Source organism: Pseudophryne corroboree, chromosome 6 (assembly GCF_028390025.1).
Source record: "Pseudophryne corroboree isolate aPseCor3 chromosome 6, aPseCor3.hap2, whole genome shotgun sequence".
Taxonomy (NCBI): domain Eukaryota; kingdom Metazoa; phylum Chordata; class Amphibia; order Anura; family Myobatrachidae; genus Pseudophryne; species Pseudophryne corroboree.
The window spans coordinates 538713684-538785772 of record NC_086449.1 but is presented as its reverse complement, the minus strand read 5'-3'; positions in this window follow the sequence as shown (position 1 = coordinate 538785772).

Here is a 72089-nt window from a genome sequence, read left to right as displayed (position 1 = left end):
TCCTGAACCTGCCCCGCCATCATCTGAAGCAAGAGGTGGTAACGAGGTGGAATTCAACCCTCTATATCACAGGTTCTCAAACTCGGTCCTCAGGACCCCACACGGTGCATGTTTTGCAGGTCACCTCACAGAATCACAAGTGAAATAATTAGCTCCACCTGCGGACCTTTTAAAATGTGTCAGTGAGTAATTAATACACCTGTGCACCTGCTGGGTTACCTGCAAAACATGCACTGTGTGGGGTCCTGAGGACCGAGTTTGAGAACCCCTGCTCTATATGCTTCAGAGGATGGAGGAGCAGCAAAAGGCCATTCAAGCCTATACATCTGCCTACAATATAGGCAAAGGAGGGGGAATGCACCTGACTCAAGCGCAGTGGAGAATGATTTCAAAGTTGTGCAAGGTTCTCCAACCCTTTGAACTTGCCACACGTGAAGTCAGTTCAGACACTGCCAGCCTGAGTCAGGTCATTCCCCTCATCAGGCTATTGCAGAAGCAGCTGGAGAGATTGAAGGAAGAGCTAAAACGGAGCGATTCTGCTGGGCATGTGGGACTTGTGGATGGAGCCCTTAATTCGCTTAACCAGGATTCACAGGTGGTCAATCTGTTGAAATCAGAGCACTACATTTTGGCCACCGTGCTCGATCCTAGGTTTAAAGCCTACGTTGTATCTCTCTTTCCGGCACATGTTCAAAGACCTGCTGGTGAGACACTTGTCAAGTCAAGCGGAATGTGACCCGTCAACAGCTCCTCCTTCACATTCTCCCGCAACTGGAGCTGCGAGGAAAAGGCTAAGAATTCCGAGCCCACCCGCTGGCGGTAATGCAGGGCAGTCTGGAGTGAGTGCTGACATCTGGTCTGGACTGAAGGACCTGCCAACGATTACTGACATGTCGTCTACTGTCACTGCATATGATTCTGTCACTATTGAAAGAATGGTGGAGGATTATATGAGTGACCGCATCCAAGTAGGCACGTCAGACAGTCCGTACGTATACTGGCAGGAAAAAGAGGCAATTTGGAGGCCCTTGCACAAACTTGCTTTATTTTACCTAAGTTGCCCCCCCTCCAGTGTGTACTCCGAAAGAGTGTTTAGTGCAGCCGGTCACCTTGTCAGCAATTGGCGTACGAGGTTACCTCCAGAAAATGTGGAGAAGATGATGTTCATCAAAATGAATTACGTATAATCAATTCCTCCGTGGAGACATTCACCAGCAATTGCCCCCAGAAAGTACACAGGGACCTGAGACGGTGGATTCCAGTTGGGATGAATTAATAATACTCTGTGAGGAGGGGGATGTACACAGTGAAAGGGGTGATGAATCGGACGATGATGATGAGGTGGACATCTTGCCTTTGTAGAGCCAGTTTGTGCAAGGAGAGATTTATTGCTTCTTTTTTGGTGGGGACCCAAACCAACCAGTCATTTCAGCCACAGTCATGTGGCAGACCCTGTGGCTGAAATGATGGGTTTGTTAAAGTGTGCATGTCCTGTTTATACAACATATGGGTGGGTGGGAGGGCCCAAGGACAATTCCATCTTGCACCTCTTTTTTATTTTATTTATCTCTGCATCATGTGCTGTTTGGGGCTAATTTTTTTAAGTGCCATCCTGTCTGACACTGCAGTGCCACTCCTAGATGGGCCAGGTGTTTGTGCCGCCCACTTGGGTCGCTTAGCTTAGTCATCTAGCGACCTCTTTGCAAATTTTAGGACTAAAAATAATATTGTGAGGTGTGAGGTGTTCAGAATAGACTGGGAATGAGTGTAAATTATGGTTATTGAGGTTAATAATACTATGGGATCAAAATGACCCCCAAATTCTATGATTTATGCTGTTTTTGAGGTTTTTTTGAAAAAACAAAACACCCAAATCCAAAACACACCCGAATCTGACAAAAAATTTTCAGGGAGGTTTTGCCAAAATGCGTCCGAATCCAAAACACGGCCGCGGAACCGAATCCAAAACCAAAACACAAAACCCGAAAAAAATTCCGGTGCACATCTCTAGAAGCAACTAAACTAAAGTATACTAGGGTTTTTATACCTGATGCAAACCCCCAAGCCAGAACAAATGTCATAACATTTTTAAAAGAAGTCCACAATACTACTTGCTTACTCAAGACAATAATTTAATAGTCTTTGCTCTTTGATGACACATATAAGCCCCAGTTAAGTCTATACAATACCAGAAGTCATGTGGTTAGTTGTAACTATACTTTAATCAATTTTCCTTCTTACTATATGCTCATTTACAATTTCTTCCCTATATATATATACTGGATGTTGAATAGATGAGCATATGCATTGTAGACAATAAATACAATTCTTTATCCTACTATAAAATAAAACATGCAGCGAAATAACTATAGCAAAATGCAGACTGATCAATTTGCCCAATTCCCAATCATGTATTTTAAACTTCATACTGTATATTGACTTTATTTAAACTATTTGACCTACCTACTGTATGCTGTAATACAGGTAAAGGAATCAGTCGTCTCCATATTTAGTAACTGTCCACAAGGTTGTATTTACCCAGGGGCACCAGTCAAGGAGGCAGAATCAAAGTGGGCGTACTGTACCTGGTGAGTCACTGTTACTGCCAGTGCCAGTGTCTGGTGGCACCACACGGCATTAGTGATCACACTCCAAATTAACTACAGCACCCAGCAAAGCTCCCAGGAGCAAGGGCTGCTGGGAGCTGTATTTTATTTTGAGTCTGATCACTAGCCTGGACAGTGCCACCAGACACCGGCACCAGCAGTAACAGTGACTCACAGGTGTAATACTGCCACTACTATTTCTACTTCTATAAGTACTGTTCTGATACTACTATATTTCTAAATAAAGGAGCGCTCTGGGATACTTATATATATATATTGTAAACTTGATATCCAAGGTGAAAAAATACCTAAATTGCCTCAAAGTGTAGTCCTGATTAAGATCCGCACTGACATACTGTTATGTTTAGACATGTGGAAGCTATATATGTACAGTCTATCAGTAGCCCAATATCTCTGCTCATAGGCAAAAAATGTAGGCATGGTCTTCATGTATAATAAGTCACTTTCCCCATAGATATAACTCTTACATAGCATCCACATGTCTATATATACATAACAGAATGTCAGTGTGGACCTTTATCAGGACAACACTTTTAGGCAAGTTAGATATTTTTTCACCTTGGACATCAGTTTTACAATATACTGTGTACAAGTATCCTAGAGCGCTCCATTATTTAGAGATACAGGCACTGCTGATGTCTCCATAATGTGTAAAGGGCACTACTGCTGTGGGCATAATATGTAAGGGGCAGTACTGCTGTATAGGCATAATGTGAAAGGGCCAGTACTGCTGTGTAGGTATAATGTGTAATGGACACTATTACTGTGGCATAATGTGTGAGGGGCATTAATACTATGTGGGCATGATGTATAAGGACACTACTACTGATTGTGCATATTGTGTAAAGGGCACTACTACTGCAGACATAATGTGTAAAGTGCCCTACTATGTGGCATAATGTATATAAGGGGTACTACTGTGTAGCATAACAGTAATAAGGGGCTCTAGTGTGCAGCATAACTTGTGTTAAGGGTACTGCTGTATGGTGTAACATGAATAAGAGACAATACTGTGTGGGGTAACGTGAACTAGAGATAATACTGTGTGGTGTAGTGTGAATACAGGGACTACTGTGTGGTGTAATGTGAATAAGGGACACTACTATGCTGTGTCTGTGAATAAGGGACACTGCTATGCTGTGTCTGTGAATAAGAGATATTACCATGCGGTGTAATGTGATTAAGAGACACTACTATGCGGTGTAATGTGAATAAGGGACACTACTATGTGGTGTAATGTGAGTAAGGGACACTAATATGTGGTGTACTCTGTATAAGGGACACCTCTATGCTGTGTAATGTGGATAGTTGAAACTACCATGCTATGTAATTTTTATAACCAGTTATTTATATAGCACACACATATTCAGCTGTGCTTTACAGAAAATATTTGGCCAATCTCATCAGTCCCTGCCCCAGTGGAGCTTATCTATATTCTCTGCTATATGTACACGCACACACATTCATACAAAGGGTTAATTCTGCTGGGAGCCAATTTACCTACCAGTATATTTTTTGCATTTTGGGAGGAAACTGGAGAACCTGGAGGAAACCCATGCAAGCATGGGGAGAATATAAAAATTCCACACAGGGTAATGGTGGGAATCGAATCCATGATCTTAGTGCTGTGAGGCAGTAATGCTAAGTATTACACCATCCGTGTTGTGTATAGGGGACACTACTGTGCATGTAATGTGAATAACTGACACTACTGAGCAGTGTAATGTACAGATGGAGCCGCGCTCTTCTGATGCTGCTCCATCGCATACTGTAGCAGCGTTCCTAGCATGACTAGGCGATCCGTCTGCCTAGTTACTTGGAGCGCACAGAGACACTCCCATTCAAGTGAATGGGGGGCGTGTGCATCCACCCCGGACGTGGCGATAGGCGCGCCTGCCCAGCACAGATGGAGCCACGATTAGCATGGCTCCATCTCTAAGTAAGGGACACTACTGTGTGGTATCATTTGAATTAGTGGTACTATTAATTGACCACACCTCTTCCCCACAAGACGACCCCTAGACACACTCCTGACCAGGGCTTAAAGTGGTCCTAGAGAGCTGGGGGGACTCATCTCCCCCACGGCCCCTCCTGCTTAGCGCGCGCCGAAGGCACGTGCACCGAAAAAGGGGTGTGGCCTTACAAGGGAGGGGCGTAGCCACACAAAAGTACCTCCAATTCAAAATAATGCCTCACAGTAGTACAATCTTATTCACATTGCCCGCCCCACATACTAGTGCCCTTTACACACACAATGTCCACAATAGCAGAGCCACTTACACACACAATGCCCAAAGCAGTGCCCCCCCTCCTAATTTTAAATTCGATTCACAATATTACCATATATGTTGAACAACCTTTGCTCATCTCTTATGTCTTCTATGTGTCCCTTCTGCTTCCTTGTTTCCTTTGTCTGTCGCTCTCCTCATATGTCCATATCTTCATCCTAGGTATCCATTACTCCCTATATGCTTTCCTTTGTGTCTGATCATCTGAATCTTTCTCTCCCCTTTCTCTACACCTCTCACTCCCTGTGCCTCACTCCCCCATCTCACCCCCTGCACCTCTCACTCCCTCTCCATCTCACCCTCTGTTCCTCTCACTCCCTCCCCATCTCACCCCCTGCACCTCTCACTCCCCATCTCACCCCATGCACCTCTCACTCACTCCCCAATCTCACCCCCTGCACCCCTTACTCACACCCCATCTCACCCCCTGCTTCTTACACCCCATCCCCATCTCATCCCCTGCTCCTCCCACTCCATCTCACCCCCTGTTCTTTTACAGCCCCCCTCCCCTCATCTCACCCTCTGCTCCTCCCACTCCATCTCACCCCTTACTTCTTTTACAACCCTCCTCCCCCATCTCACCCCTTGCGTTGGGTCACGGCTGCAGCATAGTAAAGCTGGCAGCGGGCGCCAGACTGGACTCACGGACTGACTGCTATTTAAAAGAAGGGGCCACCCAGCCGCACTTTGAAACTGGCGCCGTATGCGCACAAATCACGGTTCACGAGCCGCCAACCAATGAGAAGCTGCCACTTGACAGCTTCTCATTTGCTGGTGGTCCGCGAGTCACATTTTGAAATAGCCTCCCCTTCTTTTTGTTGGCAATGCAGCCGGTCCACGAGCCAGGATTGGTTGTCGGCCGCTGCCAACTTTAGATGGCTGCTGGGACCTGATGCTTAGTGAGCCTGTAATTAGAGGTGACAGAACGCAGTTCTGCCCCGTTCCGGCCCACTTTAACCACTGCTTCTGAGTTTCCATAATATACAGGATCAGTCTCAAATTTTAAGGTTTTGTTCTTAGACATATTTGTTCCCAGAAATAGTCCTGGTTTAAGAATTTACCAAGTAAGTAGGAGAATTTTTCAGTGTACTGAATGCTATATTCAATATTTTATTTTATCTTATGCTTAGGCTCTAAAAGTGGATGTTTATTGCAAAAAAGTATTTATAGTCAAAAATGACCTAGGTCAGTAGAAATGCCATGGTTGGGATTGCAGAATATGAATGCATGCCTAGACAGTATATTGGTTCATACATCAGTGTGGTTAAAAAAAATGTTAAGAAAAGTCACAGTAACCAATCCTCTCTTCCACATTTTAAGCAGGTATTTTTTTATTTATTTTTTTGTTAAGAAGAAAACAGTGCAGTACAACAGCTTTCAAGCTGGCTGTTATCACATCTGATTACCCATATCAATGGACTTTGTTTCACTTTTCCACCAACACATTTTTATGCTTTGCTTTACATGTGTTACTAAGAAACATTGCTTGTTTCCCTTCTTTGAGTTCATACTAAACACACAAATAAAAAAACAATTGTACAGTAGGTCAAAGAGCGGACAAAGCCTTGTACTTCCATGCAGTAGAGTTTCTAAGCCACTTAACAGTTGATGTTCTCCTTTCGGGATCATGCTTAAACACACCCACTCAAAACAATACTAAAAGTGCACACACACTGTGCGATATTTTAGCCAATTTCGCTTATTTTCCCCATTCTGAGGGATATTGACTAAAATATTGCAAAGTGTGTATGCCGCAAATAATGGCCAATGCGCGTTCCCCCTCTGTCGGCCGTGCATATTAGTCAATTTTGGCTCTGTCACCAAAAACTGCATGTACCAGCTGGCTGCAGCATGACGTCACTGAGCAATATCATTTGTGGTATCGCTCAGTGTGTACGCACAATGTCAGTTGGCCCGGGAGGGAAGGAAACACACTATGCGTTATCGCTCATGGCGCGTATCGCACAGTGTGTACCCACCTTTATGCTCATAATGTAAAAAAAAAGTAGGGATCATATTTACTTAGCATCAAAGCTTGCAAGCCACCAATTATCTGCTGTTTGGGCCTCAAAACGTTAAATGGTTATAATATTAATTGTAAAACATGTCTGGATTTTCATTTAATTTTGATGCCATTTTAAACATTTGCCAACTTGCCAAAGCTACCGCTTAGCATTTTTAACCCCAGCAGCCAGAGGCACTTTAAGAGAGAAGGGGGCCTGTGTGAAGGCTCCGATTGGGCCCCCTCCTCTTCGGCAGCGCAGTAGACTCTGACATTGTGCCAGAGCCTACTGCGCATGTGCAGGTCTCCGGAAACATGGCGCATGTGCCGGTCCATGGGGCAGCTCTATTGTGCATGAGCAAGTCACCAGAAAATAGCCAAAGCGATCATTTTCCAAGTGATTTTTGCCGCCATGCAGCTAGCGCCAGGCTGATGTAGAGGTGAGTATAAGAAAATGGGTGCAGGGTGAGCGGTGTGTGATCCCACCCGGACCCAGGGGCCCATGTGCACCCATTATAGATACACCAGTGCCAGGAGCCAAATAATAGGTCAATGAGGTCACAACTTTATTTATATATTACATGGTTACATGGTGGCGAAAAAAGCATGATCAATTACCTGCTTAATCTAAAACAACAACTAATCAAACCATTGGGGTGGGTACACCTCTGGCATATTCCTGCAGTTATGCCTTGTCTGCAATGAAAAGTGTTAGCAACAGCAAGCAATGAACATATAAAATATGAAAGTGGTGAGTGGGTGGGAATTCTTGTAGCTAATACATTATTCCTCCAACTATATAACCCCAATTACCCTGACAACCTGCCTCCATCCCACTGGTCCCTGTAGTTGAAGGCTCTGACCAGTTTACCCACCCTAACCCTGACATGTTTAGGCATACTACAGTATTACAAAGACTGCCATTGAAGCACCATCAGGCTTATGTACACCCCAATTTATCCTTATGTGCATATTTATAATTCACAGTATCCTTTTAAAGGCTTAGACAATGTAAAAATAAATGTGACACAAAATAAATGATTGTACGTTTGTGTCTGTACAGGTCCATTTGCGTTCCATGTTTTTTGCCTATATATCAGTTAATACTGAATTAGGGATTTGTAATGCCAAATTACTACTTTAATTATTATTTATTTTAGTTAATTTTTAATATAATCAGTTTGTTTAGAAGTAGTGTTGCTTAACAATCAGAAGCGTCACCTGGTGTGGTGACACCCGTGGCGCACTCTTAATCTACGGGCTCACCGGGTTAACGCTCGTGGCAAAAGGGGGCGTGGTTGTAGTGTGCTTATGGGGAAAGGGGTGTGCCTATATAGAGGGGGAGTGGCCTCACAGGGATCCCAAATCATCACTCCGGGATGTGCCCAGTATTTCTGAAGATGCCGGGCTGTACTGGGCTGCCCCCAGATGTTGTCGGCTCATCTTCTATGACAGGAGACAGGAGCTGTAGGAGACTTTCGCACTGTAGCACCTGGCTCCTGTCATTGCTGAGCAGACATTTTGGTGTCACACTGGGATATGGGCCGCACCCTCCGCACCTGCCTTGTGACGCCATTGTTAACAATTATATATTTGATGGTACATATTTTTAAATGGTTTATTCATGATTTAAAATGCAAATGAAAATAACATAAACATCCAGATGAGAATGAGGAAACATAAATAGAATCAGATATACATCTGGAGCAGGGGCGCCTGAATGGTTTGAGGTTGGGGCGCCGAAAAAATTACATATTTCCCCAAAATATGAGAGTGGCACATGCGCTGGGGAGGGAAAGTGCTTACCCCTGGAATCCCATGGTGACTTCTCCTTGACGAAGTGTGCTATACCCATTATCTCCTGTCTTGCCGGCTCTTCACAGATGCATTACTGGGAGAAGGCATGGCCATGCTGAGCGTGCTGGGATATCTCCGCCTCCTCCCAGTAATGCATCTGTAAAGAGCCGGCTAAACAGGAGATCAAGGATATAGCATGCTGCGGCAGCTCAGAGCACAATTTTTACAGGAGAAGTCCCCATGGGATTCCGGGGGTAAGCACTTCCCCTCCCTAGCGCCTGTGCCACTATCATTTCCTGGGGGGACATGCTGCCTCCTCCCCCCCCCCCATTTCAACGCCACTGATCTGGAGTATATATTAGCAGTAGTGCTGAAAAACAGTATCGATAACAATAATAGGCATTGATCATATGCAGTATAGTAATACATTACAAATAACTGGTCAGAAATAGCTACTGTAAAACTAAGTAGGGGAAAAGAAAGGAAGAAAAAAAATGCAGGAGGGTGGAGGATCCTATTGGTATAACGCTCTAAGAAGGATGGGACATTACATGGGCTAATCATATATAGTCTATCTGCTGCAATAATGATAAACATAGTAGGAGGGGCAGATTTGTAAAAGGAAAATATAATAAACCACATTCTTGTGAAGTATAATGTAACATGTACAATGCATAATTCAAGTGCACTAGGATAGAGTCTGGTACCTGATCCCTAGAGAAGGAGGAGGGCCCACAGCCATTGGGGCCAACCTGGGGTTTCCCCTATTCCCCGGTGGGCCAGTCCGACCCTGTATGGTACTATTATAGATTTAAGAGAGTGCACATAGGCACACAAAGGCGGTCAGAACAGAAGGACTGAAATTCCACAAGGTGAGTGGAAGCTACTGTATGTGATGGATTTTGGAAATAGTCCCAAATCTGTAAGAAACTAAAGGACGTATTATGTGGTAATCTTTTCCATACTCCCCAAGTACCAATTTCTGTCAAATAACTAAGCAATGATGGCTCTTTTTAATGCTTTGATATCATATTATATTCAATTACCTCATACTGATTGTATTCCTTTACAGAATAGTATGTGATACAACAACAGCCAGGAGTGTGTTACCTGGCCATGTCGAATCACATACTGGCGTTGGTCAGCTGTGTTCCCCCTCTGTATGGAGGAAATCCATTCTGCACAAGTGCAGAACGGCCTTCCTTCTGCTGCAGTTGCCCCCTGGGCATGACGAGGCGGTCTCTGCCTGCTGTCATCACTTCTGATATCGTGCTCCAGATTGCCTTGTAAACAACATTCTGGGGTGCATGAGCCAGAACTAAACATGTGAGGAGGCTCCCAGCAGAACTGTGCTGATCTCTGCATGATCAGTCCCCCCTGTGACCTTCGCTCTGCTGCGTTCTGCAAAGAGGTGAGGGGGAGGGATAATGGGGTAATGGGAGGGGGAGGGCATCTTTTGGCACTCGTGTGTGGGGGTGGAGGGTGCAAGACTCATCACATTTTTTTTGGATGGGGATATATATATATATATATATAGCAATCCAATTGAAAACGGCACTCAGAGACAGGAAAACCATAGAAAACAGTTTAATTCATCCCATTAACGTTTCGGGGCAGCAAGCCCCGTCCTCAGAATGGACAGAAATGAAATACAAGAACACTTACCACAATAAATAGAGACCCCCACCGACGGCGTTTCCTCCCATCGCCTGCTCCCTCGCGTTCCGGTCCCACTGCTCCGTCCGCGACGTCATTTCCGCATCCTGCCGCTGATGGTTGCTAAGGGAACGCTTTGGTATGCGTTCCACCATCAGCCAATCGCTGGATCCACCTCAATAAGGAAATAGGAGGCTCGAACAGGGGAGATTCTGCATAGGGAGAGGGGAGGGTCGGAAGCACCGTGACATACAAAGATAAACCATAACGTCCCCATACCTAATATATAGGAACAAAATACATAAAAAAGCAAGACAAAGTTAAAAAATGTGCTGAGATTGGAGAAACATACATGTATCGGACATCTGTGGCAAACACCATACTGTTGGCCCTAAACCATACATCACAGGATATCAGGATCTACGTGTTTTCACAACGCATTAAACCAGCATAAATAAATATATATAAATAGATCCTGATATCCTGTGATGTATGGTTTAGGGCCAACAGTATGGTGTTTGCCACAGATGTCCGATACATGTATGTTTCTCCAATCTCAGCACATTTTTTAACTTTGTCTTGCTTTTTTATGTATTTTGTTCCTATATATTAGGTATGGGGACGTTATGGTTTATCTTTGTATGTCACGGTGCTTCCGACCCTCCCCTCTCCCTATGCAGAATCTCCCCTGTTCGAGCCTCCTATTTCCTTATTGAGGTGGATCCAGCGATTGGCTGATGGTGGAACGCATACCAAAGCGTTCCCTTAGCAACCATCAGCGGCAGGATGCGGAAATGACGTCGCGGACGGAGCAGTGGGACCGGAACGCGAGGGAGCAGGCGATGGGAGGAAACGCCGTCGGTGGGGGTCTCTATTTATTGTGGTAAGTGTTCTTGTATTTCATTTCTGTCCATTCTGAGGACGGGGCTTGCTGCCCCGAAACGTTAATGGGATGAATTAAACTGTTTTCTATGGTTTTCCTGTCTCTGAGTGCCGTTTTCAATTGGATTGCTATTTCTTTGCTCTAACTGGCACCAGAGCAAGCTGATGTGATTTGAGTGCCGGCACATACTGGAAGTTTATATATATATATATATATATATATATATGAGAACAAGCAGTATGAGCGCAAATACCAAGGTAAAAGTTTTTTTAAAAAGTCCCGTGGAACTACAAGTCCAAGGCTGGACAAGAAACAATGTTCCTCAAAATCACTGACAGCCAATATTATTTGGTAGAAGAAACTTGTCAATGCGCACTTCTGGGACTTCCAGCTGTCGCTTCCCCAATGTTACCCGATCCCGAACGGGTGGTAGTCCTGCCAAGAAATTGAAGAAGCAGGGAGCGCCAATAGTGCATTAAAAGAGTAAAGCAATTTTATTTAAAAATCCAAATCGGTGACAAGTGTGAACTCGTACCATAAAAGGCGGTCAAACCACCGCTCGTATAACCAGCATAAGATTTACCCCACTGTGCAAACCAGCATTCTCAGTTCAAAATCCAAACGTCAGACCACGCCCATACGCGTTTCGTCATTCGTTGTTGCATTTTTTGTTATGCTGAAATTCATTTGAATGTAATTTGCATGAGCCAATTAGAACACTGATGTGTGTATTTAAACAACGCCTTTATGACTTCAGACCAAGCCCACTGACGAAGTCGAATGACGAAACGCGTATGGGCGTGGTCTGACGTTTGGATTTTGAACTGAGAATGCTGGTTTGCACAGTGGGGTAAATCTTATGCTGGTTATACGAGCGGTGGTTTGACCGCCTTTTATGGTACGAGTACACACTTGTCACCGATTTGGATTTTTAAATAAAATTGCTTTACTCTTTTAATGCACTATTGGCGCTCCCTGCTTCTTCAATTTCTTGGCATATATATATATATATATATATACATACATATATACTGTGTATATATGGGGAAGGGGGTGTCACTAAATAGTGGGGGGTGACTGACATTGTGGGTGAGGGTGGGGGCTGTGCCCCAGTGAACTATTACCAATAGGAGTGATAAAGGTGGGGATTATTTTGCCACTCGACGAGCTGTTTCTACTTGGGTATGGAAGTATTTTACAATGGAGACCTATGGACACGGTGGTGGGGTGCAAAACACCTCCTAAGTATGTATTTTAATAAAATATTTAAATATATTTAAAAACATTTTTTTTTTAAACCTTATTAATTAAAAAAAAAGACAATTTCTAAATGGTTATTGGGAAACAAATTGTCAGTTAAGTGGTTAAGCACTGGATATTTAAACAGGTATCTTTCATCTGTAAATTCATAACTAACATAGATGCTGTACAAGATGATTGAGTCAATCAATTTGTTATTTTATATGGCTAATCTAATCCGCATGCCTGGTAGTAAATTAAATGTCAGTTATCAGTTTTAGAAAATTAATTTAGAACAATTGTTGTATAATGGCATGCATCATAGTGATGCCGGAACATATCTGGCTAATTTTTGTTTAAAATGTGTAAAGTTTAATTGTTTATTTTTTTGACTTAGGCTAAGTTTGTAGATAAAGATGGAAGTGTCTGTTTCAAATCACTCAAACATCATTTATAATTTTGAAATAGCAAGTGTATTTATAAAAGTATAAAGAAGCTAAATGAAAACTGGTGCAAGAGAGTTGTGATCACATTTTGCAAACATAAACACATAAATCCTCTTCACCAACCAAAGACATTATCATACCTCCCAACATATTAAATTGGTGGAGTGGGACTCCAGCGCGTATGGCTGTAAAGGGGGAGTGGTCTATTTGAAATAGGCATGGCCTCATGGCAGTGCCGCTATTGCGAACCACGCCCCAGTTTTCCGTTGCTGAGGGGACATGCCAAGCGCTCTGCGAGCTGCTGGCATACCCCCAGTCCCTCTGTCTCCAGTGAAAAGATGCTGTGTGCATGCCCAATTCAGCCAATGTCTTTTAGCCAATGTCTTACTCAGAGGTGCACACAGGTCATGAGTGGCTGTGATTACTCACAGATTCTTAAGTATGAAAACATGCAAATGCCAGTTTAAGCATTCCTCTTGTGTATTTCGGTGCGAAGAACTCGACAAGACCAGAAATGCTCACTTTAGTTATTATTATTTATTTATTACCAGTTATTATATAGCACACACATATTCTGCAGTGCTTTACAGAGAATATTTGTCCATTCACATCAGTCCCTGTCCCAGTGGAGATTACAATCTATATTCCCTACCATATGACACCAGTGCTTAAAGTGGTCATTGAGAGGTGGTGGAACTCCCCCCACTCCCTCTGGCACCCATGCAATAAAAGTATTGGGCGCAAGGGGTTGTAGTCGCAAAATGAAAGGGGTGTGGTCACACAATAGTAATAATGCCCACAGTAGTAGCACCCCTAATACACATAATGCCCACAGTAGTAGCACCCCGTAATACACAATGACCACAGTAGTAGTGCTCCTTATGCAATGTCCACTGTACTGGTAGTGCCCCTTATATAGAGCCCATAGTAGTGGTTCCCCTTATGCAATGCCCCCAGTAGTAGTGCCCCTTATGTCCCCAAGAGTGATGCCCCTTATGAAGTGCCCCATTTACAATGCCCTCATTAGTAGTGCCCCCATTAGTAATGCCCTTAATTGTAATACCCCTATGTAGTATTGCCCCCAGTAATAATGTTGCCTGTAGTAATGCCCCCATTCATTTAGTACCCTGTAGTTTAGCCCCTGCAGTTATGCACCCAGTAGTTTAGCCCCCCAGTAGTAATGGCCGCAGTAGTTTAGCCCCATGTAGTTTTGCCCCCAGTGGTAATGCCCCCTGTAGTTTAGCCCCTGCAGTTATGCCCCCAGTAGTTTAGCCCGCCAGTAGTAATGCCACCAGTAGTTTAGCCGCATATAGTTTGCCCCAATTAGGAATGCCCCCAGTAGTTTAGCCCCTGTAGTTATGCCCCCTGTAGTTTACCCCCTAGTAGTTTTGCCCCCCTGTAGTTATGCCCCCAGTAGTAATGTGCCCCTGTAGTTATGCCCCCAGTAGTTTGCCCCCTTGTAGCTTGCCCCCAGTAGTTAGCCCCCTGTAGCTTGCCCCAAGTAGTAATGCCTCCAGTAGTAATGTCCCCTTGTAGTTTAGCCCCGCTGTAATAATGCCCCTGTAGTTTGCCCCAGTAGTAATGCCCCTGTAGTTATGCCCTCCGTAGTAATGCGCCCCTGTAGTTATGCCTCCAGTAGTAATACACCCCTGTAGTTTGCCCCCAGTAGCTTGCCCCCAGTAGTTAGCCCCATGTAGCTTGCCCCCAGTAGTTAACCCCATGTAGCTTGCCCCAAGTAGTAATGCCCCAGTAGAAATGTCCTCTGTTGTTTGCCCCTTGTAGTTTAGCCCCACTGTAGCAATGCCCCTTGTAGTTTAGCCCCCCTGTAGTTTAGCCTCCCTGTAGTTTAGCCCCCAAATAGTAATGCCTCCAGTAGTTTGCCCCCTTGTAGTTTAGCCCCCAAATAGTAATGCCCCCAGTAGCAATGCGCCCCTGTAGTTTGCCCCCAGTAGTTTACCCCTTGTAGCTTGCCCCCTGTAGCTTGCCCCCAGTAGACGTGCCTTAAAAAAAACAAAAAACACCATACTTACCAAGCCCCGCTCCCGCGTCCGACCGCTGTGATCTCCTGGCTCCCGGCTCCCTGCACTATGAGAGAGACGTCATGACGTCTCTCTCATAGCGCACACTAGAGCCGGGAGCCAGAAGCAGGAGCTCAGTAGTGAGCTCCTGCCACCAGGCTTCCACTGTGTGGGGAGAGCTGGGCGCAGCTCCCTGCTGCGCCAGCACACATCGGGAGAGGTGAGCTGGAGGTGGCGGAACTGTGTTCCGTCTCCAAGTGGAACTGACAGAACGCAGTTCCGCCCCGTTCCAGCTCACTTTAACCCCTGATGCACACACATTCATACTAGGGTTAATTTGTTGGGAGCTAATTTACCTACCAGTATATTTTTTGATTGTTGGAAGAAATGGAGTGCCCGAAGGAAACCCACGAGGAGAATATACAAATTCCACACAGTTAGGGCCATGGTGGGAACCGAACTCATAACCTCAGTGCTGTAAGGCAGCAATGTTAATCATTACACTGTTCATATTTTTTTTAACTGAACATTATTCAAGTGCGCTGCTGGATCTGATTTCTCCATTGATGTATCATCAGTCACAACATCGAATCCTCAAGCCACCCCTGCCTTGAACACACCTATGACACTCCCATAACATGCCCATAGCACACCATGGAGCTGTATGTATCATGATATTATTGGCATGCACATTGGGTGCAGAGTTTGTACCCAGGCACCTCATAAGCCTGGCTATGGGTGTCCAATCAAGCATCCATTTCCATCATTTATTATCTTTTACTTATATGGCACTGCAAAGTCTCTATATTGCCACACAAGGAAAATGACAATAACATATGTACACAATGAGTATGTTCAGACAGTACAAAACAAACAAACAAACAATGAAATAGTAAGACACTAAGGGTGTGATTTATTAACACTAGTTATGGGAGGTTTCCTGACAGCAGTCATTTTTGGATGATACCACAAAAAAGTATCCTTGGAACGTAAGAATGGGGAATATCTCCAATATCTGCAGCTATCCCTCCATTCATATATGCAGAAGAATCCCCTATAGTTTTCTATGGGGGTTGCTAAAAATAAACATACCAAGCTCCAGTAAGCAGTAGATCTGCTATGCAGAGGAGTAGATGTGTGGTTATAGAAGTAGCAGCGCCCTAACTAGATGTGTGCCAGTGGTGCCTGGCACATAGTGCAGATGCACCAGGACCACCGCCAACACCTGCCTGGCTGCTCCGCCGCAGCACTGTGGGGTCCATGTCTGCCCAGCCACCTGCCTGCCATCACCGCTCAGCTGCTGTGCATTGCCTGGCTACCTCTTCTCACATAGGTAGCCGGGCAGCGCGGCAGCTCCCCCTCCTTGCCTCTGCGCTCCCCCTCCGCTACCCCCCATGTTCTGGGAGAGATGACGTCTCTCCCAGTCTTTAAATATGGTATGGGAGCGCTAGTGTGGGATGTATGGATGTCATTGCATATAATAATAAAAATAAAAATAAATAAATAAAATAAAAAGCAGTTAGTGAATAATGTTTAAGCTCTTTTCAGAGTGATTAGTTTTGTGGGTCCGGTATTGCCGGTGTTGAGGTTCACGGGTGTTTCTCAGTTTCCTGTGCTGTGCGGGCGGGAGGTGGCATCCCTGTCTACCTTTTCCTATCCTACCTTCCTGGTTACTCGTTTCAGTGATCTTCCTCTCTGCCCGGCATCCCTCGTGTGGCTGGAAGTGCTCGTCCTGTGACTTCCGATGTGACGTAAGGCTGGTCCGAGCATCACAAAACAAGCACTTACGGCCACACGAGGGACGCCGGCCGGAGAGGAACATCACTGAAACGAGTGACCAGCGCCGCAGGGAAGGAAGGTAGGATAGGGAAAGGTAGACAGTGACGCCACCTCCCGCCCGCACAGAACAGAAAAATCAGAAACAACTGCGAACCTCAACACTTGTCAAGTACAAAACCATCGCCGCTGTGTGATGCTTTTGTACTTGTGTGTGGAGGGGTAGGGCCTGACATGCAGGGCGGACTAGCCCCGTGCTGGGTCCCCCCCCCTCCCCCCCGCATGTCAGAGTAAATGATTGTAGATGTGCTAAATTTAGCACATCTATAAATCACTCTGAATTACCCCCCGTGTAAAAAGGGGACTCTGCCTGCCTAATGTGTAAAAAGGGGACTCTGCCTACCTGGGGGTCTATTCAATTTGTGACGGTATTTCTGACAGTCGGAAATAATAGCACTTTCTGACAGGTATAGGTCGAATTTGCATTCAACCTATTCAATGCAAGTGCCATTTTTCCGGCTGTCTGAAAAACCGCCACTTGTCGAAAACCATGTGGATCAGCGAGTTACTCGCCGATCCACGTGTTTCTGTCGGAAGTACGGCTGCTTCCAATAGTTTAAGGGTAATGCAGATTTGACTTATTAAGAAGTCGAATCTGCATTGTTGGAATGCTGGCTGCTTGCTGGCTGCCGCCTCGTCAAAGGTAAGTATATCACATTTCTCTCTCTCTCTCTTGGACTCTGCCTGCCAATGTATAAAAGGTGGACTCTACTGCCATAATCTGTAAAAGGGGGACTCTGCCTGACTAATGTGTAAAAAGGGGGACTCTGCTGCCGTAATGTATAAAAAAGGGGATTCTGCCTGCTGTAATGTGAAAATTGGGGACTCTGCCTGCTGTAATGTGTAAAAAGGGGGACTATGCCTGCCTAATGTTTAAAAAGGGGGACTCTGCTGCCATAATGTTTAAAAATGGAACTTTTCGGCTGTGTAAAAAGGTGGACTCTTCTGCCATAATGTGTAAAAATTGGGACTGTAACTGCTATAATGTGTAAAAGGGGGACTCTATCTGGTGTAATGTATAAAAGTGAGCTCTACCTGCCATAATGTGTAAAAGAGACTCTAACTGCCATACTGTGTAAAAGGGGACTGTACCTGCCACAATGTGTAAAAGGGGACTCTACATCCAGTAATGTATAAAAGGGAGCTCTGCCTGCTGTAATGTGTAAAAGGGGACTCTACCTGCTGTTCTGATCTGTAAGTATGTCAAATTCAACCAACGGGTTGTTCCGAGAACTGTTTGTATGACCCTTGAGAATGATGTGAAACCCCAGGGAAGTCTAGGTCAACCCATCCCATGTGCTGGAGTAACATGGACAGCATGGTCTAGACAGGAAGGCTCCTTTAGGCAGATGGAAGTAAAGTTTATTCTCAGTCAGTCCTGGGACAAGAATGTATGGTGGCTGAAGTTAAGCCTGCTTCAATCTTGGCAGCTAAGAAACCTAATGCTAGGTTGAGAGGATGATGGGTGCAATTGTGTCGCTATCCAAGTACTATACTCAGTAATGATGGCACAGTATCTGACTCTCATTCCAGTTCTCAGAGAGGCAGAATTAGAGTAATTGATGTGGCTGACAGGTTAGAGTCGGTTAACAACCGAGTGATATCGCCATGCATATGGACTGTGAAGAAGGCCTGGAGTCCCCTAAAAGCAGTCCCTGGACAAGCCTAAATGAATCTTGTGCCCCTTGCATAATTGGTTGATCAGGGGAAACCAAATCATGGAGGTCCAAACTGGGTAAACAAAGATGAGGTGAGAACGCTGCAAGTCTGACCTTGTGATGGACTTTCAACAGTATGACTGAGGTGGGAAAGGCATACGGAAGGTACGTCCACGAGAAAGGAGATGGCATCCATGCAGCTGACTACCTGCACCAAAACTCTGGAGATGAAAATTGGAACTTGAGCTTTGGAAGGCCAAAAGTTCTCACAATGTTCTGGAAAACCCCTGATCTGAGGCTCACTCTGTCTAGAATGAGGTGTATTCAGGATAAGGAGTCTGCCAGCTCATTTAACTCTCTGGACAGCCCAATTACTAATCTCTGTCACTTCTTGACAGAGAAAGAGAGATCTGGTGTCTCCCATTCTGTTTAGATAAGAAACAGCTGTTCTGTTGTCTAGACAAGTCTGTGTGGTAGCTCCACATTCCTCTGATTGCTCTGTCTTGTGCGAAGGCTCCTCAACATACGAGGTAAGCATCTGAGGAGACTATAATGTTTGGTGGAGGGTCTAGGAGAGGTCTGGGATGAGGCAAAGGAGGAATTTTGTAGGTCTCTATCTAGTTGCGAACAGGAGAGATGTGCCAGATTTATTCAGATCAAGAAAGACCCTTTCTGAGGAAGGTCCACAGAAGTAACTGAAAATGCCTGCATAAAAGAGGAATCTGAAGAAACCCCGGACCCAGGGCTCTTATTTTCCCAATGAGCTAGGCCAAGGCTCTCCCTGAGAGCTGCCTGCAGAGAAAATGAGCAGCAAATGTCTGTACCTCTGTCCATTTTTCTGGTGGGACTGCTGTCAAGAATTAAACAGAGTCTATATAGAACCCAAGAAAGATTATTGCCTGACATGGTACTAGAACAGATTTGGGGTAGTTTATGGAGAAATCTAGATTTGAGAAGGAGGAGTATAATAAGATCCAGTTGCACGAGTAAAGTATCTAATTTTGGGGAACTTCTAGGAGATCATCCAGATAGATAAGGCAATAGGTCCCCTTCTGAAGAAGGTGGGTCATGAACACTTTCATTAGACATGTAAATGTATATGGGGCATTGGAGAGTCCAAAGACCATAACTGTCCATTGGTAAAGATTGGCTCTTCAGAAGAATCTCAGAAACCTTCTGAGATTATCATGTACTGAATGAAAGGCCTCTTTGAGGTCAGTCTTGATGCAGAAATCATTCTAGGAGAGGAGGAAAGGGACCCCCAATAGACTTTCCATTCTGAATGATCGCCTTTTTATGAATATATTTAGGACTTTGATGTTTTATAATGGGTCTCTAGGAGCAATCTTGCTTTTGCACTGAGAAGAGATGACTGGTCCAACCTTTTTGGGTTTGTCTTATTATTATATCCTGCCCTGGGATAGTGCTAGGGACAATACATCATCCAGTTCAGGACTGCAGTTTTTTTTAGCAGGGAAACCTTTGCTGTGAAAAATGGATAAGTAGTGGGGATAATCCCTTTTCTATAATCTTTAAAATCCACCTGTCTGTGGTAATCTACCTCCAGACTGATATTGCTTGAGAGAGGCCAAGGTGGGAAGTTACTTGGATATGACTTACTGTCATTTCTGTCTGTGTTGGAGGGGTTCCTGATGAAGGACACTCCGCCTCTTGTGGTCTGTGTCCTGTAGAAGCCTCTTCTTGAGCCTCTGGTGGCGCGTGTGTGGTCTTGGGTTAAACCACTGGCTGTCAAGGCTCGACTCTCTTGGGAATAGGGCTTTCTCAAGGATTGGGACCACTAAGATCTGGAAAGGATTTCCTGGCATTGTACCGGATCCTAACCTTATTGATGAACTCTGGACCAAACAGGTCTGTATCTATCAGGTTAAAATGACAGGCCTAGGAGCTAGGTTAGTTAAACCTGCTCCTGCAAGTCAGTGGATTCTATGGGTGTTTGATATGAAATCAAAGGTTTTGCCTATCATTAAAGTGGCTCTGCTTATGGCCTTAAGGAGAGAGTTCTTATAGGCCACTAAGAAGTCTAAGGAACCGCTAAACTCTCCTTCTTTTTCGGCTTTACAAAGGACAAATATGAGGGGTCCCACCGCATCAGAAATCTTAAGCTGTATTTTTCTGAGAAGCTTATCTATAGTATCACTCTGTGTCCTATCCCCGACAAGTGAATTTAGTGTCGAATTACGTTGAACCATTTCATCCTGTTTTATGAGAGCAGTTCTAAATGCTAATTGGGCATACTGGTAAACTTCTTAGTGTTCATCTAGTGCTACTCTGGCCATCTGCTGGTCACTATATTCGCCTCTCTTAGAGAATGCAGATGTCCTATTGACTTCCTCAGATTCCCAATCGACAAAGGGAATGTCAGATTTGTTGTACTTGTGAGAGTGAGGTACAGAACGCTGTATGCTGGACCCCTTGTGGGAATGGGTCAGCGAGTGCTGATGGTCAGAGGCAGAATATTTGTGCCGGCTGTGGGCAGTAGATGGTGGTTTGATACGCACCATGGAGGTATTCCAGCTATGGGCAATACCAGGAAATTAGATGTTTTAGTTGTTTTTACCTATGCTGGCATGTCTATGAGAAACATTATCCAAATGTTTATTATTGGATGTAATTTTCCTCACCTTATTGTGAGGAAATGCAGGAGAGAGTAACAGGCAACAGGGACACTCCTTAAATCTCAGAACTGTCCTGCTCGCTTCAGAACTGACAGTAACAAAACTTTTTTTTCTTTTAAATATAATTTCCTCTGAGGAGTAATATTCAATATTTTTTTTAGACTGTTTGGATATGTTGCTGAGGGATGGGGTAAAATAGAGATAGACACAGACTCCTCCATCCCTGCAGCGTGCAAGTGACCACAGGCATGCACATGACCTGCATGCACGCATACCGCCGCACACACCAAACCAGCTACCTAGAGTTGTGGGAATGGTAAGTGAAAGTACATTTCACTTTACCTTTCCTGTGTCTTCCGGAGGCTTGACCACCTAAACCACCAGCTGTCGCTAGATGGCAAGCCTCGTGAAGAACAAAGAAGTAGATATAGATATGCTGTGTATAGGAGTAGATGTGTAATGTAAAGGAGAAGACATGCTGTGTAATGGTAATGGAGTAGATGTACTGTGTATAGGAGTAGATATGCTATATAAAGGAGAAGACATGCTGTGTAAAGTAGTAGATGTGCGGTGATGTGCTGTCGCTAGGTGGCAAGCCTTCTGAAGAACAAAGAAGTAGCTATAGATATGCTGTGTATAGGAGTAGATGTGCAATGTAAAGGAGAAGACATGCTGTGTAAAGGAGAAGACGTACTGTGTAATGGTAATGGAGTAGATGTACTGTGTATAGGAGTAGATGTGCTATGTAAAGAAGACGTGCTGTGTAAAAGAGTAGCTGTGCTTTGTAAATGTTTAAATGTGTTGTGTATAGGAGTAGATGTGCTGTGTAAAGGAGTAGATGTGCTGTGTATAGGAGTAGATGTGCTGTGTAAAGGAGTAGATGTGCTGTGTATAGGAGTAGATGTGCTGTGTAAAGGAGTAGATTTGCTGTGTAAAGGAGTAGCTATGCTGTGTAAATGTTTAAATGTGCTGTGTATAGGAGTAAATGTGCTGTGTATAGGAGTAGATGCACTGTGTATAGGAGTAGATGTGCTATGTAAAGGAGAAGACGTGCTGTGTATAGGAGTAGCTGTGCTGTGTAAATGTTTAAATGTGCTATGTATAGGAGTAGATGTGCTGTGTAAAGGAGTAGATGTGCTGTGTAAAGGAGTAGATGTGCTGTGTATAGAAGTAGCTATGCTGTGTAAAGGTGTATATGTGTTGTGTATAGGAGAATGGGCTGTATATAAGAGAAGATGTGCTGTGTATAGGAGGAGATGTACTGTGTATAGGTGTAGAAGTGCTGTGTAAAGGAGTAGATGTGCTATGTATAGGAGTAGCTATGCTGCGTAAAGGTGTAAATGTGTTGTGTATAGGAGTAGATGTGTTGTGTATAAGAGAAGATGTGCTGTGTATAGAAGGAGATGTGCTGTGTATAGCAGTAGGTGAGCTGTGTAAAGGAGATGTGCTGTGTATAGCAGTAGATGTGCTGTATATAGAAGTAGCTATGCTCTATAAAGGTGTAAATGTGATGTGTAAAGGAGTAGATGTGCTGTGTATAAGAGGAGATGTGCTGTGTATAGGAGGAGATGTGCTGTGTATAGGAATAGGTACACTGTATAAAGGTGTAGATGTGCTGTGTATAGGAGTAGCTATGCTCTCTAAAGGTGTAGATGTGCTGTGTATAGGAGTAGCTATGCTGTTATAGGAGTAGATGTGCTGTGTATAGGAGTAGCTATGCTATGTAAAGGTGTAGATGTGCTGTGTACTGGAGTAGCTATGCTGTAATAGGAGTAGATGTGCTGTGTATAGGAATAGGTGCGCTGCGTAAAGGAGTAGATGTGCTGTGTATAGGAGTAGCTATGCTGTTATAGGAGGAGATGTGCTGTGTATAGGAATAGGTGCGCTGTGTAAAGGAGTAGATGTGCTGTGTATAGGAGTAACTATGCTATGTAATGGTGTAGATGTGCTGTGTATAGGAGTAGCTATGCTGTTATAGGAGTAGATGTGCTGTGTATAGGAATAGGTGCGCTGTGTAAAGGAGTAGATGTGCTGTGTATAGGAGTAACTATGCTATGTAAAGGTGTAGATGTGCTGTGTATAGGAGTAGCTATGCTGTTATAGGAGTAGATGTGCTGTGTATAGGAATAGGTGCGCTGTGTAAAGGTGTAGATGTGCTGTGTATAGGAGTAGCTATGCTATGTAAAGGTGTAGATGTGCTGTGTATAGGAGTAGCTATGCTGTTATAGGAGTAGATGTGCTGTGTATAGGAATAGGTGCGCTGTGTATAGGAGTAGATGTGCAGTGTATAGGAGTAGCTATGCTGTTATAGGAGTAGATGTGCTGTGTATAGGAGTAGCTATGCTATGTAAAGGTGTAGATGTGCTGTGTACTGGAGTAGCTATGCTGTTATAGGAAAAGATGTGTTGTGTACAGGAATAGGTGCGCTGCGTAAAGGAGTAGATGTGCTGTGTATAGGAGTAGCTATGCTATTATAGGAGGAGATGTGCTGTGTATAGGAATAGGTGCGCTGTGTAAAGGAGTAGATGTGCTGTGTATAGGAGTAACTATGCTGTTATAGGAGTAGATGTGCTGTGTATAGGAGTAACTATGCTATGTAAAGGTGTAGATGTGCTGTGTATAGGAGTAACTATGCTATGTAAAGGTGTAGATGTGCTGTGTATAGGAGTAGCTATGCTGTTATAGGAGTAGATGTGCTGTGTTAAGGAAGTAAGGTGTTTGTGACTGTAGTTTAAAACGTTTAGTTGAGAAAAGATTCCTTGTTGCTGCGATATGTGGTAATAACATTTTTTTATATTAAAGGGGCAGGCTGCACTTTATAATAAATATTTCTTAAAAGTAGGGGTGGGCAAAATGCAGCCTGTGAGCCATCCTGCCTGTCTGCTACCTCCCACCACTGGCCCAATCAGCCTCCTGTTATTCCGCTACAGTTTCCCTGAGCTGCGGCCGTCTCTGAGAACGGCCCGGTGCAGCTGCATGATCCCGGTTACACACTCGCCAGTTCTGTGGTGCACTGCAGCTGGACTGTTTCCCAGCTCCCCCGGTCAGCAGTGGAAAATTTCCTATTAGGCACATGAGGCACGCGCCTAGGGGCGGCACTTGTTTGGGGGCGGCACTTGGATGCTTGTGTTGGCACCGTCAACCCAAAAAGTTTCCAGTAACTCCAAATTATTTCCACTGCACTGTACCATGTGCCACCTTGATTGGAGTGTAAATGGGTAGGACATGCACATACTTCTCCTGTAAGCTGCCCTACTTAGTAAATATGTACACATACAGCAAATAAAAAATAAATAAATGTCATAGTGGCTTTTTTATTATTCTTTTAAATTGGTTATAATCAAATGAGAGCTTACAACCAATCAATGAAAATAATAAAATTGGGCAGAAGGGGGGTGTGAAGATTAGAGATGAGCGCCTGAAATTTTTCGGGTTTTGTGTTTTGGTTTTGGGTTCGGTTCCGCGGCCGTGTTTTGGGTTCGAACGCGTTTTGGCAAAACCTCACCGAATTATTTTTGTCGGATTCGGGTGTGTTTTGGATTCGGGTGTTTTTTTCCAAAAACACTAAAAAACAGCTTAAATCATAGAATTTGGGGGTCATTTTGATCCCAAAGTATTATTAACCTCAAAAACCATAATTTACACTCATTTTCAGTCTATTCTGAATACCTCACACCTCACAATATTATTTTTAGTCCTAAAATTTGCACCGAGGTCGCTGTGTGAGTAAGATAAGCGACCCTAGTGGCCGACACAAACACCGGGCCCATCTAGGAGTGGCACTGCAGTGTCACGCAGGATGTCCCTTCCAAAAAACCCTCCCCAAACAGCACATGACGCAAAGAAAAAAAGAGGCGCAATGAGGTAGCTGTGTGAGTAAGATTAGCGACCCTAGTGGCCGACACAAACACCGGGCCCATCTAGGAGTGGCACTGCAGTGTCACGCAGGATGGCCCTTCCAAAAAACCCTCCCCAAACAGCACATGACGCAAAGAAAAAAAGAGGCGCAATGAGGTAGCTGACTGTGTGAGTAAGATTAGCGACCCTAGTGGCCGACACAAACACCGGGCACATCTAGGAGTGGCACTGCAGTGTCACGCAGGATGTCCCTTCCAAAAAACCCTCCCCAAACAGCACATGACGCAAAGAAAAAAAGAGGCGCAATGAGGTAGCTGTGTGAGTAAGATTAGCGACCCTAGTGGCCGACACAAACACCGGGCCCATCTAGGAGTGGCACTGCAGTGTCACGCAGGATGTCCCTTCCAAAAAACCCTCCCCAATCAGCACATGATGCAAAGAAAAAGAAAAGAAAAAAGAGGTGCAAGATGGAATTATCCTTGGGCCCTCCCACCCACCCTTATGTTGTATAAACAAAACAGGACATGCACACTTTAACCAACCCATCATTTCAGTGACAGGGTCTGCCACACGACTGTGACTGATATGACGGGTTGGTTTGGACCCCCCCCAAAAAAGAAGCAATTAATCTCTCCTTGCACAAACTGGCTCTACAGAGGCAAGATGTCCACCTCATCTTCACCCTCCGATATATCACCGTGTACATCCCCCTCCTCACAGATTATCAATTCGTCCCCACTGGAATCCACCATCTCAGCTCCCTGTGTACTTTGTGGAGGCAATTGCTGCTGGTCAATGTCTCCGCGGAGGAATTGATTATAATTCATTTTAATGAACATCATCTTCTCCACATTTTCTGGATGTAACCTCGTACGCCGATTGCTGACAAGGTGAGCGGCGGCACTAAACACTCTTTCGGAGTACACACTTGTGGGAGGGCAACTTAGGTAGAATAAAGCCAGTTTGTGCAAGGGCCTCCAAATTGCCTCTTTTTCCTGCCAGTATAAGTACGGACTGTGTGACGTGCCTACTTGGATGCGGTCACTCATATAATCCTCCACCATTCTATCAATGTTGAGAGTATCATATGCAGTGACAGTAGACGACATGTCCGTAATCGTTGTCAGGTCCTTCAGTCCGGACCAGATGTCAGCATCAGCAGTCGCTCCAGACTGCCCTGCATCACCGCCAGCGGGTGGGCTCGGAATTCTGAGCCTTTTCCTCGCACCCCCAGTTGCGGGAGAATGTGAAGGAGGAGATGTTGACAGGTCGCGTTCCGCTTGACTTGACAATTTTGTCACCAGCAGGTCTTTCAACCCCAGCAGACCTGTGTCTGCCGGAAAGAGAGATCCAAGGTAGGCTTTAAATCTAGGATCGAGCACGGTGGCCAAAATGTAGTGCTCTGATTTCAACAGATTGACCACCCGTGAATCCTTGTTAAGCGAATTAAGGGCTGCATCCACAAGTCCCACATGCCTAGCGGAATCGCTCCATGTTAGCTCCTTCTTCAATGCCTCCAGCTTCTTCTGCAAAAGCCTGATGAGGGGAATGACCTGACTCAGGCTGGCAGTGTCTGAACTGACTTCACGTGTGGCAAGTTCAAAGGGCATCAGAACCTTGCACAACGTTGAAATCATTCTCCACTGCACTTGAGACAGGTGCATTCCATCTCCTATATCGTGCTCAATTGTATAGGCTTGAATGGCCTTTTGCTGCTCCTCCAACCTCTGAAGCATATAGAGGGTTGAATTCCACCTCGTTACCACTTCTTGCTTCAGATGATGGCAGGGCAGGTTCAGTAGTTTTTGGTGGTGCTCCAGTCTTCTGTACGTGGTGCCTGTACGCCGAAAGTGTCCCGCAATTTTTCTGGCCACCGACAGCATCTCTTGCACGCCCCTGTCGTTTTTTAAAAAATTCTGCACCACCAAATTCAAGGTATGTGCAAAACATGGGACGTGCTGGAATTTGCCCATATTTAATGCACACACAATATTGCTGGCGTTGTCCGATGCCACAAATCCACAGGAGAGTCCAATTGGGGTAAGCCATTCCGCGATGATCTTCCTCAGTTGCCGTAAGAGGTTTTCAGCTGTGTGCGTATTCTGGAAAGCGGTGATACAAAGCGTAGCCTGCCTAGGAAAGAGTTGGCGTTTGCGAGATGCTGCTACTGGTGCCGCCGCTGCTGTTCTTGCGGCGGGAGTCCATACATCTACCCAGTGGGCTGTCACAGTCATATAGTCCTGACCCTGCCCTGCTCCACTTGTCCACATGTCCGTGGTTAAGTGGACATTGGGTACAACTGCATTTTTTAGGACACTGGTGAGTCTTTTTCTGACGTCCGTGTACATTCTCGGTATCGCCTGCCTAGAGAAGTGGAACCTAGATGGTATTTGGTAACGGGGGCACACTGCCTCAATAAATTGTCTAGTTCCCTGTGAACTAACGGCGGATACCGGACGCACGTCTAACACCAACATAGTTGTCAAGGACTCAGTTATCCGCTTTGCAGTAGGATGACTGCTGTGATATTTCATCTTCCTCGCAAAGGACTGTTGAACAGTCAATTGCTTACTGGAAGTAGTACAAGTGGGCTTACGACTTCCCCTCTGGGATGACCATCGACTCCCAGCGGCAACAACAGCAGCGCCAGCAGCAGTAGGCGTTACACGCAAGGATGCATCGGAGGAATCCCAGGCAGGAGAGGACTCGTCAGACTTGCCAGTGACATGGCCTGCAGGACTATTGGCATTCCTGGGGAAGGAGGAAATTGACACTGAGGGAGTTGGTGGGGTGGTTTGCGTGAGCTTGGTTACAAGAGGAAGGGATTTACTGGTCAGTGGACTGCTTCCGCTGTCACCCAAAGTTTTTGAACTTGTCACTGACTTATTATGAATGCGCTGCAGGTGACGTATAAGGGAGGATGTTCCGAGGTGGTTAACGTCCTTACCCCTACTTATTACAGCTTGACAAAGGGAACACACGGCTTGACACCTGTTGTCCGCATTTCTGGTGAAATACCTCCACACCGAAGAGCTGATTTTTTTGGTATTTTCACCTGGCATGTCAACGGCCATATTCCTCCCACGGACAACAGGTGTCTCCCCGGGTGCCTGACTTAAACAAACCACCTCACCATCAGAATCCTCCTGGTCAATTTCCTCCCCAGCGCCAGCAACACCCATATCCTCCTCATACTGGTGTACTTCAACACTGACATCTTCAATCTGACTATCAGGAACTGGACTGCGGGTGCTCCTTCCAGCACTTGCAGGGGGCGTGCAAATGGTGGAAGGCGCATGCTCTTCACGTCCAGTGTTGGGAAGGTCAGGCATCGCAACCGACACAATTGGACTCTCCTTGTGGATTTGGGATTTCAAAGAACGCACAGTTCTTTGCGGTGCTTTTGCCAGCTTGAGTCTTTTCAGTTTTCTAGCGAGAGGCTGAGTGCTTCCATCCTCATGTGAAGCTGAACCACTAGCCATGAACATAGGCCAGGGCCTCAGCCGTTCCTTGCCACTCCGTGTGGTAAATGGCATATTGGCAAGTTTACGCTTCTCCTCCGACAATTTTATTTTAGGTTTTGGAGTCCTTTTTTTTCTGATATTTGGTGTTTTGGATTTGACATGCTCTGTACTATGACATTGGGCATCGGCCTTGGCAGACGACGTTGCTGGCATTTCATCGTCTCGGCCATGACTAGTGGCAGCAGCTTCAGCACGAGGTGGAAGTGGATCTTGATCTTTCCCTAATTTTGGAACCTCAACTTTTTTGTTCTCCATATTTTATAGGCAGAACTAAAAGGCACCTCAGGTAAACAATGGAGATGGATGGATTGGATACTAGTATACAATTATGGACGGACTGCCACGGTTAGGTGGTATAAAAAAACCACGGTTAGGTGGTATATAATACAATTATGGATGGACGGACTGCCTGCCGAGTGCCGACACAGAGGTAGCCACAGCCGTGAACTACCGCACTGTACACTGGTTGATAAAGAGATAGTAGTATACTCGTAACAACTAGTATGACGACGGTATAAAGAATGAAAAAAAAACCACGGTTAGGTGGTATATATTATAATACAATTATGGTTGGACGGACTGCCTGCCGAGTGCCGACACAGAGGTAGCCACAGCCGTGAACTACCGCACTGTACACTGGTTGATAAAGAGATAGTAGTATACTCGTAACAACTAGTATGACGACGGTATAAAGAATGAAAAAAAAACCACGGTTAGGTGGTATATATTATAATACAATTATGGTTGGACGGACTGCCTGCCGAGTGCCGACACAGAGGTAGCCACAGCCGTGAACTACCGCACTGTACACTGGTTGATAAAGAGATAGTAGTATACTCGTAACAACTAGTATGACGACGGTATAAAGAATGAAAAAAAAACCACGGTTAGGTGGTATATATTATAATACAATTATGGATGGACGGACTGCCTGCCGAGTGCCGACACAGAGGTAGCCACAGCCGTGAACTACCGCACTGTACACTGGTTGATAAAGAGATAGTAGTATACTCGTAACAACTAGTATGACGACGGTATAAAGAATGAAAAAAAAACCACGGTTAGGTGGTATATATTATAATACAATTATGGTTGGACGGACTGCCTGCCGAGTGCCGACACAGAGGTAGCCACAGCCGTGAACTACCGCACTGTACACTGGTTGATAAAGAGATAGTAGTATACTCGTAACAACTAGTATGACGACGGTATAAAGAATGAAAAAAAAAACCACGGTTAGGTGGTATATATTATAATACAATTATGGATGGACGGACTGCCTGCCGAGTGCCGACACAGAGGTAGCCACAGCCGTGAACTACCGCACTGTACACTGGTTGATAAAGAGATAGTAGTATACTCGTAACAACTAGTATGACGACGGTATAAAGAATGAAAAAAAAACCACGGTTAGGTGGTATATAATACAATTATGGTTGGACGGACTGCCTGCCGAGTGCCGACACAGAGGTAGCCACAGCCGTGAACTACCGCACTGTACACTGGTTGATAAAGAGATAGTAGTATACTCGTAACAACTAGTATGACGACGGTATAAAGAATGAAAAAAAAACCACGGTTAGGTGGTATATATTATAATACAATTATGGATGGACGGACTGCCTGCCGAGTGCCGACACAGAGGTAGCCACAGCCGTGAACTACCGCACTGTACTGTGTCTGCTGCTAATATAGACTGGTTGATAAAGAGATAGTATACAATACTACTAATATACTGGTGGTCAGGCACTGGTCACCACTAGTCACACTGGCAGTGGCACTCCTGCAGCAAAAGTGTGCACTGTTTAATTTTAATATAATATTATTTATCATGTACTCCTGGCTCCTGCTATAACAACCTGCAGTGCTCCCCAGTCTCCCCCACAATTATAAGCTTTATATACAATACATTGATGTGCAGCACACTGGGCTGAGCAGTGCACACAGACTGAGTCACTGTGTGACTGTGTATCGTTTTTTTCAGGCAGAGAACGGATATATTAAATAAAACAAACAACTGCACTGTCTCTGGTGGTCACTGGTCACTGTGGTCGTCAGTCACTAAACTCTGTCTGCACTCTCTTCTAATCTACAGTATCACAGCAATCTCTCTCTCTCTCTCTCTTCTAAATCTAATCTAAATGGAGAGGACGCCAGCCACGTCCTCTCCCTATCAATCTCAATGCACGTGTGAAAATGGCGGCGACGCGCGGCTCCTTATATAGAATCCGAGTCTCGCGAGAATCCGACAGCGTCATGATGACGTTCGGGCGCGCTCGGGTTAACCGAGCAAGGCGGGAAGATCCGAGTCGCTCGGACCCGTGAAAAAAAAAGTGAAGTTCGTGCGGGTTCGGATTCAAAGAAACCGAACCCGCTCATCTCTAGTGAAGATACGGGGTTCTTCTAATCACTCAGACACAGAGCCGATGAAACTAAAGTGATGGTTTATTTCTCACAGCACACAGTAGTAGATAATTCACAGGAAGCAGAAGTAAATATAGCCCAGAAACAGTATACAGGTAGCAGTCCAGATAGTAAGTCCCAGTAGAGGATTTAGGTCCACAGCAATTCCGTGCAGAAGTTCCAGATAAACAAGTCCATACAGCAGAACTATCACTGAGTCCACACAGCAGTGATAGCAGATTAGTCCATACAGTAGTAAGTACATATAAGTCCACACAGCACTGTTGATGCGTTCCACAAGGTACCCTGGCAGAGAATCACCCCTTAGCCAAAGTCCTGCGACTAACATGCGGAGCTGACCTGCGCAACCTCTTTTAAAACCTTCCAAATGCCCATCATGCTGCGCTCACCTGGGGAGGAGACGCAGGTTCCTGATTGGTGGGACCCCACCTCAGGTATTTCCCTACTCCCTCCCACAGCTGGCCTTCTCCTGCTGACCACATGCTGGGTCAGGCTCCGCGATGTCTGTCGGAGACCAGGATGGAACAGAGGAAAGTAAACCGAAGGCACAATGACAGGGAAATTGGTTTAAGTCCTGATTGTCCCCTGTGGAGGAGAGCTTCAAAGAGACATTACCTGGTCCTCAAATGTACAGTATTTCCTGTGTGACCATATGAGGATCATAGATGGACTCAATAGGCATAGCAATGATAACCTGTAATAACCTCATACCAGACTGGCATCCTCCTACAAGAATATAACATGACAGCACTAGGTGCCAGGTCACAGCACACCTGTATTTACCTGGGTAAGATTATAGTTCAGAATATATAGGGTAATGGATGAACACACACATGGGGTAATAGGGACACAAGCCAGAGAGACATGGGAACAGAAGGAATAAAAAGTACATTAAACGCTATAAAGATTGAAACAGCACAAATACAGTATTAGCCCCTGCCTATATCTTTACATTTCCTTCCTCTACTTTTTGTTCCTCGTTCCGAAGTGTTGAGGAAACATTACCACCCAGGAGCAGTGAGTGCAGGGGAGAGAACATCATGCATGTGTGTACCACCTGAGTCCCACAGGGTGATGTCACACCAGACCCATGTGGTAAGAGGCAGTAGTGTTAAACAACCAGCAAGGACAATATTACAATATGACACATTAATTTTCACCAGCAGGGGATTTAGCAATTCAGATGTTGGGTATCCCCACTCCACAACATTGCAAACTTTTACACCCGGCCCACCTATTGGGTGTACTAATATCTGTGCCTCTGGCACAACGGGGCAGGGAGTACCTTCCACCTCCCCCCCTTGCACAAGGAACAGCTGCCTAAAGGCAGGCCAATGTTGGGGTTCTGCCCCCAGCACTTCCGCAACTCTGTCCAGTCCTTCCTTCCTCAAACCCCAACTAGGGGGCTGGCAAATTTCCGTACAGCACGTGGTCTCAATACCCAGTGCTGAGGATGGACCCTTCATCAGAAACAATTCAGCTGGTGGCTGCAGGGGAGTCACCAGCACAGGCTGGTCCTGTGCCAGCGCTCCCCCCTCAAAAGCCAGTATCTCACCTGCAGCTCCTTCTGCGCACACCTCCTCCTGGATAACCTCCTCCCCCGCCAGTCCTGTGCACTTGGTAGCTGGTGGGGTACCAGTCAGGGTTTTAACTAGAGATGAGCGCCGGAAATTTTTCGGGTTTTGTGTTTTGGTTTTGGGTTCGGTTCCGCGGCCGTGTTTTGGGTTCGACCGCGTTTTGGCAAAACCTCACCGAATTTTTTTTGTCGGATTCGGGTGTGTTTTGGATTCGGGTGTTTTTTTCAAAAAACACTAAAAAACAGCTTAAATCATAGAATTTGGGGGTCATTTTGATCCCAAAGTATTATTAACCTCAAAAACCATAATTTACACTCATTTTCAGTCTATTCTGAATACCTCACACCTCACAATATTATTTTTAGTCCTAAAATTTGCACCGAGGTCGCTGGATGACTAAGCTAAGCGACCCTAGTGGCCGACACAAACACCGGGCCCATCTAGGAGTGTCACTGCAGTGTCACGCAGGATGTCCCTTCCAAAAAACCCTCCCCAAACAGCACATGACGCAAAGAAAAAAAGAGGCGCAATGAGGTAGCTGTGTGAGTAAGATAAGCGACCCTAGTGGCCGACACAAACACCGGGCCCATCTAGGAGTGTCACTGCAGTGTCACGCAGGATGTCCCTTCCAAAAAACCCTCCCCAAACAGCACATGACGCAAAGAAAAAAAGAGGCGCAATGAGGTAGCTGTGTGAGTAAGATAAGCGACCCTAGTGGCCGACACAAACACCGGGCCCATCTAGGAGTGGCACTGCAGTGTCACGCAGGATGTCCCTTCCAAAAAACCCTCCCCAAACAGCACATGACGCAAAGAAAAAAAGAGGCGCAATGAGGTAGCTGTGTGAGTAAGATAAGCGACCCTAGTGGCCGACACAAACACCGGGCCCATCTAGGAGTGGCACTGCAGTGTCACGCAGGATGTCCCTTCCAAAAAACCCTCCCCAAACAGCACATGACGCAAAGAAAAAAAGAGGCGCAATGAGGTAGCTGTGTGAGTAAGATAAGCGACCCTAGTGGCCGACACAAACACCGGGCCCATCTAGGAGTGTCACTGCAGTGTCACGCAGGATGTCCCTTCCAAAAAACCCTCCCCAAACAGCACATGACGCAAAGAAAAAAAGAGGCGCAATGAGGTAGCTGTGTGAGTAAGATAAGCGACCCTAGTGGCCGACACAAACACCGGGCCCATCTAGGAGTGGCACTGCAGTGTCACGCAGGATGTCCCTTCCAAAAAACCCTCCCCAAACAGCACATGACGCAAAGAAAAATTAAAGAAAAAAGAGGTGCAAGATGGAATTGTCCTTGGGCCCTCCCACCCACCCTTATGTTGTATAAACAGGACATGCACACTTTAACCAACCCATCATTTCAGTGACAGGGTCTGCCACACGACTGTGACTGAAATGACGGGTTGGTTTGGACCCCCACCAAAAAAGAAGCAATTAATCTCTCCTTGCACAAACTGGCTCTATAGAGGCAAGATGTCCACCTCATCATCATCCTCCGATATATCACCGTGTACATCCCCCTCCTCACAGATTATCAATTCGTCCCCACTGGAATCCACCATCTCAGCTCCCTGTGTACTTTGTGGAGGCAATTGCTGCTGGTCAATGTCTCCACGGAGGAATTGATTATAATTCATTTTAATGAACATCATCTTCTCCACATTTTCTGGATGTAACCTCGTACGCCGATTGCTGACAAGGTGAGCGGCGGCACTAAACACTCTTTCGGAGTACACACTTGTGGGAGGGCAACTTAGGTAGAATAAAGCCAGTTTGTGCAAGGGCCTCCAAATTGCCTCTTTTTCCTGCCAGTATAAGTACGGACTGTGTGACGTGCCTACTTGGATGCGGTCACTCATATAATCCTCCACCATTCTTTCAATGGTGAGAGAATCATATGCAGTGACAGTAGACGACATGTCCGTAATCGTTGTCAGGTCCTTCAGTCCGGACCAGATGTCAGCATCAGCAGTCGCTCCAGACTGCCCTGCATCACTGCCAGCGGGTGGGCTCGGAATTCTGAGCCTTTTCCTCGCACCCCCAGTTGCGGGAGAATGTGAAGGAGGAGATGTTGACAGGTCGCGTTCCGCTTGACTTGACAATTTTCTCACCAGCAGGTCTTTCAACCCCAGCAGACTTGTGTCTGCCGGAAAGAGAGATCCAAGGTAGGCTTTAAATCTAGGATCGAGCACGGTGGCCAAAATGTAGTGCTCTGATTTCAACAGATTGACCACCCGTGAATCCTTGTTAAGCGAATTAAGGGCTCCATCCACAAGTCCCACATGCCTAGCGGAATCGCTCCGTGTTAGCTCCTCCTTCAATGTCTCCAGCTTCTTCTGCAAAAGCCTGATGAGGGGAATGACCTGACTCAGGCTGATAGTGTCTGAACTGACTTCACGTGTGGCAAGTTCAAAGGGCATCAGAACCTTGCACAACGTTGAAATCATTCTCCACTGCGCTTGAGACAGGTGCATTCCACCTCCTATATCGTGCTCAATTGTATAGGCTTGAATGGCCTTTTGCTGCTCCTCCAACCTCTGAAGCATATAGAGGGTTGAATTCCACCTCGTTACCACTTCTTGCTTCAGATGATGGCAGGGCAGGTTCAGTAGTTTTTGGTGGTGCTCCAGTCTTCTGTACGTGGTGCCTGTACGCCGAAAGTGGCCCGCAATTCTTCTGGCCACCGACAGCATCTCTTGCACGCCCCTGTCGTTTTTTAAAAAATTCTGCCCCACCAAATTCAAGGTATGTGCAAAACATGGGACGTGCTGGAATTTGCCCATATTTAATGCACACACAATATTGCTGGCGTTGTCCGATGCCACAAATCCACAGGAGAGTCCAATTGGGGTAAGCCATTCCGCGATGATCTTCCTCAGTTGCCGTAAGAGGTTTTCAGCTGTGTGCGTATTCTGGAAAGCGGTGATACAAAGCGTAGCCTGCCTAGGAAAGAGTTGGCGTTTGCGAGATGCTGCTACTGGTGCCGCCGCTGCTGTTCTTGCGGCGGGAGTCCATACATCTACCCAGTGGGCTGTCACAGTCATATAGTCCTGACCCTGCCCTGCTCCACTTGTCCACATGTCCGTGGTTAAGTGGACATTGGGTACAACTGCATTTTTTAGGACACTGGTGAGTCTTTTTCTGACGTCCGTGTACATTCTCGGTATCGCCTGCCTAGAGAAGTGGAACCTAGATGGTATTTGGTAACGGGGGCACACTGCCTCAATAAATTGTCTAGTTCCCTGTGAACTAACGGCGGATACCGGACGCACGTCTAACACCAACATAGTTGTCAAGGCCTTAGTTATCCGCTTTGCAGCAGGATGACTGCTGTGATATTTCATCTTCCTCGCAAAGGACTGTTGGACAGTCAATTGCTTACTGGAAGTAGTACAAGTGGGCTTACGACTTCCCCTCTGGGATGACCATCGACTCCCAGCAGCAACAACAGCAGCGCCAGCAGCAGTAGGCGTTACACGCAAGGATGCATCGGAGGAATCCCAGGCAGGAGAGGAATCGTCAGAATTGCCAGTGACATGGCCTGCAGGACTATTGGCATTCCTGGGGAAGGAGGAAATTGACACTGAGGGAGTTGGTGGGGTGGTTTGCGTGAGCTTGGTTACAAGAGGAAGGGATTTACTGGTCAGTGGACTGCTTCCGCTGTCGCCCAAAGTTTTTGAACTTGTCACTGACTTATTATGAATGCGCTGCAGGTGACGTATAAGGGAGGATGTTCCGAGGTGGTTAATGTCCTTACCCCTACTTATTACAGCTTGACAAAGGCAACACACGGCTTGACACCTGTTGTCCGCTTTTCTGTTGAAATACCTCCACACTGAAGAGCTGATTTTTTTGGTATTTTCACCAGGCATGTCAACGGCCATATTCCTCCCACGGACAACAGGTGTCTCCCCGGGTGCCTGACTTAAACAAACCACCTCACCATCAGAATCCTCCTGGTCAATTTCCTCCCCAGCGCCAGCAACACCCATATCCTCCTCATCCTGGTGTACTTCAACACTGACATCTTCAATCTGACTATCAGGAACTGGACTGCGGGTGCTCCTTCCAGCACTTGCAGGGGGCGTGCAAATGGTGGAAGGCGCATGCTCTTCACGTCCAGTGTTGGGAAGGTCAGGCATCGCAACCGACACAATTGGACTCTCCTTGTGGATTTGGGATTTCGAAGAACGCACAGTTCTTTGCGGTGCTTTTGCCAGCTTGAGTCTTTTCATTTTTCTAGCGAGAGGCTGAGTGCTTCCATCCTCATGTGAAGCTGAACCACTAGCCATGAACATAGGCCAGGGCCTCAGCCGTTCCTTGCCACTCCGTGTGGTAAATGGCATATTGGCAAGTTTACGCTTCTCCTCCGACAATTTTATTTTAGGTTTTGGAGTCCTTTTTTTACTGATATTTGGTGTTTTGGATTTGACATGCTCTGTACTATGACATTGGGCATCGGCCTTGGCAGACGACGTTGCTGGCATTTCATCGTCTCGGCCATGACTAGTGGCAGCAGCTTCAGCACGAGGTGGAAGTGGATCTTGATCTTTCCCTAATTTTGGAACCTCAACATTTTTGTTCTCCATATTTTAATAGGCACAACTAAAAGGCACCTCAGGTAAACAATGGAGATGGATGGATACAAGTATACTTATGGATGGACTGCCGAGTGCCGACACAGAGGTAGCTACAGCCGTGGACTAACGTACTGTGTCTGCTGCTAATATAGACTGGATGATTGATAATGAGATGAAATCAATATATATATGTATGTATATATAATATCACTAGTACTGCAGCCGGACAGGTAGATAATATATTTATTAGGTAATGATGACTGATGACGGACCTGCTGGACACTGTCAGCTCAGCAGCACCGCAGACTGCTACAGTAAGCTACTATACTATAGTAGTATGTACAAAGAAGAAAGAAAAAAAAAAAACCACGGGTAGGTGGTATACAATTATGGATGGACTGCCGAGTGCCGACACAGAGGTAGCTACAGCCGTGGACTAACGTACTGTGTCTGCTGCTAATATAGACTGGATGATTGATAATGAGATGAAATCAATATATATATGTATGTATATATAATATCACTAGTACTGCAGCCGGACAGGTAGATAATATATTTATTAAGTAATGATGACTGATGACGGACCTGCTGGACACTGTCAGCTCAGCAGCACCGCAGACTGCTACAGTAAGCTACTATACTATAGTAGTATGTACAAAGAAGAAAGAAAAAAAAAAAACCACGGGTAGGTGGTATACAATTATGGATGGACTGCCGAGTGCCGACACAGAGGTAGCTACAGCCGTGGACTAACGTACTGTGTCTGCTGCTAATATAGACTGGATGATTGATAATGAGATGAAATCAATATATATATGTATGTATATATAATATCACTAGTACTGCAGCCGGACAGGTAGATAATATATTTATTAGGTAATGATGACTGATGACGGACCTGCTGGACACTGTCAGCTCAGCAGCACCGCAGACTGCTACAGTAAGCTACTATACTATAGTAGTATGTACAAAGAAGAAAGAAAAAAAAAAACCCACGGGTAGGTGGTATACAATAACGGATGGACTGCCGAGTGCCGACACAGAGGTAGCTACAGCCGTGGACTAACGTACTGTGTCTGCTGCTAATATAGACTGGATGATTGATAATGAGATGAAATCAATATATATATGTATGTATATATAATATCACTAGTACTGCAGCCGGACAGGTAGATAATATATTTATTAGGTAATGATGACTGATGACGGACCTGCTGGACACTGTCAGCTCAGCAGCACCGCAGACTGCTACAGTAAGCTACTATACTATAGTAGTATGTACAAAGAAGAAAGAAAAAAAAAACCACGGGTAGGTGGTATACAATTATGGATGGACTGCTGAGTGCCGACACAGAGGTAGCTACAGCCGTGGACTAACGTACTGTGTCTGCTGCTAATATAGACTGGATGATTGATAATGAGATGAAATCAATATATATATGTATGTATATATAATATCACTAGTACTGCAGCCGGACAGGTAGATAATATATTTATTAGGTAATGATGACTGATGACGGACCTGCTGGACACTGTCAGCTCAGCAGCACCGCAGACTGCTACAGTAAGCTACTATACTATAGTAGTATGTACAAAGAAGAAAGAAAAAAAAAAAAAACACGGGTAGGTGGTATACAATTATGGATGGACTGCTGAGTGCCGACACAGAGGTAGCTACAGCCGTGGACTAACGTACTGTGTCTGCTGCTAATATAGACTGGATGATTGATAATGAGATGAAATCAATATATATATATATGTATATATAATATCACTAGTACTGCAGCCGGACAGGTAGATAATATATTTATTAGGTAATGATGACTGATGACGGACCTGCTGGACACTGTCAGCTCAGCAGCACCGCAGACTGCTACAGTAAGCTACTATACTATATAGTAGTATGTACAAAGAAGAAAGAAAAAAAAAAAACCACGGGTAGGTGGTATACAATTATGGATGGACTGCCGAGTGCCGACACAGAGGTAGCCACCGCCGTGGACTAACGTACTGTGTCTGCTGCTAATATAGACTGGATGATTGATAATGAGATGAAATCAATATATATATGTATGTATATATAATATCACTAGTACTGCAGCCGGACAGGTAGATAATATATTTATTAGGTAATGATGACTGATGACGGACCTGCTGGACACTGTCAGCTCAGCAGCACCGCAGACTGCTACAGTAAGCTACTATACTATAGTAGTATGTACAAAGAAGAACGAAAAAAAAAAAACCACGGGTAGGTGGTATACAATTATGGATGGACTGCTGAGTGCCGACACAGAGGTAGCTACAGCCGTGGACTAACGTACTGTGTCTGCTGCTAATATAGACTGGATGATTGATAATGAGATGAAATCAATATATATATGTATGTATATATAATATCACTAGTACTGCAGCCCGACAGGTAGATAATATATTTATTAGGTAATGATGACTGATGACGGACCTGCTGGACACTGTCAGCTCAGCAGCACCGCAGACTGCTACAGTAAGCTACTATACTCTATAGTAGTATGTACAAAGAAGAAAGAAAAAAAAAAAACCACGGGTAGGTGGTATACAATTATGGATGGACTGCCGAGTGCCGACACAGAGGTAGCTACAGCCGTGGACTAACGTACTGTGTCTGCTGCTAATATAGAGTCTAGACTGGATGATAAATTATTGATAATGAGATGAAATCAATATAATATCACTAGTACTGCAGCCGGACAGGTACTATATATATTTATTATGTAATGACTGATGACGGACCTGCTGGACACTGTCAGGTCAGCACAGCACCGCAGACTGCTACAGTAAGCTACTATAGTAGTATGTATAAAGAAGAATGAAAAAAAAAAAAAAACACGGGTAGGTGGTATACAATATTATATATATATATATATATATATTATATACAATTATATATATATATATATTAAACTGGTGGTGATTGATTATTAAACTGGTGGTCACTTCAGGACAGGTCACGTTGCAACTTGCAACTAGTACTCCGAGGCCTAAGCAGACAATCACAAAATATATTATTATACTGGTGGTCAGTGTGGTCACAACAATGGCAGTGTGGCACTGACTCTGGCAGCAAAAGTGTGCACTGTACGTTATATGTACTCCTGAGTCCTGCTCTCAGACTCTAACTGCTCCCCACTGTCAGTGTCTCCCCCACAAGTCAGATAATACACTTACAGTCACACTATCTAATCTATAAATATCACTTCAGCAAGTAGTATAGTAGTATACAGTAGTACTCCTCCTAATAATGCTCCCCGAAAATACTGTGTCTCTCTCTTCTCTAAACGGAGAGGACGCCAGCCACGTCCTCTCCCTATGACTCTCAATGCACGTGTGAAAATGGCGGCGACGCGCGGCTCCTTATATAGAATCCGAGTCTCGCGATAGAATCCGAGCCTCGCGAGAATCCGACAGCGTGATGATGACGTTCGGGCGCGCTCGGGTTAGCCGAGCAAGGCGGGAAGATCCGAGCCTGCTCGGACCCGTGTAAAAAACCTGAAGTTCGGGCGGGTTCGGATTCAGAGGAACCGAACCCGCTCATCTCTAGTTTTAACAACTGAAGCTTCCACAATTATCTCCACAACTTTCTCTTGCTCTGCAGATGGAAGGGGAGCGGGTTGCACTGTGCCTTAACGCAGGTAAAGGAGACAAAATTAGCAAGCGGCATCTCCCAACCTCCACTTGATCTTTAGTTGCTTGGGCCTGGCTTAAGGCAGGCGCATCCCTCTGCACATAGTTATAGTCCACAACACTTTCACAGGTATTATGGTGGTGCAACACATCCTTTTCTAGTTCCTGCTCTGATATTATGGTAACAGTCTCTGCTGCCAATGTCACTTTCGAATCACAGGGTACGTACCAGTATTCAGATTGCAGCTCCTCATTCTCCAAATTGTTAAAATGGAATAATACTTCATAATCTTCTTGTGGAGTTAGGGTAGCTGGGTATACACATGGCATTTTCTCATCCGCCTTCCTCGGTGTAATACATGGGGCTGCCATCGCCAATCCATCGCAATGAGCCTCCCCCAGCTGAATAAGCTGGGCATCCTGGAGCAAAAGGCCATCCGTGACTGGTATGTTTGTAGTCGGGGAGTGGAACAATACTCCCCCATCCATGGTGATCTCTTGGGCACAGTCTTCATTGATTCCCTGGCAGCTGGTTACTAGGTCTACATCTTCCACCTCAGCAAAAGGGAAGGTGTAGCGCAGCTCCTCCTGGGATGTCTGTATTGTGGGCATAGCCTTCACTTCAGCACTAGTCTCTCCCAGCATAGTACACCGGGCAACTGCTTCCCTTGGGTGTGGGAGAAGCTGTTGCAGACGGTGCCTTTCTGCATCCACCCTGCAACACTGGTCTCGCCATGCTGGGGTATCCAGGAGCCCCTGATCCATTGCCTCTTCCTCTGCCACAATGAAGCACTCCTCCAGACACTCCAGCTGTTCCCACACACTCATCCCTGGGCCGAGACGAAGGATCCACGTCCGGTAATCGGTGAACGCTTTTGTTGGATCCTGCTGATCCTGGAGAATAAGCTGGAGGATTTCCCTGCGAGTGCAGAATTGGAAAGGGATGCCTCGCAGCTGGCATTCTGCTATCAGCTCCTCCATGCTCATTTCTTCCAATGTGGTTATGGGCCCCGCTGACAATGACTCTTCTCCCTTGGTAACAGGCACTTGCAAGGCGGACCCCTCAGTCATCTGCCCGGGTGGCAGCGGCCCCATTTTGGATATTTCCTCTGGCTCTAACCCAGAAGATAATTTATTCTGGACTTGCCCTTCAGCCTCAGAATATTGATTTCTCTGCATCATTTGGGTCACTGTAGCACTCACTTCCTCTGTGAATTCTACAAACTCTGGCTCCCCAGCAGATTCCATGAGGCTGCCTCACTTTTACAGTGCAGGAACTTGTCCTGTATGCTGGATACTCTCCAGCCGCTGATCATTCGCCTAGCTTCATTCCAGTACTCCCAAAGGTACTGCATCTTTATAGCACTCAATAACAGATCCGGCTTACCAGCCTGCCGATACACCGACACACCTCCATCCACGAGCTCCACTGCCCTGGGAGACTTGAGGCGTTCATTTCCTTTCCTTAGAAACATTTTATCTTGCACAGGGCTGACACCTGTTCACTTGCTACTACCTCACTGCAGATCCTCTTGCATTACATATGGCCTGATCCTCTGTTCTCTGCTGGGCCTTCACGCTTCCTGTGGTCGTTGTTTGGTGTCTGAATGATTCCACCACTGCCACCAAATGTGAAGAGACGGGGTTCTTTTAATCACTCAGACACAGAGCCGATGAAACTAAAGTGATGGTTTATTTCTCACAGCACACAGTAGTAGATAATTCACAGGAAGCAGAAGTAAATATAGCCCAGAAACAGTACACAGGTAGCAGTCCAGATAGTAAGTCCCAGTAGAGGATTTAGGTCCACAGCAATTCCGTGCAGAAGTTCCAGATAAACAAGTCCATACAGCAGAACTATCACTGAGTCCACACAGCAGTGATAGCAGATTAGTCCATACAGTAGTAAGTACATATAAGTCCACACAGCACTGTTGATGCGTTCCACAAGGTACCCTGGCAGAGAATCACCCCTTAGCCAAAGTCCTGCGACTAACATGCGGAGTTGACCTGCACAACCTCTTTTAAAACCTTCCAAATGCCCATCATGCCGCGCTCACCTAGGGAGGAGACGCAGGTTCCTGATTGGTGGGACCCCACCTCAGGTATTTCCCTACTCCCTCCCACAGCTGGCCTTCTCCTGCTGACCACATGCTGGGTCAGGCTCCACGATGTCTGTCGGAGACCAGGATGGAACAGAGGAAAGTAAACAGAAGGAACAATGACAGGGAAATTGGTTTAAGTCCTGATTGTCCCCTGTCGAGGAGAGCTTCAAAGAGACATTACCTGGTCCTCAAATGTATTTTCTGTGTGACCATATGAGGATCATAGATGGACTCAATAGGCATAGCAATGATAACCTGTAATAACCTCATACCAGACTGGCATCCTCCTACAAGAACATAACATGACAGCACTAGGTGCCAGGTCACAGCACACCTGTATTTACCTGGGTAAGATTATAGTTCAGAATATATAGGGTAATGGATGAACACACACATGGGGTAATAGGGACACAAGCCAGAGAGACATGGGAACAGAAGGAATAAAAAGTACATTAAACGCTATAAAGATTGAAACACCACAAATACAGTATTAGCCCCTGCCTATATCTTTACAGGGGCAGTGGTGTTAATTACTGTTGTGCCTAGGGGTGCCTTCACCCCTAAATCCACCCCTGCCTGTAAGAGCACAGGCATGAGGGTATGCCCTTCCTGGGCAGCTTTTCTGCAGCAGTGGAGCAGCATTGTGGGATGGAGGCAAGTGGCACCAGAATTATCAGAGGTGGGTGAGGGTAGGGGGTCTTTGGGGTTACAGCAGAAAAATACTAGTACTGTATATAAATTTAAAGGGACTGGTTCTGAGTTGGCCACATTTACCTCTTGCTGTGGCTCCTACTTACTACATTATGGTAATGTGAGACTCTGCCCATGTATACTAAGTATCATATGGAATCCTGCCCCACCTACTTTTCTTACATCCGCACCTGTCATCATTAGTATTGGGACTTACACAGGCCTCATGCTGAGAGCAAAAGATCCGTGTGAATCTGACATCCATCTCCATCTGCACACTACGAACATGCACTGAAGTCGGCCAATGCAGCCATGACACTGGCATGAGATCAGTTCCGTTCAATCACATGGTTGCCTCGCAATTGCTACCCAAATTGCCCATTTGTGCTTATCTGATTTGGCGCATGTGCAGTCACCTGTATGCTGAAATCCACAAAAACCCACACACTGCACACACTGCACCCATTTAATTATATTCACTGCTCTGTCGGCCTGAAGGTGGCTGCAGAGCAGCACATAACACTCGGAAAATGGCCACTGTGGCCATTTTCCAGTGATTCACACATGTGCAATTGAGATGTCCCCAGAAACGCGGCGCGTGACCATGCTCCCAGAGACCTGTTTATGCACAGGAGACTCTGGCACAGTGCCAGAGTCTTCTGAGTCCAGTGCACCAACGGAGAGAAGCGGGCCCAATCAGAGCCTGCACACAGGCCACCTCCTCTCTTAAAGCGCCTCTGCCCCCAAGTGAAATTTTTGCCAACCCCTGCTCTAAAGGAAATGTAGTCAGGAACCCGGCAGTCGGGATCCCGGCGGTCAGAATATATATATATATATATATATAGGGGGGGCACCAATACTTATCTTGCCTCCGGGCAACTGGGACAAACTTACACCACTGTCTCAGGATGGCATTACGCAGTCTTACCTGAGGATAAGATCATCTACCTCTTACCTCAGGAGCGGTTTAAGAGAGGAGGGGGCCCATGTGAAGGCTTCATGTGGGCCTATTCCTATCTGAAGAGTCTACTGCACCCTGTACCTAAATCAGTGCTACGAGAGACACAGGTAGCTACCCTATACTATTACATAAGTTGTTCTATGCATTTGCTGAAGAATAGAAGCTTGGGTATGTAAAAGGGTTGTGGAAAGGGTTCTAGGAAAAAAATATGTATACATGTGAGGGAAACGTATGTATAATTAGGCAGAACTCACATGAGTACATAAAGGGAACTGGAAAGTGATTTCAGAAAGAAGAGTTAAAAAAAAGTCAGGTGACCTCCAGAAACATAAAGCTGTCCCGCCCCCCACTCTACAATGACCAGTTACAAGCTTTGTAGAGTGAGGGGCTTGACTCAATTCGAGACATTGCCCCGCCTACTTGCTATAGGTAAGTGGTGGCTGTGGAGGTGTATGGACGGCTGGCGTAAGCAGGCCCCATGGAAACTTTCCCTCCTTTCCGGGGCACCGGGAGTGCCACCCAATTTTCGGGAGCCTCCTGGTCATTCCAGGAGGTTAGACAAGTATGACCCACCACCCGAGTGGTAATAATGGTCTGCGGTCGGGATTCCGACTGCCGGCATTTAGCCGCCTGTCGGGATTGCGGTGTCGGGATTCTGAAAGCGGGGATCCAGACAGGCGGTATATTAACCACATACCATATAAAACACACATTGATAAAACTGTAACTTTATGCTGGCTTTTATTTATGGTTTATAAGTCATGAGATTTACTAAAGGCCATACAAGCAAAATGCAACAATCAAATCCACCCTATATTAATGCAAACTGCATTCTGTTAACTTACCTGTTATAAAGGGAATAAAGTCTAAAATACATAAACATCCCCTACAAGCCCTACAGGTGCTTCACAGCAATAGGATTGGTCCTATAGTGTGACAGCCTAAAACAATCATCTGACCCATGCAGCAAGATAGCATTCAGCCCCTTCTGGTACTCAGGGGCAGATTTAGGGGTAAGGGCACCACCAGGCACAACAGTAATGGCAAACCCTGCCCCCACCCCACACCGCGCAGACAGGGCCGGATTAAGCCTTAGGGGTGCCCAGGGTACTTAAGGCAGGGGGAGCCTTGTGGAAGGAGGGGGGTGTATATTAGATTGTGCATATCTCCCAACATGACACATTCCAGGAGGTACAAAATGCTCTCTGCCTGGACTTCTCTCTTATTATATGACTGGTGTCACCTGTGTTGAACTATTTAATTGATAATAAAGGTGTTTCAACACAGGTGATTGCAATCATAACTTAAGCGGGAAGTCCAGGTAGAGAGCATTTTATCCCTCCTGTAATAGGTCATGTTGGGAGGTATGGATTGTTTATATTAAATTTAAACCAATGGTGTATGTTAGATTTAAACTAATGGTGTAATAATGCCTGTTGATATCTCCACCTAATTGAGAGACAACTATTTTATAAAGTTTTCTTGTAGTGGAACAAAGACAACGTAAACAACCTTAAAATACATATAGAATAGCAGCAACCTCTGTTCTACTTACACACTGGGACAGGAATCAGGAGGACACTCTGTGTGTCTCTCTCTAGACCAAAATGCTCTCATTACATAACAAGTAACAAAAGGGCCCAGGTGGGAAGGAGGAGAAGCTGGGAGCTCTTGGTCACTTATAGCTCTCTCCCCTCTTCTAGCTCTCCTCTGGTTAGGAAGCTCCATCGGTAGCTCATGAAACCTGATACTCCTGTGTGTCTGCCTGCACTACATACTGTCCTGTTCACATTCTTGCTGCCTAATTTTGCTACTGCACAAAAAAGAGAGCTAGTGATGTCACTGTGTTCCAGCCAGGTGACCCCCTGACAGAGAGGGGCCTGGGATACTGTATGCCCTGTGTCCCCCTTTAATTTGGCTATGCCCGGAGATCTTCTGTGGATGTAGGCTTGACAGACTTGATGTTGAGATCAGGGCGCTGTGGGGTCATATCATCACTTCTAGGACTCCTTATTCTGCCTTCCACTGAAGATACCACTTAATGACATTGGCTGTATGTTTGGGGTCGTCCTGTTGCAGAATGTATTTTGAGACAATCAGATGCTTCCCTGATTGTATTGCATGAAGGATAACTACCTGCCTGTATTTCTTAGCATTGAGGACACCATTAATCTTGACCAAATCCCTAGCTTGTCGGTTCCCAAACTTTTTTATATCATGGCGCTCTAGAGCATCAGAATATTTTTCACGGCACCCCTAGGCCAAAAGTTTCAAATTGAGAAATTTAGAAAAAGATATTAAACTAAGTAAATTTTGTTTATGTGTCATCCTTAGATCGAATTATGTGGTGAGGGACAAGATTTGCTTCTGTTTGTCCATATATATTATGATTGACAGCCACAAGCACTGGTTTTACCTATTACTTCGACCATAAATAATTTGAATTTGTTTTTGACCACCAATTCAAAGCACCACTGCAAGTGCCCCAAGGTACCCGGGGGTGCCACAGCACAAAGTTTGGGAACCACTGGTCTACACCACAAAACTTACCCAGAAAGACTAAAAGAGCTTAGCATGTATAGAAGGGAAAGGGGTGACATTATAGTAAATTTCAAATATATCAAAGGTTTTAACAAGGTCTAGGAGGGAGACATTCATCAAAGGAAGAGAAGTACTAGAACACGAAGACATGCACTAAAACTGGAGGGGGGAGGTTCAGGGGAAATTTTAGGAAAAATTACTTCACAGAAAGGGTAGTGGACAAGTGTGATAGCCAGGGGCATAACTAGAACTTTGAGGGCCCCATAGCAAAATCATGGAAGGGCCCTCTCGACCCCCCAACCTATGCCACTACAATGCCCCTTACGGCCAGGAGAGAGAGGGGAGCGAGGGAGAAAAAGGGTGCCAGGGAGAGAGAGAGAGAGAGGAGTGAGTTAGAGAGCGAGAGAGAGAGAGAGAGAGTGAAAGGGAGAGAGGGTTTTCATGGAAAAAAAGAGGGAATGAGAGAAATAGATACAATGTCATTGAGAGAGAGAAAGAAAGTAGCGAGAGTGCTAGGGAGACGGGGGTAGAGAGAGAAGGAGAAGGAGCAAGTCGGAGAGACACTACTTGACTAAAGCAGAGGACGACGTGGAGGCATAGACAGACAGACGGGGGAGGGGGTTGGATGGGGGGTTGCCTCTGTGTACACAGCCACTTTAACTGACACCCCAATAAGATGCTACCTCTGGGTCAGCCAGATTTGCCGACCCTCTGTTACTGCTCAGTCACCCTCCTCAACCTCCCAGCCTAAGCCACTACAATGCCCCTTAGGGCCAGGAGAGAGAGGGGAGTGAGGGAGAAAAAGGGTTTCAGGGAGAGAGAAAGAGAGAGGAGTGAGTTAGAGAGGGAGAGAGAATGAGAGAGAGTGAAAGGGAGAGAGGGTTTTCATGGAAAAAGAGGGAATGAGAGAAATATATTTAGTGTCATTGGGGGTAATTCCAAGTTGATCGCAGCAGGAATTTTGTTAGCAGTTGGGCAAAACCATGTGCACTGCAGGGAAGGCAGATATAACATGTGCAAAAAGAGTTAAATTTGTTTGGGTTATTTTATTTCTGTGCTGGGTAAATACTGGCTGCTTTATTTTTACACTGCAAATTAGATTGCAGATTGAACACACCACACCCAAATATAACTCTCTCTGCACATGTTAAATCTGCCTCCCCTGCAGTGCACATGGTTTTGCCCAACTGCTAACAAAATTCCTGCTGCGATCAACTTGGAATTACCCCCCATTGAGAGAGAGAGAGAAAGAAAGTAGTGAGAGAGTGTTAGGGAGACAGAGGGGGTAGAGAGAGAAGGAAAAGGAGCTAGTAGGAGAAACACTACTTGACTAAAGCAGAGGACGGGGTGGAGGCATAGACAGACAGACAGGGAAGGGGGTTGGATGGGGGGGTGCCTCTGTGTATACAGCCACTTTAACTGACACCCCAATAAGCACCCCATACACTACCTATACAATTCTTTGTGCGTGCGCTGGAATCTGTACTGCATATTTGTATAGAAGCAGTACGGTGTATAAGCAGTAGAAAAATAACCATTTTACATTTGCATGCATATAGCTATTGCATCCACCTCTGAATGAGGCCCATAAACTCAGAGCTCCATTGGGGCAGAAAGTGATGTGACTGATTAGAACATTCGCTGTAAAGTACTTCATAATATGTCAGCACTATGGGCCTCATTCAGAGCTGGTCGCAAGCAGGCGATTTTTGCGCTGCTGCGACCAGGTGATCGCCACCAAGAGGGGAGGGGGTAATCGGTGTGCAGGGATGAGAACGGATGTGCAGAGAGCTGCACAAACAAATGTTTGTGCAGTCTCTGCACAGCCCAGGACTTACTCAGCTGCAGCGACGATCCGGACTGATGCTGATGTCGGAAACCGTCCTTCTGAACTGCTGGGCACGCCTGCGTTCTCCTGGACACTCCCATAAAACGGGCAGTTGCCACCCACAAATGGCCTCTACCTGTCAATCTTCTTGCGATCACCGGTGCAATCGCTTTCTTCGTAAAATCCGTCACTGGCCGGCAATCCCCATCTCATGCGTCCGACGCGCATACGCATTTCGGTGCATGCGCAGTTTAGACCCGATCGCACCGCTGCAAAAAATGCTACCGTGCAATCAGGTCTGAATGAGGCCCTATGTAACTAAAGGATAATAACAAGAGGCTGCCCCATACATCCACTACCAAATTATCTCTCTATAGGGTAGGCATGTCATGTTCAAATGATGCTGATAATTTAAATGTGTACAATTCATAGAGGGATTTATTCACCATGGGAAGAAATGGTAAAATGACAAATTCATGCAATGCCCCCTCCTAATACTACTTCATTGCCACAAACACCAGGCACCCATTCACCACATCCAGAGCCGGCTCTAACCAATATGATGCCCTAGGCAAGATTTTGGCTGGTGCCCCCTAGCACCGCCGCTAGTTCCGCCTATGACCCTGCAACCCTTTCCCAGCACCATCACCTCCACCCATAGCAGTCCTTTTTTTTGTTTTCCTACCCCCTGTAATTTAAATTAGAACAGTGTGCACATTCGGTGCACAGCCCAAAAAGGTACCCCCAATTCAAATTATGCCTCACAGTAGTGCAACTTTATTCACAATTTATCATTCGATAGTGTCCCTTATTCACTTTACATCACACAGTAATACCACTTTACCTTATATACATTACTTCTCACAGTAGTGCCCCTCATTCACATAACATCATACTGAATTGCTCCTTATTCACATTACAACAGACAATATTGCTCTTTATTCTCATTACACAACACCATATTGTTCCTTATTCACATTACACCACACCATATTGCTCTTTATTCACATTAGACCACACAGTAGTGCCCTTTGTATACGTTACGCCACACAATAGAGCACCTTATACACATAATGCCACACATTGGTAATGCATTTATACACATAATACCACACAGTAATGCCCCTTACACATATTACACACATTATTAATGTCCTTATAAACATAATGTGCCTTACACGTTATGCCATCCCTTATAAATGCCCTAATACACATAATTTCCCTTACACATATGCCGCACGTTGTTAATGCCCTTATACACATAATGACACACATAATGCCCCTTACACATATGCCGCACATTATTTGTGCCCTTATACACATAATGACACACATAGTGCACCTTACACATATGTTACACATTATTAATGCCCTTATACACATAATGACACATATAATTCCTGGTTTGAGTCAACTGGCAGCTCTGCTAATGTCGGGTGCCTATTTTTTATGAAAATGCATCTTTTTTGCTTTGCTATGTGGCTAGGATGTACAAGCAGCTTCTGCTGATTAAAATGATATGCGGCATGCCTATATACTGTGTGCGACTGTGGCTGTATCTGCATACGGAATGCTACACACAGAATATAGGCATGCCACATATCATTTTAATCAGCATAAACTCTTTGTGCCTCTAGGCATACCAGATGCCCTAGGCAATTGCCTAGTTTGCCTATGCCTAGGGCCGGCTCTGACCACATCTCTGCTACACAAATCAGCAGAGAATGGACATTTTCCCTGCAAAATCTCTTAATTTTTACTTATTCTCAGAGTTGATTGAGGTTGTGCTTTTCTCTGTACTTTCACTCAGCTATCTATTGTACCAATGGGTACACTTCATACTTCTAAGAACAAATCTACCAATTTTAATACATGTTAATACCCTATGCCCCCTTGCTGTCACGACCTACTTAACATTAACGAGACTTGAACAAGCAGTATTTAAGAAGAAAAATGTAAATGTTGTAGTTAATTAACCCTTTAACACAGCATGAAGTTTAAAGGTGGCATATCTGAACTTGCCATACATCAGACTGATGTTTATAAATGTCACCAATCAGATGGGCATCTGTGACAGAATATAATTGCAGCAGGGCAAGGAACTGTGCCATTCTGTTCCTGACTCCAAGATTTTTATGAACAGGACTGATAACTAAATGCTGATTGCACAATCAGAAATAACTGGAATGATTTTATTTGCAAAAGGAAATCCCAGTGCCATCACCATGCTGGCAGCTAAATCAGAAATATTACATGGGATATCTTAGTCAGCTGGTTAGTAATAAGTTAATAAATAATATAGTAAAACTGCATTGGCTCTATTAGTTAAAAAAATAAATAAAGGATTCCTAGAGTTATCCCCTTGTTAAAGAAAATTGAACCCCCTTTTAACATCCTTTTCTCCTTATTTTAGTATCACATAAATTTACTAAAGAGCAGTTCTTAAAATTTTCATCCAAGCCCTTCCCATGCTTGTAATGGGAAATGCGATCTGACCGAATTTACTAAAAAAACAAAATACTGGAGGGAGCCCTGGGATAATAACACTATCTTCAGATCCTACAAGCAAGGTCGGTTATACCCCTTTCACACTGCCAATGCCGGATCCCACCTGGGAATTGGAAACGGGTCCTTCCCGGGTTGGATTCGGCGTTGGCCGTTGCTGCAGGCTTCCACGACCCAGCAATATGCCGGGCTGGTTGCCACAGCAGCGGGAGGCGGAGCCGGCAGCGGGGGCGGAGGTGGAGGCGGCGCTGGGAGATGAGATCATCTCCGCGCCGCCTCTCCCTGCTGTAGTAAACGGGTCCTGGGTCGCATCGACCCAGGAGCCCGTTTACGCAGCCACTGACCTGGTATTCCAGCTGGGTATAACACTGCTTTATTCCCGGGTTCAATTGCTGAGTCAGGTGACCCGGTATTTCGGCTATGCCCCTTTCACACTGCACGCCGACCCGGCAATATGCCGGGTCGATACCGGGTTATTTGTGCGGTGTGAAAGGGACATTACCCTGATAAGCTCCTCTGTTACTCTGGTGGTCTGATTGTCGGCTTCCTGCTCTGTGTCATCTGCTGTAAACCGGCATCTCAGTCTACGGCAGAAACATCAGATGACAGGGTCACAGAGCTGAAAGTCAGAGATCAAATGAGTTGAACTGGATGAGCGCGCTAGATCACCGATCACTTGGTAAGTGCAAGTGGGGGGTAACCAGTGGCGGTGCATGTGCAGCACATTATCAATGTATTTTCCCCAAAAAATACAGTGATAAGTGTGTGGAGAGGGTTCATAGTGACAGCTTTCTCTCAAGTTCTATCCCTGCATTCGGCCATTGATATATCCCTGCTATGTTTTCAATTATCGCGTTGCGAGTTTGGGCGATTTTATCACATCCCATCCATATCTGAGATGCGGATTGTGATAAATATGACCCTTAGTCACAAAACTGAAATATAAAATAGATATTAAAAAGTAATTTCCTTCAAATTGTAACTTCATTCCAATACACTGAAATTAGGCCCTCATTCCGAGTTGTTCGCTCGCAAGCTGCTTTTAGCAGCTTTGCACAAGCTAAGCCGCCGCCTACTGGGAGTGAATCTTAGCTTCTTAAAATTGCGAACGAAAGATTCGCAATATTGCGATAAGACATCTCTGTGCAGTTTCTGAGTAACTCGAGACTTACTCTGCCAGTGCGATCAGTTCAGTGCTTGTCGTTCCTGGTTTGACGTCACAAACACACCCAGCGTTCGCCTAGACACTCCTCCGTTTCTCCGGCCACTCCCGCGTTTTTCCCAGAAACGGTAGCGTTTTTTCACACACTCCCATAAAACGGCCAGTTTCCGCCCAGAAACACCCACTTCCTGTCAATCACATTACGATCACCAGAACGATGAAAAAGCCGTGAGTAAAATTCCTAACTGCATAGCAAATTAACTTGGCGCAGTCGCAGTGCGAACATTGCGCATGTGCACTAAGCGGAAAAACGCTGCGATGCGAAGAAATTTACCGAGCGAACAACTCGGAATGACCCCCTTAGGCTTGGTCACAGCTATGTAAAACACTTCCAATCTTCAGAGTGGTCTGCTTTAAAAGTGAAAGTGGGCACGGAATAAAGTTACTTTTTAGAGTATTCCCAAACCCACCTCTACAAACGTTCTCCTAAATGCTTTTGCAAAGCACTGGCATATCACAAAAGCAGGAAAAGAGCGCACAACTACTTATGTGCTATGGGCCTAATGCTGCCACAGATGGGATTTTGAATTGAGAAGATGTGAGAAAATATTCAAATTCAGCAGGCACTGTGAATTGTATAGAGAGGCTCACCGAAGCCTTCGCAGCTGCCCGTAACTGTGTACGCATGCACATCATTAACGCAGATCGAAGAATCAGTTACTTATCGAGAAAGTCTATGGTCACTCAGAATGGCCGCTGCAACTGGGACACTAGAGATGTTATTCCTGTATACAGGATTGCAGTCGTGGCTGATAAACGCCTCGGTTCCCCATTACCTCCCACAGAACGGCCACTCACTGTCAATTACTTGCAAATGAATCCTCACTGTACGTGTAATCGGGAAATCAATTGCTGTGTGTGTGCACTGAGGCAGTTCATATGCAAATCACTCAATTGTGAATCTTCAGCATAGGGTACATCCATGAATCAGGCAGAATATACGCTGCAAGCCCTAGTTTTTACAGCATCAAAAATAACCCGACAGAGTTCATTAAAGGAATTAACAAGTATTATTGAGTCTGTGTGTAATTTGTTTAATCAGCTTCTCTCAGATTATCTATTATTATGACTTAGATTAAGCTCAGATGAGATCGCATTTTAGGTCAATTTAACTCAGAAATAGAAAACATTTTAAGTGACTGACCTGAGTATAATGTGCACTGTACATAAGTCACTGACAAGTTTATGATCCTATGGAGGAGTTATGTAAAGCCTATATATGCAAAAACTAGTTATAAATCGTGATGAGCGGGTTCGGTTTCTCCGGAACCGAACCCCCCCGAACTTCACCTTTTTCACACGGGTCCGAGGCAGGTTAGAACCTTCCCGCCTTGCTCGGCTAACCCGAGCGCGCCCGAACGTCATCATCCCGCTGTCGGATTCTCGCGAGATTCGGATTCTATATAAGCAGCCGCGCGTCGCCGCCATTTTCACTCGTGCATTGGAGATGATAGGGAGAGAACGTGGCTGGCGTCCTCTCCGTTTATTGTAGAAGTTGATTGGTTTACTTTATTTCTTATTTGTGGGGAGGATTGGGGAGCAGCTGTTAGGAGGAGTAAAGTGCAGAGTTTTGCTGATAAGTGACCACCAGTTTTTATCCGTTCTCTGCCTGAAAAAAAACGCTCCATACCATATCTGTGCTCAGTGTGCTGCATAATATATCTGTGCTGAGTGCTCACACTGCTTAATTGTGGGGACTGGGGAGCAGCTATAGCAGGAGTACAGTGCAGAGTTTTGCTGACAGTGACCACCAGTATACGTTGTCTGCCTGAAAAACACTCCATATCTGTGCTCAGTGTGCTGCTTTATTGTGTGGGGACTGGGGACCACCAGTATAATTAATATTATATAGGAGGAGTACAGTGCAGAGTGCACTGCTGTACCTACCTCTGTGTCGTCGACTCGTCATCCATTAAGTAATAAGTATACTATCCATCTACATTCTATACCTGTGGTGCATTTTAGACAGTTTTGCAGTTTGCTGACAAAGTGTCCACCAGTATACTATATATACAATAGCAGTACGGTAGGCCACTGCTGTACCTACCTCTGTGTCGTCACTCGTCATCCATTAAGTATACTATCCATCTACATTCTATACCTGTGGTGCATTTCAGACAGTTTTGCAGTTTGCTGACAGTGTCCACCAGTATACTATATATATACTTATAGCAGTACGGTAGGCCACTGCTGTACCTACCTCTGTGTCGTCACTCGTCATCCATTAAGTATACTATCCATCTACATTCTATACCTGTGGTGCATTTTAGTTTTGCAGTTTGCTGACAGTGTCCACCAGTATACTATATATATACTTATAGCAGTACGGTAGGCCACTGCTGTACCTACCTCTGTGTCGTCACTCGTCATCCATTAAGTATACTATCCATCTACATTCTATACCTGTGGTGCATTTTAGTTTTGCAGTTTGCTGACAGTGTCCACCAGTATACTATATATATATATACTTATAGCAGTACGGTAGGCCACTGCTGTACCTACCTCTGTGTCATCACTCGTCATCCATTAAGTATACTATCCATCTACATTCTATACCTGTGGTGCATTTTAGACAGTTTTGCAGTTTGCTGACAGTGTCCACCAGTATACTATATATATACTTAAAGCAGTACGGTAGGCCACTGCTGTACCTACCTCTGTGTCGTCACTCGTCATCCATTAAGTATACTATCCATCTACATTCTATACCTGTGGCGCATTTTAGACAGTTTTGCAGTTTGCTGACAGTGTCCACCAGCATACTATATATATACTTATAGCAGTACGGTAGGCCACTGCTGTACCTACCTCTGTGTCATCACTCGTCATCCATTAAGTATACTATCCATCTACATTCTATACCTGTGGTGCATTTTAGACAGTTTTGCAGTTTGCTGACAGTGTCCACCAGTATACTATATATTTACTTATAGCAGTACGGTAGGCCACTGCTGTACCTACTCTGTGTCGTCACTCATCATCCATTAAGTATACTATCCATCTACATTCTATACCTGTGGTGCATTTTAGACAGTTTTGCAGTTTGCTGACAGTGTCCACCAGTATACTATATATATACTTATAGCAGTACGGTAGGCCACTGCTGTACCTACTCTGTGTCTTCACTCATCATCCATTAAGTATACTATCCATCTACATTCTATACCTGTGGTGCATTTTAGACAGTTTTGCAGTTTGCTGACAGTGTCCACCAGTATACTATATATATACTTATAGCAGTACGGTACGCCACTGCTGTACCTACCTCTGTGTCGTCACTCGTCATCCATTAAGTATACTATCCATCTACATTCTATACCTGTGGTGAATTTTAGACAGTTTTGCAGTTTGCTGACAGTGTCCACCAGTATACTATATATATACTTATAGCAGTACGGTAGGCCACTGCTGTACCTACCTCTGTGTCGTCACTCATCATCCATTAAGTATACTATCCATCTACATTCTATACCTGTGGTGCATTTTAGACAGTTTTGCAGTTTGCTGACAGTGTCCACCAGTATACTATATATTTACTTATAGCAGTACGGTAGGCCACTGCTGTACCTACCTATGTGTCGTCACTCGTCATCCATTAAGTATACTATCCATCTACATTCTATACCTGTGGTGCATTTTAGACAGTTTTGCAGTTTGCTGACAGTGTCCACCAGTATACTATATATATACTTATAGCAGTACGGTAGGCCACTGCTGTACCTACCTCTGTGTCATCACTCGTCATCCATTAAGTATACTATCCATCTACATTCTATACCTGTGGTGCATTTTAGACAGTTTTGCAGTTTGCTGACAGTGTCCACCAGTATACTATATATATACTTATAGCAGTACGGTAGGCCACTGCTGTACCTACCTCTGTGTCGTCACTCGTCATCCATTAAGTATACTATCCATCTACATTCTATACCTGTGGTGCATTTTAGACAGTTTTGCAGTTTGCTGACAGTGTCCACCAGTATACTATATATATACTTATAGAAATACGGTAGGCCACTGCTGTACCTACCTCTGTGTCGTCACTCGTCATCCATTAAGTATACTATCCATCTACATTCTATACCTGTGGTGCATTTTAGTTTTGCGCAGTAAATATAGTAGTAGGCCATTGCTCTTGATACTGGCATATAATTCCACACATTAAAAAATGGAGAACAAAAATGTGGAGGTTAAAGGGAAAGATCAAGATCCACTTCCACCTCGTGCTGAAGCTGCTGCCACTAGTCATGGCCGAGACGATGAAATGCCATCAACGTCGTCTGCCAAGGCCGAAGCCCAATGTCATAGTAGAGAGCATGTAAAATCCAAAACACAAAAGTTCAGTAAAATTACCCAAAAATCTAAATTAAAAGCGTCTGAAGAGAAGCGTAAACTTGCCAATATGCCATTTACGACACGGAGTGGCAAGGAACGGCTGAGGCCCTGGCCTATGTTCATGACTAGTGGTTCAGCTTCACATGAGGATGGAAGCACTCATCCTCTTGCTAGAAAAAAGAAAAGACTTAAGCTGGCAAAAGCACAACAAAGAACTGTGCGTTCTTCAAAATCACAAATCCCCAAGGAGAGTCCAATTGTGTCGGTTGCGATGCCTGACCTTCCCAACACTGGACGGGAAGAGCTTGCGCCTTCCACCATTTGCACGCCCCCTGCAAGTGCTGGAAGGAGCACCCGCAGTCCAGTTCCTGATAGTCAAATTGAAGATGTCACTGTTGAAGTACACCAGGATGAGGATATGGGTGTTGCTGGCGCTGGGGAGGAAATTGACAAGGAGGATTCTGATGGTGAGGTGGTTTGTTTAAGTCAGGCACCCGGGGAGACACCTGTTGTCCATGGGACGAATATGGCCATTGACATGCCTGGTCAAAATACAAAAAAAATCAGCTCTTCGGTGTGGAATTATTTCAACACAAATGCGGACAACAGGTGTCAAGCCGTGTGTTGCCTTTGTCAAGCTGTAATAAGTAGGGGTAAGGACGTTAACCACCTCGGAACATCCTCCCTTATACGTCACCTGCAGCGCATTCATCAGAAGTCAGTGACAAGTTCAAAAACTTTGGGTGACAGCGGAAGCAGTCCACTGACCACTAAATCCCTTCCTCTAGTAACCAAGCTCCTGCAAACCACACCACCAACTCCCTCAGTGTCAATTTCCTCCTTACCCAGGAAAACCAATAGTCCTGCAGGCCATGTCACTGTCAAGTCTGACGAGTCCTCTCCTGCCTGGGATTCCTCCGATGCATCCTTGAGTGTAACGCCTACTGCTGCTGGCGCTGCTGTTGTTGCTGCTGGGAGTCGATCGTCATCCAAGAGGGGAAGTCGGAAGACCACTTGTACTACTTCCAGTAAGCAATTGACTGTCCAACAGTCCTTTGCGAGGAAGATGAAATATCACAGCAGTCATCCTGCTGCAAAGCAGATAACTCAGGCCTTGGCAGCCTGGGCGGTGAGAAACGTGGTTCCGGTATCCATCGTTAATTCAGAGGCAACTATAGACTTGATTGAGGTACTGTGTCCCCGGTACCAAATACCATCTAGGTTCCATTTCTCTAGGCAGGCGATACCGAAAATGTACACAGACCTCAGAAAAAGACTCACCAGTGTCCTAAAAAATGCAGTTGTACCCAATGTCCACTTAACCACGGACATGTGGACAAGTGGAGCAGGGCAGACTCAGGACTATATGACTGTGACAGCCCACTGGGTAGATGTATTGCCTTCCGCAGCAAGAACAGCAGCGGCGGCACCAGTAGCAGCATCTCGCAAACGCCAACTCGTTCCTAGGCAGGCTACGCTTTGTATCACCGCTTTCCAGAATAGGCAGACAGCTGACAACCTCTTACGGCAACTGAGGAAGATCATCGCAGAATGGCTTACCCCAATTGGACTCTCCTGGGGATTTGTGACATCGGACAACGCCAGCAATATTGTGCGGGCATTACATCTGGGCAAATTCCAGCACGTCCCATGTTTTGCACATACATTGAATTTGGTGGTACAGAATCATTTAAAAAACGACAGGGGCGTGCAAGAGATGCTGTCGGTGGCCCGAAGAATTGCGGGCCACTTTCGGCATTCAGGCACTGCGTACAGAAGACTGGAGCACCACCAAACAATCCTGAACCTGCCCTGCCATCATCTGAAGCAAGAGGTGGTAACGAGGTGGAATTCAACCCTCTATATGCTTCAGAGGATGGAGGAGCAGCAAAAGGCCATTCAAGCCTATACATCTGCCCACGATATAGGCAAAGGAGGGGGAATGCACCTGACTCAAGCGCAGTGGAGAATGATTTCAACTTTGTGCAAGGTTCTGCAAACCTTTGAACTTGCCACACGTGAAGTCAGTTCAGACACTGCCAGCCTGACTCTGGTCATTCCCCTCATCAGGCTTTTGCAGAAGAAGCTGGAGACATTGAAGGAGGAGCTAAAACAGAGCGATTCCGCTAGGCATGTGTGACTTGTGGATGGAGCCCTTAATTCGCTTAACCAGGATTCACGGGTGGTCAATCTGTTGAAATCAGAGCACTACATTTTGGCCACCGTGCTTGATCCTAGATTTAAAACCTACGTTGTATCTCTCTTTCCGGCAGACACAAGTCTGCAGAGGTTCAAAGACCTGCTGGTGAGAAAATTGTCAAGTCAAGCGGAACGTGACCCGTCAACATCTGCTCCTTCACATTCTCCCGCAACTGGGGGTGCGAGGAAAAGGCTAAGAATTCCTAGCCCACCCGCTGGCAGTGATGCAGGGCAGTCTGGAGCGAGTGCTGACATCTGGTCCGGACTGAAGGACCTGCCAAAGATTACTGACATGTCGTCTACTGTCACTGCATATGATTCTCTCACCATGGAAAGAATGGTGGAGGATTATATGAGTGACCGCATCCAAGTAGGCACGTCAGACAGTCCGTACGTATACTGGCAGGAAAAAGAGGCAATTTGGAGGCCCTTGCACAAACTGGCTTTATTCTACCTAAGTTGCCCTCCCTCCAGTGTGTACTCCGAAAGAGTGCTTAGTGCAGCCGCTCACCTCGTCAGCAATTGGCGTATGAGGTTACTTCCAGAAAATGTGGAGAAGATGATGTTCATCAAAATGAATTATAATCAATTCCTCCGTGGAGACATTCACCAGCAGCAATTGCCTCCAGAAAGTACACGGGGACCTGAGATGGTGGATTCCAGTGGGGACGAATTAATAATCTGTGAGGAGGGGGATGTACACAGTGAAAGGGGTGAGGAATCGGAGGATGATGATGAGGTGTACATCTTGCCTCTGTAGAGCCAGTTTGTGCAAGGAGAGATTGATTGCTTCTTTTTTGGTGGGGGCACAAACCAACCAGTCATTTCAGTCACAGTCGTGTGGCAGACCCTGTCACTGAAATGATGGGTTCGTTAAAGTGTGCATGTCCTGTTTATACAACATAAGGATGGGTGGGAGGGCCCAAGGACAATTCCATCTTGCACCTCTTTTTTCTTTCATTTTTCTTTGCATCATGTGCTGTTTGGGGACAATTTTTTGGAAGTGCCATCCTGTCTTGATTGACACTGCAGTGCCACTCCTAGATGGGCCAGGTGTTTGTGTCGGCCACTTGTGTCGCTTAGCTTAGTCACACAGCCACCTTGGTGCGCCTCTTTTTTTCTTTGCATCATGTGCTGTTTGGGGACAATTTTTTGGAAGTGCCATCCTGTCTTGATTGACACTGCAGTGCCACTCCTAGATGGGCCAGGTGTTTGTGTCGGCCACTTGTGTCGCTTAGCTTAGTCACACAGCCAAAAAAAATTCGGTGAGGTTTTGCCAAAACGCGTCCGTATCCAAAACACGGCCTCGGAACCGAACCCAAAACCAAAACACAAAACCCTGAAAAATTTCCGGTGCACATCACTAGTTATAAATACCACAAATACCAAAACGCCCTAATACTCACTATGGAGTCTATTCATGGAGCAGAAAAAAGCCCTGTTTTGCGTTAAACAGGGATTTTCTCTGCCTAATGCAATTCACAGAGCAAGTTACCATGGAGATGTTCTCTCTTCCCAGCGGCACCGCCACTCTGTGGTTGTATCGCATCACCATAGTTTTGTATGGTGAGTGCAATTCATGTAAGAAGAGAAAGCATGGTTTTCCGCTTCTCTGTGTATTTCAGGTTTGCCATATCAGGATGGTTACAACCTGAACATGGGAGCAGAAATTGCAGGGAAGATCAATGCTTCCTTGCTCTCTGTCTGGCACCCGAAAAAAGCTTCGCCCTCTAACCTCTCAGCAGCCACTGCAGCCTTTCGAGACCTCAGGCACTGGCGCATGTGCATTGTGCAGAGGAATCCGCCAGTTGACTCCAACATGGCAGAGGGGGACCGCAGGAGAAGATGGGTCCACTAGAGCCTGGGATACCGGAGTGGTGAGTATACACCCACATTACCGCAGAGGTGAGTATACATGAATTCCTACTTATCACAGCTATATATCGAATCGAACTGTTGCGATGTATAGTAATAAGTAACAATTATTATTTTTTTTTTACATGAATGGATCTCTATAATAAAGACAGAACAAAAATATGAAATACTTCATACTTAAGGGCATGTACTCATGTATATACTGTACATTGTACCTGGCTCCATTCTCTTATGATGGCCTATTGTTGATGCATTTATTACTGGCACCCGGTGCGCACTCTGCATCTCCCATGCATCGGAGTCATGTCTACAAGGGAAAGGAGGCATGGCCGCACACAAAGGGGGCATGGCCATGTAAAGAGGAGGCGTGGTCTCACTGGGATCCCGCGATCATCACTCTAGGGGCGTGCCCAGCATCTCCAGAGATGCTGGGCTGCCCCTGGAGACAGTCTTCCTGTACTGTCGACTCCTCATCTATGATAGATGAGTTCTGCAGGAGACTGTCACACTGCAGCACCCGGCTCCTGTCACTGCTGAGGAACCGGCATTATGGTGTTACCCCCTCTGAGGGTGACACCCGGGTGCAGGCTGCATCCCCCACAACCCCCTCCTGATACCCACTCCTAGCACTGAACAGATGACATTTTGGTTAATCTTTACTATGATTGTAGCATTTCATTCTTCATAGAGATAAACCAACAACTATTTTGAAGGACTGCAATGCACCTTCACCTTTTAGTAAACATAGGTGTACTAGGCCTAGGAGAGTGTTAAAGTGGAGAGAGATAAACTACCAACCATCTAGCTCAGGTCATTTTTCAAGCACAGCCTGTAGCATGGCAATGAGGAGCTGATTTGCTGTTAATTGACCTCTCTCCCCTTTATCACTCAGGCTTAGGACCCTATTCAGTAAGGATTGCAAATTCTGCTTTTTTGCAGAATTTGCAATCCTTTGACTCGCATGCTGTCCGCCGCCCACCCACTGCGATCACGCTGAAACTGCAGCGTGATCGCAATTTTAGATTGATCAAAGAAATTATGGAAGCCTCCTGCCAGCACAGCGTGTGGACTACTCTACAGCATCCCATATGTATGGGACTTTAGGAGCTAGGAGTACTTCTATATCATACTGTTGTTCAGTAAGACAATAGCTACCTTTAAAGCATAATATTGGCTGACATGGTGGATTCTGTCACTGTCTCTAACATCATCACTTTATTACACATTGTGAAATCTCTTTTATTGCTGAACAACTGTCCTATTGATTGCTATAGATTGTACACAGAACAAGATATCTGCAGATTAAAGGAATCCCTACTACAATTGTTAAAGCAAAGTGTATTATCACAAATGGGGGGGCTATTCAGAGTTGATCACAGTGTCCTGAAAATGAAGACGGGCGATTTTTGTATCACTGCGCATGCGTTGCAACCACGTGTGTGACCAATCATTATGCGGGCAGATCCCGGAAGGATGCAATTGCATTATAGTTTCTTACAAATATAAATTCTTCCTAGAGATTGTAAGCTTGCGAGCAGGGCCTTCCTACCTCTATGTCTGTCAGTCTTTACCCAGTTTTGTTCTTTTACTGTTGTTCCAATTGTAAATGGAATATGCTGCGCTATATAAGAAATAAGAAATAAATAAATAAATTATGATTCCCAGGCTCTGGGCATCCGGGGGTAGCAACGCACTCTTGGTGGAAGGGCAGCAGGAAATGCAGGTGTTGTTAGGCGCCGGGGTCCGCTCGGCCGTGCGGCCCGGCGCCTAGCAACCAGGGACGCCGTGCGCGTTCAGCCGCCGGCTCCCTGGCAACGCTAAGACGCCGGGCGCACGGAGCCGCTCTGACCTTAGCAACGGGGACGCCACGTTCAGCCGCGTTCCCCGTTGCTGGGTCTATTCTCATTACCCTGATTATGTGCTGGCCGTGCAGCATGCAAGCTGCACGGCATTTCTATTTGATTGTCCTGTCTGGATCCTGATTGGAGGGTGCCTGAATAAAGGCACCCTCAGGACTTCTTACAGACGCCGGTGATAGCTTCCTGTTTGCCTGTGTCTGCTGCAGAGAGTTCCCAGTCCCGGTCTTTTCGGTTGTTCCTGTCCTCAGAGATCCTGTACTCGGAAGTTACCATCTGTTCCTGGAGTCTGACCGAGCACCTTTAACATCTGGTGGTGTTCGTGAGTCGCGGCGCAGCCGTGTGTTGCGGCTTGTCCGCTTCTGTTTATTATTTTGTTTAATTGTGTTCTGGAGCTTTGCGGAGGATTCCGCTTCCACGGATCCACTCTGGTGTCCGGCGGTGCCGGATAGGAGTGTCGGATCAGTGGATCCTTGGTTGTCCTTTTTCCTGGCGGCTAGTCCGCACATACCTTTTGATTTAGTTAGTTAGCTTGTAACCCCTGGCCTGGTTGCTTAGTCAGAGGGCCCCTTGTTATCACCCTGTCTCGGACTTCCCCTTGTCTCCCATTAAGACCTGCGGGGGCATCGGGGTTGGGCAGACATAATCCGCCCTTCGAACGCGGCTGCCATGGGCTCAAGCAACCATAGTCTCGCAGGGGATTTCTGATAACACGGGCGAGACAACGGAGTTAGGGCGCCAGGGGTTACTAGGCTATCCAGCTCCCACAACCAGCTTATTTTCCTGTACTCAGATCCCTGCCATAAGATCTCCTCCGGTCTGGAGTACAGGAATCATAACATTATCACCGGCCAACAAAAGAAAAGATTTAACTTACAGTAAATTTTTTCACTTTTTAGTTGGGAGATTTTTGTCGGCCTTATGAATCCCACCGGTGTTGGGCCAAACCCTGGCCAGCTTCTTGTTAGTCAGATTCAGGAACTTACTCAGATGGTTCAGGATCTGTCCCTCCGGGTGAGGTCACAGGAAGATCTGTTACGGACTTCCCCGAGGGTCATCCCTGAACCAAAAATGCATCTGCCTGACCGTTTTTCTGGGGATAGAAAACAGTTTTTTAATTTTAAAGAATCTTGCAAACTGTATTTTCGTTTAAGACCAGTTACCTCAGGTACAGAGGCTCAGCGGGTTGGGATTATTATTTCTCTACTTCAGGGGGATCCTCAGACCTGGGCTTTTGGTTTAAAGACAGACGATCCGGCCTTATCGTCTGTAGACGCCTTTTTAAAATCTTTAGGGCTATTGTATGACGACCCTGATAGAGAGGCGTCCGCAGAAAGTCAGTTGCGTGCTCTTAGACAGGGTAGGAATCCCGCAGAGAATTATTGTACGGAGTTTCGCCGTTGGTCGAACGACTGTGGCTGGAATGACCCAGCCCTGCGCAGTCAGTTTCGCCTCGGCTTATCGGAATCTATAAAAGACAGTCTCCTCCAGTATCCCGCTCCTGAGACCCTCGATAACCTCATGGAGCTATCTATTAAAATAGATCGTCGGCTCAGAGAGCGGAGGGCTGAAAAAGGGGCATCTGTCGGGTCCTCTCCCTGGGTTCCTTCCATTCCTGTAGACATAGAGGAGCCTATGCAGATTGGTCTCTCCAAATTGTCTCCGGAAGAAAGAACCAGGAGGCAAAATTATGGTCTGTGTTTATACTGCGGAGGTAAGGGACATTTTGCCCGTAGTTGTCCAAACAAGTTGGGAAACTTCCTGACCAAGTGAATTGTGAGGGGGTTCACTTTGGTCTGCAGCTCATCTCCTCAAATAATTCACTGTTGGTTCCTGCTAAAGTTTCCTATGGCAGCCTCTGTTCCTCGGTCTCTGCTTTTGTGGACAGTGGAGCTGCAGGAAACTTTATGGATTTAACATGGGCCAAGGCCTTAGGTATTCCTCAGCTAACCTTAGGTAGGTGTATCACCATGCATGGTTTAGATGGGAGTCCTTTATCCAATGGGGTTATTTCTCTATGTACACCTCCTGTTTTGCTCTCGGTGGGAGCTCTGCATTCTGAAAAAATTGAGTTTTTCCTTACCCATTGTCCAGCAGTTCCTGTGGTTCTGGGTCATCCTTGGCTGGCCTTTCATAATCCCGTCATTGATTGGCAGTCTGGGGAGATCCTACAATGGGGTACCATCTGTGATAAAGAATGTATTACGCTTCCTATCCGAGTAGCTGCCGCCAGTTCCGCACATATTCCTGGGGAATACCAGGATTTTGTTGATGTGTTTTCCAAGGGCAATGCGGATATTTTGCCTCCCCATAGGCCTTATGATTGTGCCATTGAGTTAATTCCTGGTGCCACGTTGCCTAAAGGAAGGTTATATGCATTGTCTGGTCCTGAAACTGTGGCCATGAATGAGTATGTGAAAGAAAGCCTTGGGAAAGGGTTTATCAGGCCATCTAAATCCCCTTTAAGTGCAGGTTTCTTCTTCGTAGAGAAGAAGGATGGTTCACTCAGACCCTGCATTGACTTTAGAGCTTTGAATAAAATCTCAGTAAAGAATACTTACCCTCTGCCGCTGATCTCTGTCCTCTTTGATCAGCTACGTTCGGCTGTTATTTTTTCTAAGATTGATCTTAGAGGAGCATATAACCTCATCAGAATCAGGTCAGGGGATGAGTGGAAAACGGCATTCAGTACTCAGTCGGGCCACTATGAGTATCTGGTCATGCCATTCGGCCTATCTAACGCTCCGGCAGTTTTCCAGGATCTCATTAATGATGTGCTCCGTGAGTTTCTGGGAAGATTCGTCGTGGTCTATTTAGACGATATTTTGATATATTCTGACTCCGTGGAACAACATGTTACCCAGGTGCGTCAGGTGCTAAAGAGATTACGTGAAAATCACTTATATGCCAAGCTGGAGAAGTGTGAATTTCATGTCACGGAAGTATCCTTTTTAGGGTACATTATTTCCCCTCGGGGATTCCGAATGGAACCAAAAAAGCTCCAAGCCATCCTTAGTTGGGCGCAACCCACCAATTTAAAAGCAATTCAGCGCTTTTTAGGGTTTGCAAACTACTATAGAAGATTTATTCACTCTTTCTCTGACCTAGTTGCTCCCATTGTGGCACTTACTAAGAAGGGAGCAGATCCTACCAATTGGTCATGTGAAGCGGAGTTATCTTTTCAGGCCTTAAAACAAGCCTTTGTCTCAGCCCCTGTCCTTAGACATCCCAACCCAGAATTACCTTTCATTATTGAGGTGGATGCCTCGGAGGTTGGAGTAGGGGCTATCCTTTCTCAGAAGGATCCAGATTCCCTTGAGTTACATCCTTGTGCCTTTATGTCCAGGAAATTCTCATCTGCAGAATCCAACTACGATGTTGGTAACCGGGAATTGCTGGCTATTAAATGGGCTTTCGAGGAGTGGAGACATTGGCTTGAAGGAGCTACCCACACCATTTCAGTTTTGACTGATCACAAAAATCTTCAATACATTGAATCGGCTAAACGACTGAATGCCCGACAGGCTCGTTGGGCTTTATTTTTTACTCGTTTCAAATTCATTATCACCTTCAGACCAGGTTCCAAGAATACCAAGGCAGATGCCCTGTCACGCAGTTTCCTTCCGGTTCAAGACAACAGTCCTGTTACTCCCATACTTCCGCCTTCAGTCATTCAGGCAGGTCTCACACAGGATGTATTTTCCCAATTAAAGCTGCTTCAACATCAAGCTCCGGGAAATACTCCTGCTAGTCGTCTTTTTGTTCCTGAGTTTTTGAGAGCAACTGTTTTGGCGGAATTTCATGATAGCAAAGTTGCAGGGCATCCGGGAATCGCTAAGACTTTGGAATTAGTATCCCGCTCAGTATGGTGGCCGGGTCTTTCCAAAGACATTAAAGAGTTTGTTTTTTCGTGTCAGGTCTGTGCACAGCATAAAGTTCCCCGTTCTTTGCCTATTGGTCAACTTATGCCCTTGAAAGTTCCTCTTAGGCCATGGTCGCATATCTCCATGGATTTTGTGGTGGATCTCCCTCTGTCAGCCGGATGCCGAGTCATATGGGTGGTAGTGGACCGTTTTAGCAAGATGGCCCATTTTATTGCTCTTCCCCGATTGCCATCTGCCCAGGGATTGGCAGTCTTGTTCCTCCGTCATGTTTTCAGACTCCATGGGTTACCCACTGATATTGTTTCTGACAGGGGTCCACAATTCATTGCGCAATTTTGGAAGTCTTTTTGTGCTTCATTAAAGATGAAATTATCATTAACCTCCGGCTATCATCCACAATCCAATGGACAGACTGAGCGAGTTAACCAATCTCTAAAACAATATTTGCGTTTGTACTCGGCCAAACTCCAAAATGACTGGTCTGAGTTTCTTCCATTGGCGGAGTTTGCTTATAATAATGCCTGTCATTCCTCCACCAATGTGTCTCCATTTTTTGCAGTTTTTGGTTTCCACCCCAGAGCTAATTCATTTTTTCAACATTCCTCTGTCTCCTCTCTGGCCCTGACCTCTCATCTTAAACTTATTTGGAAAAAAGTGCACCTGGCTCTCAGAAAAGCAGCTTTCCGGGAAAATTTTTTTTCTGACAGGCTCCGGCGGCCGTGCACTTTTAAAGTAGGAGACAGGGTGTGGTTGTCGACTCGCAACATCAAACTTCGACAAACTTCAGCCAGATTGGGTCCTAGATATATTGGACCATTTCTCATTATCAAAAAAGTCAATCCAGTTGCTTTCCGGTTACGTTTACCAAAAACTTTACGGATCGGAAATACCTTCCATTGCTCATTGCTTAAACCATATGTTTCGTCCAGCAGATTTCCTCGTAAAAAATCTCAGGGGAGATCACCAGTTAATGTACAGGGTCAGCAAGAGTTCTTGGTTGAGAAGGTTCTCGATTCCAAGTTGTCCCGGGGTCGGCTTTATTTTTTGGTGCATTGGAGAGGTTATGGGCCAGAGGAAAGGTCGTGGGTCCTGGATGAAGACCTTCATGCCCCAAAGCTCAAAAGGGCATTTTTTCGTGAATTTCCTCGGAAACCTGGCTTTAGGGGTTCCTTGACCCCTCCTCAAGGGGGGGGTACTGTTAGGCGCCGGGGTCCGCTCGGCCGTGCGGCCCGGCGCCTAGCAACCAGGGACGCCGTGCGCGTTCAGCCGCCGGCTCCCTGGCAACGCTAAGACGCCGGGCGCACGGAGCCGCTCTGACCTTAGCAACGGGGACGCCACGTTCAGCCGCGTTCCCCGTTGCTGGGTCTATTCTCATTACCCTGATTATGTGCTGGCCGTGCAGCATGCAAGCTGCACGGCATTTCTATTTGATTGTCCTGTCTGGATCCTGATTGGAGGGTGCCTGAATAAAGGCACCCTCAGGACTTCTTACAGACGCCGGTGATAGCTTCCTGTTTGCCTGTGTCTGCTGCAGAGAGTTCCCAGTCCCGGTCTTTTCGGTTGTTCCTGTCCTCAGAGATCCTGTACTCGGAAGTTACCATCTGTTCCTGGAGTCTGACCGAGCACCTTTAACATCTGGTGGTGTTCGTGAGTCGCGGCGCAGCCGTGTGTTGCGGCTTGTCCGCTTCTGTTTATTATTTTGTTTAATTGTGTTCTGGAGCTTTGCGGAGGATTCCGCTTCCACGGATCCACTCTGGTGTCCGGCGGTGCCGGATAGGAGTGTCGGATCAGTGGATCCTTGGTTGTCCTTTTTCCTGGCGGCTAGTCCGCACATACCTTTTGATTTAGTTAGTTAGCTTGTAACCCCTGGCCTGGTTGCTTAGTCAGAGGGCCCCTTGTTATCACCCTGTCTCGGACTTCCCCTTGTCTCCCATTAAGACCTGCGGGGGCATCGGGGTTGGGCAGACATAATCCGCCCTTCGAACGCGGCTGCCATGGGCTCAAGCAACCATAGTCTCGCAGGGGATTTCTGATAACACGGGCGAGACAACGGAGTTAGGGCGCCAGGGGTTACTAGGCTATCCAGCTCCCACAACCAGCTTATTTTCCTGTACTCAGATCCCTGCCATAAGATCTCCTCCGGTCTGGAGTACAGGAATCATAACAGGTGTGTCATGCCCGTTTTCAGGGCCAGCAGATGACATTGCCTGCATTTCCTGCAATCTGAAACATGGTGGAGGTGTGCCTGACGGGTATGCAGGGATCAACCTCTATTTAAGGTTTTTGTGATGCGATTGCAATGTAATTGCGATCGCATCACTGGGCAGCGCTACACATGCTGGGAAGCCTTGCTCCGTGCTGAGTTGTCCCCAGCATGCGATTTTAATAAGTTTAATTTGCTGCAACCAACTCTGAATAATCCCCATGGGGGGAATTAAATTGATGGTAAGAAATATAAAATCAACCCATGGCTCTGGGTTTTTCCAGCAGCTGCAGGGTTTCCTATTCAATTAGAGAAGATGAGACATGGTGATTTCTATAGAAATCACTGCTTCTTTTTTCACGCACCCCCAGAGCAAGTCTGATTTTTCCTAACATCTTTATTTTTAGAAAAAATAATTTTGACTTGCTGTAACACCCTTGCGGCCCATCCCCCCACCCCCACCCCTAAGGACTAATTAAGCAATTGCAAGTTTCCAACTAGCTTAAGTAGTCTGTAATTATTAATCACCTTTCCAAAGCAGTGTCTTCTTCATCCAGCGTCGGGACTCCTGCAGCAGCAATGAGTGTAATATGTATGCTAGACGAGTGTGTGGAAGTATGTGTGAGTGTGCATGAGTGTGTGTGAGTGTGTGACCTCTAGTGTCTGTGTGACCTCCCCTGGAGGCAGCAGCTGGGAAAACTACATCTCCCAGCAGCCACCTCTCCTCCCAGCAGCCCCTCCCCAGTGCAAATTTGGAGGGAAGACCACCGGGAGTCACGAAGACCATTGGACAGGTACTGTGCATATTTTTTTTTTTTACTCATGCCGCAGAGTTTTCAAGTTTTCTTTGCAGCCCAAATGAATCCCCCCCAAATTTTTCATGAGCCATGTAGCTAAACTAAGTAAATCTTATTTTATTGCTGCTAGTCAAAGAAAAAAACACATGTAAAGCTAAGAGCATATATTTATTATGTACAAAGTATTACTACTAAGAAAAAGCTAAAATATATGTAATGGAAACGATGAATGAGTTATTTACATTGTAGCTATTTTTTCTTAACAGGGCTGTAAAAGTGTTTATTCCATTTTATAATGGAAAATCTTGAACTTCTATTAGCATTTTCTACTCCAAAGGTCAAACTATCAAATAGCATTTTGTAGTACTGATAAACTAGTTTTATTGATGTTATATACTGGAAGAGTCTGCACGTTTTGCAAAGTCAAGCCTAATGCACATAAAAACTAAGCAAACAAAATGTAAAGTAGCAAGTAGTGTGCAATTATCATTTCAGAACTAGAATAAAAGTCTAAACAGCAGAAAAGTATGGAGTACGGGGAAAACAGCGCATAAATGAACAAATACCATAGATTATAAACTCATAGCAACAGGTAACCTAAGCAAATGGACCTGCTAGAGATTTGCTGCAGACAGGTTACATGGATACAAGTTGGATTGTGGGTGCTCTTTGAGATATGCTGCATTTCCAAATCCTGTATTCTTTGTTAACATCTGTCATTGCTGAGGTTTTTTTTATTGTTTTAAAAAATAGTTAAATTTTTGTAAATTTAAAAAAAGAAAAAGCCAAATTATGTCTGGAGGGGGTTCCCTCACTGCACTCCCCTTTCTTTGTTCAGTGAAGACCAAAGATTAAATTGGGCCTCTACAATGGAAGACCTGATTTTTGAGTTTCACACAGACGCTCACACAGTAATGTCTATTGGTGGTTGCACGTCATGCACATGCCGCTACAAACTCATACCCTTGTGTACAGTCGTGTGGAGAAAGGTCTAAGGACTGAAACACCCACTTTTAGCATATGTGTACACTGCAATACCGATTGGTTCGTTTTTATACGCCACCATCGGGCACACCATCGAAACTTTCATCAACCCTATGTCAGATGCAGTTCCTGCGAATGCAGCCACACAGTTCCATACAAAGGTTATACCCGGCGCCTGATAATAAAGGGGACTAGGGGCACAGCTGCAACAGTAAATAAAGAGGCAATTGCCCATCTTATAGTAGACCAAGGTCTTAAACTTAAAAAAAAAATGATTCATAAAATCCTATCTGCAGACATACAATTATATTTCAGCAATTCAATAGCTAAAAAAAAACTAAAAAACTTCTAGTAATAATATAAGGATTATATGATAAATTGTAACTCTTCCAGTCACAGTGTTTGGAACTGGATACTTTGGGGGTCATTCAGACCCGTTCGCACACAGTGGGTCTTCGCTGCGGTGCGAACAGGTCGGAACTGCACATGCACGGCGCCAGCAATACGCACGCGCGTCATTGCACGGTGACAGCCGTCGCCGGGCAATGACCAGAAGAGAGAAGAAAGTGATCACTAGCGCGATCACAAGAAGATTGACAGCGGGGAGGCATTCCAGGGCGGATACTCACCGTTTTCCGGGCGTGGAGATCCGAACGCAGGCATGTCCAGGCGTTTGGAGGGTGGTTGTCTGACGTCAATTCCGGGACCTTCATCGCTGGATCCATCGCACAGGGTAAGTAACTGCAGGGCTACTCTTGTTCTGCACAAAACATTTTTTTTAGCATAGCAGGGCTGCATAAGAGATCGCAGCCCTGCTATGCTAAAATACACTCCCCCATAGGCGGTGTCAAGTTGATCGCACAAGCAGCAAAAAGTTGCTAGGTGTGATCAACTCGGAATGACCCCCTTTGTTCAATCAAAAACAACTTTCAAAAATTCCTTACAAAGAGACTAATCAGCATTATAGGAACAGTCTCTATCAAAAGGATTCTTGAGAGACACCTCTTTACATTTTCTTTATTCATTTTATGCCCCAAAATAGTGTCCTAGTTAATTTTCTGAGCTATAGTAGTGCCCTAGATAATATTATGCCTCATAGCAGTACCCTAGTTTATTTTATGCCCCATAGTAATGCCCTAGTTTATTTCAAGAACCATCATTGTTCCCTGCCAGTGCACATTATGCCACGCAGTACCCCCTATTTACATTATGACATACAGTGTCCCCAGCTCATATTATTATTATTATTATTATTACCAGTTATTTATATAGCGCACACATATTCCGCAGCGCTTTACAGAGAATTGGCCATTCACATCAGTCCCTGCCCCAGTGGAGCTTACAATCTATATTCCCTATCACATGTACATGCACACACATTCA